Below are 72,089 nucleotides of genomic sequence, written 5' to 3' on the forward strand. Positions count from 1 at the left end.
AACTCCATCTCTACTAAAAATAATACAAAAAACTAGCCGGGCGAGGTGGCGGCGCCTGTAGTCCCAGCTACTTGGGAGGCTGAGGCAGGAGAATGGTGGGAACCCGGGAGGCGGAGCTTGCAGTGAGCTGAGATCCGGCCACTGCACTCCAGCCTGGGTAACAGAGCGAGACTCCGTCTCAAAAAAAAAAAAAAAAAAAAAATTAACAATAATAATAATATTAATAATAAATAGTTCCTGAATGTTCACTTGGAGTCAAAGAACTGCTAACAACTAGGCCCACATTCTCATTGAATTCTCTGTACCACCTTATGCAGCAGGTAATGTTTTAATCATGGAAGAAAACGGGCTCAGAGAGGCTAAGTAACTTGCTCACTGTTATATAACAAGTAGATGGTGGACTGGGCACTTCAGTGCCTCATCACTCCTTTGCAGGGGTTCTGAGCTGTGATTTTTGTGTGGTAAAGATGAGAGGCAGACAGCTGTTTATAGAACTGGAAAATACTTCTATCCTTCCTTGCTACCTGCACCCATCCCCCTTTCATCCACATTGTAGTTTTTGCCAAGTAAGTCAGTTAGGAGGGAAATATCCATTTAATTGGGGGAAGAGGGAGTATTAGCCTCATCCTTTTTTCTAAGTGGTGGGGGAAAAACCTCCACCAAGATAGAGAAGAACAAGAAGGAACAATTCAACCAGCAATTTTGTTCACTCGAGGGCAGAAACAACCACGGTTATCCTAGAAGCAAATCCAGAGCTGAGGGACACTGGAGGACAAAACCAATCCTCAAGGGAAGCCAAGGAGAAGTCATGCCTTCAAAAGGTGACTGCTTTTTTTCTTTCTTTTTTTTTTTTTTCACCCTCTCTCCTCTAACCTGTTTGTAACTGGGAAGCCCAGGAGACACAGCAAGACTCCGTCTCAAAAAAATAAATAAATAAATAAAAAAGCCGGGCGCGGTGGCTCAAGCCTGTAATCCCAGCACTTTGGGAGGCCGAGACGGGCGGATCACGAGGTCAGGAGATCGAGACCATCCTGGCTAACACGGTGAAACCCCGTCTCTACTAAAAATACAAAAACTAGCCGGGCGAGGTGGCGGGCGCCTGTAGTCCCAGCTACTCCGGAGGCTGAGGCAGGAGAATGGCATAAACCCGGGAGGCAGAGCTTGCAGTGAGCTGAGATCCGGCCACTGCACCCCAGTCCAGGCGACAGAGCGAGACTCCGCCTAAAAAAAAAAAAAGTTTTGGTTTGCAAGCTGTCGCCAGGGAGTGGAGCAAGACTTTGTAATAAACAAGAGCAACTGCCAGAGCCCCCAGCGAGCCTCTCCAAGGCCAGACTGCCAAGAAAAGCTGGCCGTGTGACAGCAGGGTTCATTCAGCATGGCCGGTGGTCACTGAGGAGCGACCATGGGGAGGATGGCCAGGTGGGGCACCCCCGCCAGACTCACCTTGGAGAAGAGTACAGCCTGCTATTAGTGAGCTGTGTGGGCTGTTAAAATTTCCCCCAGGCTGAGTGTTTCAGGAAGCACCATAAATAAATAAAATTGTGCGTGCGTGCGTGTGTGTGTGTGTATGTGCAATTCTCTAGAGAAAACATCTAGAGCTTTCACCAAATTCCCAAGAGCCCACAACCCTTACAGCAGAAACCAAACTCAGAATTAGCACATGCTCGGGTCTTCTGGAAAAGAACACCAAGCTCACAACTTTTATTTCTGGAGCAACTGAGCCTAGGCTGTTAGCCCACTCTCCTCTTACAAAACCCATAGGCACTTAAGAGACCACAGGGGGAAAAAAAAGAACTCAACTCTTTTTCTAATCTAAACCCAATCCGTCTTAAGCCTTGCCTGACCCAGGTTACCAGGAATCCTGCCAGTGCCAAATGATATGATGTTTATTCAGCTCATGTCTTAGCCCGCTGCTCCTGAGCCACAGAAATCAAAGAGGACCGTTCAGCCACCACCTGCTGATGAATGTGTAAACAAAGGGGTAGTCAAGACTGAGGAGGACCAGCTTTTGAGGACAATCCCTACGTGTTGCTCCAGCTCAAATAAGGGCACGGCTCCTAAGGAACAGGCTTGAGACATGCACAAGTGCTGTGCCAAGTAGTTCGGGAGCCTGGTACAGCCGTTCCCAATGTGACCTTTACCTCCTGTTGCCTCTTCAAACCACAATAGGGTGTGGATGACACAGTGCCCCTGCTCCCATAAGAAACTGGGTAAGTTGCAACTCATTAACCAGTTAGGTTAGTGTTGGAACAGTGCTTGCCACATTATTCTGAGAAGTCTCAGATCTGTGAGGGTGACATGGAGCTCAGAACACATGGCCTGACCCCATGTCAGGTTTTACTGGAGCAGTTGTTTTGATCTGTCTTACATCTGGGGGATCTGCACGAGATTTTGGGGAATGAGGGCCAGTTCCCTTGCTAAAACTCAGAATGTTAAAAGAACAGAAACAAAAACAAAAATGAAAAAAACTCCCTTGTAATATTGAACTTGGTACGTCTTTCCCTGAAAGGAGCTAAAGTGAAATATCTTATAGATCCTGATACACAGTGAGCTGGGTTTATTTCCAATTTTCTCTGCTTCTTGTCTCTGAACAAATGCCTCCTTATAATTCTTCCTATGTGTGTTTGACAGCATTGCTCTCTGAGTAATAGTAACCATGAGAAGAATAGCTAACATTTATTCCACGCCTATTGTGTGCCTTGCCACATGCTGGGCACCTTATGTGCCCTTATCCCACCGGACCCCGCTGCAGCCCTGTGAGTGAATGTTCCCTCTCTTCAGCGATCAGGTGATGCAAAAACAACAACAACAACATCCACAACAGCAACTTCTTCAGTTCGTTTAGCTGGTAAATGCTGGACTCAGAACTGCAACCCAGGCAGTAACTCAGAGGTTGAGTTGCCATGGTGTATAATGTCACTTCTAATGATTACTGAACAAGAGATCTGTGTGTAAATGAGATGTAAATTATTTTTGCATCTTGAAAAGGAATATGCTTAGTAGAGAAAATGTGAAGTTTAAAAAAAAAATAACGGAAGAAAAAATTACCCATGATTTCCCAACTCCAAGACCACCAACTGCTAATGTATTAATGTTTGGCCATATTTCCTCCCAGTCTATTTTTATGCGTAATTTTTAGCCCTGCATATTTAAAACAGCTGTGATTGCCTGTGCATATTTTATTTGGCTTTTGTCACTCTCTATGACAGTATAATGTATGATGATGTTTTTCATAATATTTCACATTCTCTATAATTTTTACAGGCTAAATGTTAGTCGTTGAAGTGGAGTAATTCAGGTTGACAAACACTTGTTGAGCACCTAATATGTCCCAGACCCTGTGCTCCACCCTCGGAACACACAGATGTAAAAAATTCTGTTCTGTTCTTCAAGAACTAGCAGTCTAGTGTAGAGCAAAGAAAGTAACTAGATAACTATGTAGTTATAATAATAGCTACCACTGGCTGGGCGTGGTGGCTCACACCTGTAATTCCAGCACTTTGGGAGGCTGACGCAGGCAGATCACCTGAAGTCTGGAGTTCGAGACCAGCCTGGCCAACATGATAAAACCACATCTCTACTAAAATACAAAAATTAGCCAGATGTGGTGGCAGGTGACTATGATCCCAGTTACTCGGGAGGCTCAGGCAGGAGAATTGCTTGAACCCAGGAGGTAGAGGTTGCAGTGAGTCAAGATCATGCCGCTGCGTTCCAGCCAGACTCCATCAAAAATAATAATAATAGTAATAGCTACCACTACTGAACACATATGATGTTCCAAGCACCATTCACATGTATGAACTCACTGAATCCTCAGAGCAACCTTATGAGTAGGGATCATCACTCTGTTCTTTTTAATAGCTGTTGAGACTGAGGCACGCCTTGCTAATAAGATGGCATTGCCCGGTATGAAAGGTAGAGTAATTGCTCCCTGAAGATGTCCCCCTTCTAATCCCCAGTACCTGCAAATATTACCTTGCATCGAAATTACCTGTAAAGTAAAATGGTAAAAATGAAATATTATCTTACATGGAAAAAGGGGATTTTGCAGGTATGATTAAGTTAAGAATCTTTATTTTTTTTCTTATTTTTATTTTTTAGATGGAGTCTCACCCTGTCGTCCAAGCTGAAGTGCAGTGGCATAATCTTAGCTCACTGCAGCTTCCACCTCTCAGGTTCAAGAGATTCTTCTGCCTCAGTCCCCTGAGCAGTTGGAACTGCAGGTGCATGCCACCACGCCTGGCTAATTTTTATATTTTTAGTAGAGATGGGGTTTCACTATGTTGCCCAGGCTGGTCTTGAACTCCTGACCTCAGGTGATCCGCCCACCTTGGCCTCCCGAAGTGCTGGGATTACAGGTGTGAGTCACCACACTCAGCCTAAATTAAAAATCTTGATAGAGGAAGATTATCCTGGGTGATCTGGGTAGGCCCAGTGTCGAGGAGAGTCCTTACAAGAGGTAAATAGCAATGTCAGAGTCAGAAAAGGGAATGTGATGATGAGAACAGAGAGAGAGAGAGAGAGAGAGGAAGGGCAGAAGGGAAGGAAAGAGAGGCTTGATGCTGACCTTGAAGACTGAGGAAAGGACCACAAGCCAAGGAATGCAGGCAGCCTTCAGAAGCTGGAAATGAATTCTCCTCTGGAGCCTTCGGAAAGAACAGAGTCCTGCTGATGCCTTGATTTTAGGACTTTTGACTTCTAAATTTGTGTTATTTTAAGCTATGAAGTTTGTGGTAATTTGTTATAACAGCAACAGAAAATAAATACACGAAGATTAAAACCCAGGCAGTTTGATGATAATGCCATCATTCTTAACTATGGTCATATATGAGGTTATTAGCTATGTCCAGGGTGCTATGTGAACCTAGAGAAAGAACACTTAACAGAGAGATAGGAAAGGACAATTAGTGTTAGTAAGATGGCAATCTAGCTCTCTTAAGTGGGGCAGAAGTTACGGAGGCAGTGAAGGAAGGAAGGATAAGGAATTGAATTAACATAGAAAGTTAGTGACTTAAACACAAATGTATTCTCTCACAGTTCCAGAGGTTGGAAGTCTGAAATCAGTCTTATGAGACTAAAATCAAAATATTAGCAGGGCTGGTTCCTTCTGGAGGCTCTGAGGGGAGAATCCATTTCCTTGTATTCTTTCGACTTCTAGTAGCCACCTATATTCCTTGGCTTGTGGCCTCATCTACATCTTCAAAGCGCATCTTTCCAAACTCGACTTCTGTCATCCTATCACCTTCTCCACTCTGACTCCTTCTATCTTCCTCTTAGAAGCACTGTCGTGATTCTCTTAGGCACACCTGCGTAACCCAGGCTCGTCGCCTTATCTCAGATCCTTAACTCAATCACATACATCTGCACAGTGTTTTTGCCATGAGCGGTAATGTCCGCAGGTTCTGTGAGTTAGGATGTGGACATGTTTGGGGGCCCATTATTCAGTCTACCACTATGGCAAAATTGCCCCATGTTGAAAACTACTGCCACAGAAGAATGGGGTCGGATAAGCTAGATTTGAGTCCCAGCAGCACTTACCTACTAGCTGTGTGACATCAGTTTTTTGTTTTTTCTTTTTGTTTTTGTTTGGGGGGTGGGGGTGACAAAGTCTTCCCCTGTCACCCAGGCTGGAGTGCAGTGGTGAGGTCTTGGCTTACTGCAACCTCCGCCTCCCAGGTTAAAGCAAGGCTTCTGTCTCAGCCTCCTGAGTAGCTGGGACCACAGGCGTGCGCCACCACGCCTGGCTAATTTTTGTATTTTTAGTAGATATGGGGTTTCACCATATTGGCCAGGCTGGTCTCAAACTCCTGACCTCAGGTGAACCACCCATCTTGGCCTCCCAAAGTGCTGGGATTACTGACATGAGCCACCACACCCAGCCAACATGAGTTTCTCATCTGTAAAATGGGGCTAGTAGTAGTACTTACCCCATGGAATTTTTTTTTTTTTTTTGAGAAATAAATGAGATAAAGCACACAAAGTCAAGCAGTTATCAAAGTTCTTGTGATATGGTTCTTAACGCTTGTTACCTATTGAAAATAAAAGTAAAGTTACATCTAGGATTTGTAAATGTGTGGATTAACTTCATGGACAAACGTAGAAAATGACAGTAGTCTCTAAGGAGCAAGTCCCTGACTAACTTGGAGTAAATAGCACAATCATAATTGTTTAATTATGAACATGCTCTAATTCTCATGCCATTCTTGTGCAGTATGTGCAGTCACACAAGAATTTCTCCAATGAGTTTTTATATATTTATTGGAATGTACTAAAAGTTTCTATTTTATGCTTTTTACATGTAGTAACTCATTTAATACTGACAACTACTCTGAGACATCGATAATATTCTTATTCCCATTTTACAGATGAAGAAATTAGGGCACAGAGAGATTCGAGTTGTCACCCAAGTTCACATAGCACCAGTGACAGAGGTGAGATTGGAATCAGGCAGCCTCTAGAGTTCCCTTCCTAACCTCCATTCTGCACTGCTTTCAAAGATCCAGCCCTTCCCTCAAATCAAGTTTTCTTACTTAGACTAGGGTTTGATTCATATTTACTCACTGGGAATAAAGTTAGTTAAACAGAATGAGAGAACAGGAAAGTCTTTCAAAATGATGCCTCTGTCTACTTACATTGTCTGTTACTTTAACAACTTAGGGATTCTTGGAGCAAGTCATGAACCAAATATAAAGACTGCTTTGTGGGAGGTAGCTTGGATCCTTCGGCAGTTTTTTTCCCCCCTAACTCCTGAGTTCCATTGGAGACACAGATTCTCTGGGGTAAGATTAACACATTTGTATTTTAACAGACCCCTGACAGTTCTTCTCTATGCTAAAGTTTGAGAACACTGCTTCCAGCATTTCTAATCTCATCTCGAATTCATCAGGGAGCTGTTTCCTCCTTCATGAAAAAAACCTTCATCTTAATGATAGCTACCCAGGCCTGCCTTATTAGCTAAAGGAGGCATAGAGACTTAACTCTCAGTGGTTGACAATTATTGTAAAGTAATTCTTGCCATTATTTTTCTCCACTAAGGGTCAACTTAGCAGCAAAGGGCATACTATTAACCAATTGAAAGGATAATAAAAAAACTAACAACCAAGTTTGCTTTTGATAGGTAGAATTGGCTGCCTATAAGGTGTGACATGAAAGTTGAAGGAAGGCTCACTTTTGCAAATCTCTTTCCCACTGTTCTGCCAGGGGGAAGCAATTTTTTGGTTTGGGTTTCCTAAATTCCAAATATGTTACCTAGGAGGAGTAATAAGTTATACATTAAACTGCTATGATTCAACAACAGCTTAAAGAAGATTGCAAGATTAGCTCTCAGGTTACTTAGCAAATAACCAATTAAGGTTTTGAGAGGATAATATATTCAGGATGGGTAAATTTAGGTGGGTAGAAAAAGGCTGGGCAAAGTCAAGAACATAGGCTGCTACCAAAGGCCAAATGGCTATACTGGACCAGCATACCTTCTTCTGCTATTTCCTTTATGCCCCTGAGGGTTCTTCTGAAGCAGGAGTTGGCAAACTGTTTCTTTTCTTTTTATTTTGAGACAGAGTCTCACTCTGTTTCCCAGGTTGCAGTGCAGTGGCACGAGCTCAGCTCACTGCAGCCTCTGCCTCTGGGACTCAAGTGATCCTCCCGCCTCAGCCAACCGAGTAGTTGGGACCACAGGTGCGCACCACCACACCTGGCTAATTATTTGTATTCTTGGTAGAGACAAGGTTTCACTATGTTGCCTAGGCTGGTCTCAAACTCGTGAGCTCAAGTGATCTGCCTACCTTGGCCTCCCAAAGTTCTGGGATTACAGGTGTGAGCCACCACACCTGGCCACAAACTTTTTCTATAAAGAACCAGATAGAGGCTGGGTGTGGTGGCTCACGCCTGTAATCCCAGCACTTTTGGAGGCCGAGTCGGATGGATCACCTGAGGTCAGGAGTTTGAAACCAGCCTTGACCAATATGGTGAAACCCGTCTCTACCAAAACTACAAAAAATTGGCTGGGCATCATAGCATCTGCCTGTAATCCCAGCTACTAGGGAGACTGAGGCAGGAGAATCGCTTGAACCTGGGAGGTATAAATTGCAGTGAGTCGAGATTGCACCATTGCACTCCAGACTGGGCAAGAAGAGGGAAACTCCATCTAAAAAAAAAAAAAAAACCCAGATAGAAAATATTTTAGGCTCTTCAGTCATGTGGTCTCTGTCGCAACCGCTCAACTCTGCCATTGTCGTTTCATGCTGTGAAAGCAGCCATGGACGATATGTAAACAAAAGAGTATGGCTGTGCTTAGTTATGAATCCTAATATTTGAATTTAATATAATTTTCATGTTATAAATTTTTAATTATCTTTCGTTTTTTCTCAACCATTTAACAATATAAAAATTATTCTTAGTTCCGGGTGCATATAAAAACAGATGGTGGGCTGGATGGGTCAGTGTATTGATCCCTGTTCCAAAGCAAAATCAATTTACTATTTTCAATACATACTCCATGCTATCCTACTTCTTTACATTTGCTCTCATTATTCCTTCCACATATGTAGAAGGAGCCCTACACACCCCAACCTACATGCCCATATGTACCCATCACCTGGTTCAATTACTAGCTTATTTTCAACATAAACTCTCATCCTCTAAGTGCCTTCATCTATACTTCTCTGATGGCCTTGATCATGGCAGATTTGTATTACTTTGTGGTCTGTGATTTTTTAAAATTATATTTGTTTGTTTGTTTAGTTATTTATTTATTTTTGAGATGGAGTCTTGCTGTGTCGCCCAGGCTGGAGTACAGTGGCACGATATCTTCTCACTGCAACCTCCACTTCACGAGTTCAAGTGATTCTCTTGCCTCAGTCTCCCGAGTAGCTGGGACTACAGGCACACACCACCGCGCCCAGCTAATTTTTGTATTTTTAGTAGAGATGGAGTTTCACTATGTTGGTCAAGCTGGTCTCGAACTCCTGACCTCGTGATCCACCCGCCTTGGCCTCCCAACGTGCTGAGATTACAAGTGTGAGTCACTGTGCCCAGCCAGGATGTTTTATTTTTATAATCTCCATGGCACCGAGCCTAACAGAGTTAGCACTCTTAAATGTGTCCTAAGTCAAGGAAGAACCATCAGCATTTAGGAAACAGCGTAATGATTGTAACCAGCCAAGAGTGGAATGAAAGTAGTTAAAAGAGAAGTGAAAAGGTTACTAAACACCTATAGTGGATTGAATGACAGCCTTCCAAAAGATATGTTCTTGTTCTAAAACCTGAACCCAGCCAGGCGTAGTGACTCACGCCTGTAATCCCAGCACTTTTGTAGGCCAAGGCAGGTGGATCACGAATTCAGGAGTTCAAGACCAGCCTGGCTCATGTAGTGAAGCCCTGTCTCTGCTAAAAATACAAAAATTAGCTGGGCATGGTGGCGTAGTCCCAGCTACTCGGGAAGCTGAGGCAGGAGAATTGCCTGAACCTGGGAGGTGGAGGTTGTGGTGAACCAAGATCCTGCCACTGCACTCCAGCCTGGGCAACACAGTGAGACTCCACTCAAAAAATAGATAGATAGATAGATAGATAGATAGATAGATAGATAGATAGATAAATAAATAAAACCTGGACCCTGTGAATGTGATCTTATTTGGAAAAAGGGTCTTTGCAGAAGAAAGTAAGTTAAGGATCTTAAGATGGGATCATCCTGGACTACCAAGGTGGGCCCTAAATCCAATGATAAGTGTCCTTAAAAGAGACAGAAGAGAAGACACACAGAGAAGGCCATGTGAAAATGGAGGCAGAGATTGGAGGGATACAGGCACCTGGAATGCAGACGGAATGAATTCCTGCCAACACATACATTTCAGACTTCTGGGCCCCAGACTGTGAAGAATAGATTTCCATTGTTTTAAGCCACTCAGTTTGTGGACATTTGTTACAGAAGCCCTAGGAAGCTAATACAACCCTCACCACCTGCTTTCCCAAGTTGTGTTAACAAATATGTCATATTTATTTAGCACTTGTTATATGCAGCTTTAAATAGATAATTACATTAAACTTTCACAATAATCTTATAAAATAGGCATTATTATTATTCCATGTACAGATGAAGAAACTGACATCTGGAGAAGTTGAAGTAATTTGCACAAAGATTCACTTGGCTAGTAAGTGATGAAACCAGAATTGAACCCAAGCTATCTGATTCCAGTCCTGTTCTCTTTTTTTAAATTTTTAAAATTTTGTATATATATATTTATTTTTATTTTATATATATTTTTATTATACTTTAAGTTCCAGGGTACATGTGCACAATGTGCAGGTTTGTTACACATGTACACATGTGCCATGTTGGTGTGCTGCACCCATTAACTTGTCATTTACGTTAGGTATTCCTCCTAATGCTATCCCTCCTCCCTTCTCCCACCCCACAACAGGCCCCGGTGTGTGATGTTCCCTACCCTGTGTCCAAGTGATCTCATTGTTCAATTCCCACCTATGAGTGAGAACATGCAGTGTTTGGTTTTCTGTCCTTGTGATACACTTTGCTCAGAATGAGAGTTCCCAGCTTCATCCATGTCCCTACAAAGGACATGAACTTATCCATTTTTATGGCTGCATAGGATTCCATGGTGTATATGTGCCACATTTTCTAATCCAGTCTATCATTGATGGCCAGTCCTCTTCTCTTAATCACTGTTACCTATTAGGTTCTTAATTATTCTCCTTACATTTCACATACCTTAACAGAGAGGAAGAAATGTTGGTTAGTAACTTCCTTCTTTGGGGGATGGTATTTCTTAAACTGGATTTCTACTATCCCAGCTACTCATTCTTGGTGAACAAGGATAGAATAGTCTACTGCTCAGGTCAGGACAACAGAATCTCTCTCTGGGTCTCCTGCCCTTTATCCTTCTCAGATTCCTAAGGTGGGGGGTGAAAGCTTTATGTTAGCCTTTGAAGAGTATGGCATGAACGTCGCTTTCCCTGAGCAACTCTATTTGAATGCATTTAGTAACTGTAGCTTCTAGTTTCCAGTAAGGAAAATAAATAAGAGGAAACACAACTACAGGCAGCACTGGGATGATGTCAACAATGGAAATGTCAGCATGTTCCTGGACGAGTCATGGAGAGCCAAGTGCTCAGGAGCCATTAAATCCTTTCATAGGAATAGGTTCTGAGGACCAAATGCTATTAGAGTCTTCAGGGAAGCAAGATAACACAGCTGGTAAGAGCATGAGTGCACTTGGGTCTAGGTTTGTATATCCTGGCGTTATCACTTACTAGCTCTGTGACCTGAGCAAATAAACTCGAATCTCAGTTTTCTCATCTTCAAAGTGGGAAATAAAAATATTATCTAATTCATAGGTAACATTTATGTGGAACACTTGCACACGTAAGCATTCAATATTATCAAAGTGTTAGCTGTTAAATTGTGTATGAAAGTCTTGAATGAAGATTTTCACTCACTGCCTTTTCTCTCACCACTACCCTTACTCCTTTCTTTTTTACTAAATAAAATTTTGCCACTTTGGCCGGGCGTGGTGGCTCACGCCTGTCATCCCAGCACTTTGGGAGGCCGGAGGCTCAGGCAAGCAGATCACTTGAGGTCAGGAGTTTGAGACCTCCTGAAACCTTGTCTCTATTAAAAATACAAAAAATTAGCTGGGCGTGGTGGCGCATGCTTGTAATCCCAGCTACTAGGGGGGCTGAGGCAGGAGAATCACTTGAACTCTGGAAGTGGAGGTTGCAGTGAACTGAGATCACACCATTGCACTCCAGCCTGGGCGACAAGAGTGAAACTCCGTCTCAAAAAAAAAAAGAAAAGAAAAAAAAATTTTTCACTTCATTAACTTTTGAGTACCTACATGGAGACCAAAAGTAAGTTGGCAAGAATAAAAAGAAGAATGCACAAAGCTTACACAAACTTTCCATGAAAAATAATTACAAAAATAAAAGGTACTTTCAGAAAAAAGAAATTTTATATTACCAAAATTAAGATTATTTTACTCTATTGTAACCCAACAGATACAGGTTGTTTCATAACCCCATTATGGGGAAATTTAGGTAGGGCCATTTTCATCACTTAATTCCTCTCATCCCCCACTCCTGCTGCCTCCTAGAAGCATTCATTATCTCAATATAATTTCACTGATTATTGAGGCATTATTATTCTGCCGCTTCTACTGTGACCTCTTCATTTCTGAAATCACTCCTTTGCTTCAAAGATGACACACTGGTAAGGATACTAATTTTCCCCTACTCTTGTATTAACCAGGTCCCATAGCCCCAGCATCTGAAATTTGAAAAACCAGAATGTATAATATCATTAGTAGAAAATAGGATATGTAGCAGTCATTGCAACAGCCATTTCCTTGATAACACTTAACGCTTTCTTATCACTGTTTTCTATCACCATAACTTTCAAAGCATTTTCTGTCTGCTTGATACAGATTATATACATATGGATTTTTTATAGTAATGCTTATGGAATATAGTATTATATACTCTTCATATTTGGTATTATTTGTTGATAGATTGAGACCCAGGGAGCATTAAATAATTGCCGAAGCTGGTGCAGTGAATTCATTGTGAAACCTTGAATCCAGAATCTAGATTTTGACTCTTCAGAAGTCCTGTTTCTGCACTCTTGAGCTTATAGTAGAACTATATGCCCTAGCCCTTTCGAGCAACATAAGAGTATCACTGGGATTTAACATAGTTACCATAGTATCTCCTTTTCCTCAGTCTGCTTAATTCTATCCCATCCTAAAGAACTTTATCTTGGTCTGTCCTGTCACTCTGTCTTCCCTGCAAAGTTTCCCTTCATACCTTCATTCTTTCCCTTACACTACTGGCATCTGATTCCATTTTCTTTTTTTTTTTTTTTGAGACAGAGTCTCACTGTGTTGCCCAGCCTGGAGTGCAGTGGCCAGATCTCAACTCACTGCAAGCTCCGCCTCCCGGGTTCACGCCATTCTCCTGCCTCAGCCTCCCGAGTAGCTGGGACTACAGGCACTCGCCACCTCGCCCGGCTAGTTTTTTGTATTTTTTAGTAGAGACGGGGTTTCACCAGGTTAGCCAGGATGGTCTTGATCTCCTGACCTCGTGATCCGCCCGTCTCGGCCTCCCAAAGTGCTGGGATTACAGGCTTGAGCCACTGCGCCCGGCTCTGATTCCATTTTCAACCACTCTACTAACTATTGTTATCGTCAAAGTCAGCGATGAACTCCTTGCCAGATCTCCATGAGGCCCCTTTTCAGTCCTTAATTGATTCCGTATTATCTGAGATGATGGAGCATGGACACCTTCTCAAAATTCTTTTCTCCCGCTATTTAGCCTTGCTCACCTGTTCTGATCTTTGTCCCGTGACTGTTCTTCTTAAAACTCCTTTTTGTTAGTAAAGATTTATTGAGCATTACTGTGGAACAGACATCATGTTAAACACTTTACCTGAGTAATTTAAGGGTCAGCCTTTCTATCGTGCAAGAATCATCTTTCCCTAATTATTTTTTGGGAGCTGGGTGTGTGTCACATTCCACTCCCATGTTTATCTGCACTGCTGCTTGCTTCATCTCTGTCACCAGCCCCTAAAGTTTGTGAAATCTGAATACAGATAGTTACCACTTTGTTGGGTTCCAAAATGTGTAAATCAGAGATTTGGAGATTTTTTTGACTTTGGGCGGAAAAATGTGGGACATGGTAGCCCGGTCTTTGCAGGGGCACACAAAAGATAGTTTCCCTCATAACAAAATTGATTCATGATACCATAGATCCCAAACAGTTTTTCTGAAAACTCAGTTATGGGATCTGTCTGAGCAATGTGTGGATAAGTGTTAAAGGTTTTTACATGTGAAGGTGTTGTCTTTCATTGTGGCTCTTGCATTTTGCTAGAGGCCAAAAAAAAAAAAAAAACCCAAAAAAAACAAAAACAAAAAGAAAAGTTTTCCAAGGAAAAATTCTCCTCTTTAAAGGGAACTACATAATGAAAACTTATGTGGGAGGTTTGGGTGTCCCCAGTCTTGGGTCACTACCCAGAAAAAGAGAACATGCTAGAAAGCCTTCAGGCATTCAACAGGAGAAAATCCCATGTTTAGGTTTTAAAGTCCCTCTATTTTCCCTCTAATCCTTTCCTGTTATTCCTTGCTACCTCAATTGCCTGTCCTCTTAAACAATGATTCCAATATTCCCCAGACCTGGGATATATGTCTGTTTTTTTTTGGAACAGGAGAAGCAATTACTCCATCACAGAAATGGTGTGTGATGTGAGAGAACCAGATTTTCAACATCAGTCTTCTCTCAATTCTCCACCCCCTCATTCCTTACAAAGGGATTGTTCTTGCTCCTCAATATCTCTGGAGTCAGCCTTTGGGTGTAGGAAAGCAGTTTGGGAGAGATTGCTAACATGAGCAGAAATGGCTTGTCTCTGTTCAGGATTCTAATGCAATCCAGGTCTCCCTACATTGCTATACTGTATACATTCTCCATCCTTACCATTATGCAAAGCCACATAAAGACCCAACCTCCTTGATGTGCTGTGCCCCCAAATACAAACATGAGGACTTTGACCTTCATGTGTTGTGACTTGGCACAGACATCAGACCCAGCTTAAGCTTTTTCTTTATTTAACATTTCCTTCACTCTGAGTGAATGTTCTGTCTCCTTACCTACTTGGAACCATCTAGATTCTCCTTTCACTTAAATGATAAAAAAAAATGCTCAGGATTTTGCCTTAAAGAAAATTTGTCATTTGGCCTCTTTGTCATCTACTGATTAAGGTTGGAAGCTATTTGATCTTAGTGACAGTCTCTTGGCTTTGCTACAACACCTAATACAAGAATTCTCCACTCATTAAATCATAACCCCCTTTGGCTGAACTTGTTCAAGGAATAAAGCAAATGCTTCATCTGGACATAGAATTGTGATTTCTTAGTCAGTATAAGATTTAATGGGCATTTTTTAGTCACGGTTATAGTTACTGTTTATCAACCTTAAAAATTAATTTCAGTATTGTATTTCTTTTAGTCATCTGTTCCCTTTAAAAACGGCAACAAATAATACTGGAAGACAGCTTTTCTTGGGTTTGTTTATTGGATTATCTTTAATAGCCCTGTTTGCGTATTTATCGCCAGGGCTCACACACAGTCAAATCATCATTAATTAAAATGTGCAAGGCACCCACAAGCAGCATAAATAAACCAGAATGGAGAGGCCAGCCTCATCCGAGGGTCTTGCGATGTAGGTTAGCCTAGAGGAAAGGCACGTTCTCTGAAAATCAGAAGAGAGCTTTTTCCACCCAATTAAAAGCAAGGAATATAAAGCCACTGATTTTCCAAGAGAAAGGTCTTTTCAGGCCCCTCTGAGGGTTAACTTTATGACAAAATGAAAGATTATCCTCTGCCATCTGTCGCCGAAACCCTGTCTCCATTTTATATTCAAGCCTTGGAGCAAAGAGAAACTAAAGGAAATGGAGAGACTTAAATGTAACTCGGAGCTGTTTCATAAGTTTATTTCTCATTTGTGTTCATCAGAAGGATTTCAAGATTGGGCCATTTAATAGACTCTCACTGACAGCTTGACGGGAAGATGAGCGGTCAACTGTTGGAGATATTTGGAAGAGGACTGCATTCTGCTGTGGGGATTGGTGGGAAAATAAGGGAGAGACAGAAGTCTAGGTCCTAACATGGAAATCCATTAAGCTAAAAGCCCAAGAAGCCGGTGCTTCTTGGAACAATGGCTTCTGTGGCCCTGTGGAGGCAGCATCCTGCATCCATCCTTCCGGGGAAAGACGAGTGGTGCTCTTCAGAGAAAGGTGAAGTGGCCAAGGTGGTGTTCTTGAGAAAGGCAATTGTGAGAGTCTTCTCACATTGTAGGGATTCACTTCTGAGGAGAAAGAACATTTGTCAGTGAAACAAACTGTGAGGAAGTCACAGCCTTTATGAGGAAATAGCCTTCTCAAAGCATGATTCCTCTGGCTCCATTATAATCATTTACCAGAAATTCATTTGATGGGTGTGTTGCGTCTCAGTGAATCTCAATGTTCTCCCACAGAATTTCACCTGAGAAATGGGGTCTGCGGGCCTGGTGTGGTGGCTCACGCTGAATCACCTGAAGTCAGGAGTTTGAGATCAGCCTGACCAACATGGTAAATCCCTGTCTCTACTAAAAATACGAAAATTAGCCAGACATTGTGGCCCACGCCTGTAATCCCATCTACTCGGGAGGCTGAGGCAGGAGAATCACTTGAACCCGGGAGGCAGAGGTTGCAGTGAGCCAATATCATGCCATTGCACTCCAACCTGGGCAACAGAGTAAGACTCTGTCAGAGAGAGAGAGAGAGAGAGAGAGAAAGGAAGGAATGAAGGAAGGAAGGAAAGAAGGAAGGAAGGAAGGAAGGAAGGAGAAAGAAAGAAAGAGGGTCTGCAAAGAGTTTTGTTTTTTCAATTCATTGATGGCTTATGAGGTAGATGGGCCATTAGTTCCACTCTAGTGCAAGAACCACTCCCTCTCTCCTCTCCGCCTCAGAGTGTACCTATTTATTCCAGAAACAAAGGCACAGACATCATTGTCAGGTTGTGCACTTGAATTTCAACTCAGAACTGACCGCAGTTAAGCTTGAAGCAAACTGAAAGACTCCTGGTAGATAGTATGGGAAAGTCTAAACAAAACACTGGTGGCCAGGAAGAATGCCTCATGGTGACATGCAAGGAGGCCAACCAATGCCCAGACAAGACAAGGAGAGCCTCAGGAAAGAAAGGTTAGTGACCACACCCTCTGAGTTCTCATTCTGTCCTATTGAAGAGGAAATGAGGCTCTGAATAAAATTCTTTCTCCTCGTCTAGAATCCTAAAATGTTAAAGCTGGAAAGAACCTGAATATACTGTCTAAAGCAAAGCCTTCATTTTTTAGGTGAAGAAAACTGAGGGTCTCAGAGGTCAAGGCACTAATCTGTGGTCACACAGTTGCTTCACGACAGACCCAGACGTAGCCTGTGATTTTCCTGAGGCTCAGTCCACTTCTCTCTGGTGTGAGGAGACATTTATTTTATTTTAATTCTTTTAAAAAATACATTTTATTTTTAATGGATAATTAATAATTGCATATATTTATGAGGTACAGTGTGACATTTTCATATATATGTATTCATTATGGAATAATTAAATCAAGCTAATTAAGGGAGAACAATTTATTTTCTTTCTTTCTTTCTTACTTTTTTTTTTTGACGGAGTTTTGCTCTGTCACCCAGGCTGGAGTGCAATGGCGCAATCCCACCTCACTGCAACCTCCACCTCCAGAGTTCAAGAGATTCTCCTGCCTCAGCCTCCCGGGTAGCTGGGACTACAGGCGCCCGCCACCACGCCTGGCTAATTTTTGTATTTTTAGGGGTCTCTCCATGTTGGCCAGATGATCTTGAACTCCTGACCTCAGGTGATCCAACTGCCTCAGCCTCCCAAAGTGCTGCAATTACAGGCGTGAGCCACCGTGCTCAGCGAACAATTTATTTCCTAATCATCAGAAGAAAAATAAAGATAATATATTCTCTGTTCATGTAAGTATGTCCAAGTAATTTATTTTTTATTTTATTTTATTTTTTTTTTGAGACGGAGTCTGGCTCTGTCGCCTGGGCTGGAGTGCAGTGGCCGGATCTCAGCTCACTGCAAGCTCCGCCTCCCGGGTTTACGCCATTCTCCTGCCTCAGCCTCTGGAGTAGCTGGGACTACAGGCGCCCGCCACCTCGCCCGGCTAGTTTTTTTTTTGTATTTTTAGTAGAGACGGGGTTTCGCCGTGTTAGCCAGGATGGTCTCGATCTCCTGACCTCGTGATCCGCCCGTCTCGGCCTCCCAAAGTGCTGGGATTACAGGCTTGAGCCACCGCGCCCGGCCCCAAGTAATTTATTAAGGAGTAAGAAAAGAGGACTAAAACCCTTAACTAAAAATGAATTAAAAAGTTTAGATTTCTGGCCTTGCACATGTAGTTCCAGCCACTAGGGAGGCTGAGGTGGGAGGAGAATCACTTGAGCAGACGAGTTCAAGGCGATAGTGTGCTGTGATCGCACCACTGCACTCCATCTTGGGTAACAGAGCAAGATGCTGTTTCTAAAAACAAATAAATAGAAATTTAGATTTAGATTCTAAGAAAAATTATCTTGATTATTGACTAAATGTTACTTTTTTTTTTTTTGAGATGGAGTCTGGCTCTGTCACCCAGGCTGGAGTGCAGTGGCGCAATCTCAGCTCACTGCAAGCTCCACCATCCAAGTTCACGCCATTCTCCTAGCTACCCGGGACTACAGGCACCCACCACCATGCCCGGCTAATTTTTTGTATTTCTTTTAGTAGAGACGGGTTTTCACCGTGTTAGCCAGGATGGGCTTGATCTCTTGACCTCGTGATCTGCCCACCTCGGCCTCCCAAAGTGCTGGGATTATAGGCCTGAGCCACTGCACCCGGCCTGTTATTTTCTTTTTAATAAAATTCTCCATTTTATTAAAAAATTTTGGCTGGGCGAGCCTGTAATCCCAGCACTTCGGGAGGCCGAGACGGGTGGATCACGAGGTCAGGAGATCGAGACCATCCTGGCTAACACAGTGAAACCCTGTCTCTACTAAAAAATACAAAAAATTAGCCGGGCGAGGTGGCGGCGCCTGTAGTCCCAGCTACTCAGGAGGCTGAGGCAGGAGAATGGCATAAACCTGGGAGGCGGAGCTTGCAGTGAACTGAGATCTGGCCACTGCACTCCAGCCTGGGTGGCAGAGCGAGACTCTGTTTCAAAAAAAAAAAAAAAATTTATTGGGTAGGAGAACAGATGGACGTGCCAGGACCTTCAAAAGTGTACTGGCACGTCCATCTCTTCTCCTACCCAATAAATCACATTATTCTCATCTCCATTTCCAGTTACCTTCTGAAATTTCCCAATTCTGGTAATATTCCCTTTAAATGTTAGGAGAATGCACATTCATTTTTAAGATTCCTGTATCCACTTAGCAAATTATAGCTAAAACTAAAATTTAAATACTTCATCAATCTTATTTCTAAATAGAAAACAGGTAAGTACAGGCAAGTCTGAATTATACAACTTTTTGAAAGAAATGTAATTGACTTAATTGCAACAAATGAGTTTACAAGATTTAAAAAAAGATGTTGGGAGTGGGTGGCTGGATAAGAATGAGCTGTAATCACCATAAGAATTATTTTCATTTTTCCAGGCTGGCACTGTGCCTCACGTCTGTAATTTCAGCATTTTGGGAGGCCAAGGTGGGCAGATCACTTGGGGTCAGGAGTTCAAGACCAGCCTGGGCAACATGGTGAAACCCCATCTCTACTAAAACCACAAAAATTAGCCAGATGTGATGGCGTGTGCCTGTAGTCCCAGCTACTCGGGAGGCTGAGGCAGGAGAATCGTTTGAACCTGGGAGGCAGAGGTTGCAGTGAGCCAGATGGTGCCACTGTATTCCAGTTTGGATGACAGAACAAGAGCCCATCTCAAAAAAAAAAATTATTTTCGTTATTCTGAAGGAAGAAATTGGCAAAGTTTGTTTGCAGCTAGAGCACAGTCTTAAAATCTTTGCCACACTATTGTCATGCTTAGCAAATACAAACTATTCCCACCTCCACCAACTCCCTTAGGACTCCAACTCTGTAAGATTTACAGAGTTCTGAAGAAATGTCTTCCTTTCAAGACTATGAATTTATGGAAGCATCTGAAAATTTAAAAAGCATATAAAATAGTCATTTGCTAAATGCATCAAACCCTCGGGGACTCTAATGAACAGTTGTGTTGAACTGGATACATAAAGCTTTCCATTTGTTATCATCTCCAAAATCCTTGTCAAAGTTGTCATCATCCTGAAGGCCTGACTCATTTTTAGCGTATCTGAGCAGGCTGTTCCTATCTGTCAGTTATAATTGTTCTTCTCATTTCTCTAGTCATTTTGGTGAAGGTTCCCCCGGCTGCACAGCCCACCACACCTCCTCCCCCAGTTGTCCCAACTGACATACCTGGATTTGGTATTTGCTAAGATGTCCAGTTGTGAGCTCCCCCACTGCATTCTGGATGTGGCTCATCACAAACTGGCCACTGCTCTAGATTCGCCCAGATTGGTGCCACTGAAACCGTTTTCCTTTTTTAAGAATGTTATATGAACTGATGAGGTTTCTTCTAGATGACTTCCCCCATATATTGTTACTTTTTTTGTGAATAAAATAACCAATAATTTCTGGTGGACAATGCAGGATGTTTTGCTAACTTTATTAGATAGTTTCCCAAATTTGGAGTACATAGTTACTATTTTTTCCTCTAAAGTAGACTGGGCACGGCAGCTCACGCCTGTAATCCCAGCACTTTGGGAGGCCGAGGTAGGCAGATCACCTGAGGTCAGGAGTTTGAGACCAGCTTGGCCAACATGGGGAAAACCTGTCTCTACTAAAAATACAAAAATTAGCTGGGTGTGGTGGCAGGCGCCTGTAATCCCAGCTAGTCGGGAGGGTGAAACAGGAGAATCACTTGAACCCAGGAGGTGGAGGTTGCAGTGAGCCAAGATCATGCCATTGCACTCCAGCCTGGGCGACAAGAGAGAAACTCTGTCTCAAATATAAATAAATAAAGTAAATACGTTCTGCCTGTTTAACACCAGAAGGTTTGGCACATGGGAGCCACTCACTGCTTTTTTTGTTTTTGTCACTGATTTTTCTCTTTCTTTTAAGTATTTAAGAAAATAAGATGCTGGGCCAGGCGTGGTGGCTCACACCTGTAATCCCAGCACTCTGGGAGGCTGAGGCGGGTGGATTGCTTGAGGTCAGGAATTCGAGACCAGCCTGGTCAACATGGTGAAACTCCATCTCTACTAAAAATACAAAAAATTAGCCAGGCGTGGTGCCCGCACCTGTAGTCCCAGCTACTCAGGTGACTGAGGCAGGAGAATTGCTGGAACCCGTGAGGCAGAGGTTGCAGTGAGCCGAGATCGCCTCAGTGCACTCCAGCCTAGAAGACAGAGTGAGACTCCATCTCAAAACAAAAAAATAAGTAGAAGAAAATAAGATGTCAAATAATGAGTTTTCAATACAAGTAGTATAACGGACCAAAAAAAAAAAATTACTTATTTTTGAAGACCACTTTCCGATGTAAAGAAAAACAAACAGGGCTGGGTGCAGTGGCTAACGTCTATAATCCCAGCACTTTGGCAGGCTGAGGTGGGAGTATCACTTGAGGTCAGCAGTTGGAGACCAGCCTGGGCCACATAGCAAGACCCCCATCTTCACACACAAAAATTAAAATTTAACTGGGCATGGTAGTATGCTCTTATAGTCCCAGCTACTCAGGAGGCTCAGGTGGGAGATTGCTTGAGCCCAGGAGTTCAAGGTTATAGTGACTGTGATTGTGCTACTGCACTCCAGCCTGGGCAACAAAGCAAGACTCTATCTCAAAAAAAAAAAAAAGAAAGAAAAGAAAAGAGAGAGAGAAACAAGCATGGTGATGAGTCCGGTACTGTGAAATGTGCCAGGGAATACAAAGATGAGCACATCACTATCAGTCTTTGATTCTAAGGGCTTTAAATACACATTTAGTTTTCTTACAGTTAGATGATGTTGTAAACTTGCATAATCCGTAACCTGCATTAGGAAACTGGGCCATGAAGCAGTAACAAAGTAGAACTTCATCCATTTATTCACATCACACTGGGTAGGCTCTCCTTCCTCTGATGACTATGCCACTGGAAAATGTGGTCCGAGAGTCATTCTAGCAGAGAAATGAGAGAAAGGAGGTTCAAGCGGAACGTTTTCAAGGGTCAAACTTAGAAGTGACTTACGTTCATTCTACCCACCATTCCTGGCTCAGACTCTGACACACAGCTAACCTCAAGGAAACCTGAGGATTGTTATCTTACTATGTGCAGAAAAAGAGGAACTGGCGTGATATTAAAGAAAAAATGATTTGCGACATTTGTGAAAATGGTAAGGTGGACTTTATTCAGGACCGTGGTGATAGGTATAGCAACTACCGAAATGGAGTTTCAGAGCAGTGGAAGGGGATTGGACTCAACTCTGTACAACAAGGAAAAGTGGGAAAATATAGCCAAGAAGCACAGTGGAGGAGTTGTTGGATGGAAAAAGAAATAAAAGGAATGGTTACTAAGAGGAAACATCAGAGGTAAGAGGGGATTCTAGCTAACCAAGAAGAAGGGTTCTTGCTAGGGTGATCAGAAATCACCTGGGGGATGGTGAGAGATGAATGTGGTCAGAAATTAAGAATGATCAGATACCAAGGATGAGGGATCATGGCTAAACTAGCTTAGCAGAATTCTTGCTAAAGTCAGGCTCTTGAGGACAGGCCCAAGGGTGGGCCCTGTTGAAAAAGAGCTCAAAGGGGCTGGCTAGAGTTTTGTCAAGAAGAGAATTCTTTGTGAGTAGCAAGCACTTAGCATTGTTTCTTTTGCATAACCAGAGATCTTTTCCTCTGAATGTTTCATAGTATGTATCAACATGTAAAATCAATGTCAGTATTTCCCAACCATGGTAAACTAAATGTTTTTGTGATCATAATGGTACTTCTCAAAGAGAGCTATTTATTCCTCTATTGAATCTGTCATATCAAAGAAATGGTGCACATTGATAAAGGTTTTATCTGTGGCTAAAATCTTTGCACTAATATTCATGTAAAAGCATACCTGAATTATAGAATTATAGTCAACAAAATTGTTCTTTCTGCATGGTATTTTAATAGTTAAAGCAAGATTCTTTGGCCACACTTTCTAGTTCTTGATGTGTCCTTAATGTAGTTGGTTAAATCGAGTCTCCCAGAAAGATATACTGGATCCCTAATTGCCAGTACCTGTGAATGTGACTTTATTTGGAAATAGGATCGCAGAGATAATCAAATTAAGGTGAGGTTACACTAGAACAAGGTGCGCTCTAAATCTAATGACTATTGTCTTACTGAGAGAAAGAAGATGGAGATTTGGATATGGAGACACACAGACTCACAGGAAGAAGGCCATGAAGACAGAGGCAGAGACTGAAGATATGTAGCTGCAAACCAAAGAACTTTAAGGTTTGCTGGCACCCATAAGAAATTAGAAGAGAGGCATGAAATGAATTTTTTCTTAGAGCCTTCAGAAGTAACCTACACTGCTGACACCTTGATTTTCTTTTTCTTTTCTTTTCTTTTATAGAGGGGGGTCTTGCCATTTTGCCCAGGCTGATCTCAAACTCCTGGGCTCAAATGATTCTCCCACTTCTCTCTTTCAAAGTGCTGGGATTACAGGTGTGAGCCACCACGCCTGGCCAACATCTTGATTTCAAATTTCTAGCCTCCAGAACTGTGAGAGAATAAATTTCAGTTGTTTTAAGGAACCCATCCTGTGGCAATTTGTTACAGAGTCCTAGGAAATTTGTGCTCCACTTACAAAGAATCTGGTCTTTAAGTGAGAGAGATGTCATATTTAGGGTGTTACTTTGTGCAAGGCACTGTTAGACATTGGTGATTCAAAGAAGGTGCAAGGAGCTTATAAACTACTGAAAGTGAAAGACATGTAATTACATATATTTGAATTCAGCTGTGGAAAAAGCATTTTTGTCTTTTAGAATTCCCAGCCCCAAAAAAGAATATAAAAGATTGTGTTATGCATTACTGCTTCTTATTCTTCCTCTAATAGTCAAATAATCCACTTCAATTCAATAATTGTCTATTGCCTAACTATAATCTTTTGAGACATTAAGTATATTACTGATACCATACAAACTGTGATGCAGGAAACATTCTATTTGTTTATCCTCAGTATTAAGAGAAAATCATTGATGTGTTTATTAACACTTTTATGATTTAGAATGTTGCTACAAGCTAAAAAGTGTGTAACAGTTGATAATTTTTGGAAATCAATTCATATCAGGAAAACAAGGGCAAATAAAAAACAATTATTCATGATGCAGGTTGGTTTTTGAGGCCAAACAAAACAGTTGTTTTGTGTTTGAGATGGGATGTCCAGCTTAGAATACCTCTGTCTTAGTCTGTTCAGGCTGTCTTAACAAAACGCCATAAGCTGGGTTGCTCGTTCACAACAAAAATTTATTTCTCACTGTTCTAGAGGCTGTGAAGTTCAAGATCCAGGCCTCAGAAGATTTGGGGTTTGGTGAGGGCCATCTTCTCGCTGTAGCCTTACATGGTGGAAGAGGTAAGGCAGCTCTCTGGAACCTCTTTTATAAGGGCACTAATCCAGTTCATGAGGACTCAGCCCTTATGACCTCATCACCTCCGAAATTCTCTATCTCCTAACACTATCACTTTGACAGTCAGATTTTAACATATGAATTTGTGGGAGTCACCAGCATTGAGACAATAGCAACCCCTTATTAGAAATCATTCATGAGGAACTGAAACTGTCAGGAAACCTCTGTGTATATGCTGGGAAACAAACAAATAATGCTGATAATTACCTGACTGCTTTTGGAATTGTCCTTTTTTGTGGCATCTGCTGAATGTGAGACTAGATCATTGTCAGCTGATTGCAGAAGAACCACTATGATATTATAATGGGGTCCTGACTCCATGGCTGTGTAATTCATGGCTTTCTAAGTGTTTATTACTGACCGAACTTTGCAGCTCCCCTAGATCCCCTAACTCCACCATCTTGGGTTGCAACCAATGACGTGTTATTGCAAAACAGATAATCTCATTTAGATAAGTATTAATCAGAGGGGTTGCATTTCCAGAGTTCATTTCAATGGTTTTCAACTCATTTCTAGAGTTTAATATCAATAGCCCTTTCTCTTCCATAGGAGGGAGATGAACCATCCTGTTTATTCAATAATCAGTGAGAGCGTGGCTTTAACGTCTCTTCCACTCCTTTCCAGCTCAGGTCTTTGTTAACTTGATGGAGACAGCTTGGGCCAGGGAGGGCAGAGTGAAGATGAGAAAGCAAAAAAAGTGTGTGAACAGTTTTGACCAGCAGCATTGACTCTGTGCTAAATACTGTGCTTAGCTCTTTGGATGTTATTTCATTGAATTGGAAAGAACACTGTAAAGTTTTCTTGTGAGGCACACTTTCCTATTGAAGAAATAAAAGCATTAAATAACTTGCCCCCAAATACATAGCTATTAGAATTGAAACAAAGACTTCAGCCCAGATCTATCTAATTTCAAGGTCCTTGGTTTTTTCTACTACATTTCTCTTTGACATACAGTTACTCAAAGGTGCCCAAACCTCTGCCTCCCTCCGGTCCTGGTGCCTTTCCCATGTTCCTGAGAAGATGATGTGGCACACTTCTCTAAATGTCTCTGTGCCATATCTCTTGGGATCAAAAGGCCATTCCAATAACTCTTGTGTATTTCTTAATGTATGCTCAGATGGCCCTGGTTTGCATTTAGAGAAATGAAGCTGAGATCTTGGTGATAACTACATATATATATTTTGGTGATAACTACACATATATATGCACACATATATATATGTGTGTGTATATATATATTTGATTATGTGCTTGTATTTAATTGAGTGGGTGCCTACTGTTGTGAAAATACTTTTGAATACAATTCTGAAGTTGTGCTAGGGAACTCTGACAATAGGTATGCTGGGAGCTGTCTGATTTCCTTGTCCTAGGTTCTTACTCAACTTTTCTAGACAACTCATACAATGCAGTAGAAAAAGAATTCTTTATTCCCACTGCCTTTCCTTAGCCTTTCTTCAGAGCAGAGGAAGTGTGACTATGGCTTTAAATAGTTTAAATAGTCCTTCAAAGGTGGCAAATAAACAGTATCAATGAACAGAAGATAAAATGAGTGGTACCCATTTGAGCTTCAGTTTTATCATTCGGTTTCATGGAACTCCAAAGAATAATGTGATTAAGTGGTTTCTTTTTGCAAGGATTTTCCAGGTGAAAGATCTGAGCTATATATTGAGGAACCATAGGATTAAAATAGAGATGGGTTTGCCTCTACTACAGCATTTTGCAAAATAATGTGGCCGGGTACCATTGCTCATGCCTGTAATCCCAGCACCGTGGTCGAGGCAGGTGGATCACTTGAGGCCAGGAATTCAAGACCAGCCTGGCTAACCTGGCGAAACCTCATCTCTACTAAAAATACAAACTTAGCCAGGCCTGGTGGCACGCACCTGTAATCTCAGCTACTCAGGAGGCTGAGACATGAGAATCACTTGAGCCCAGGAGGCAGAGGTTGCAGTGAGCCGAGATTGCGCCATTATGCTCCAGCCTGGGTGACAGAGTGAGACCTTGTCTCAAAACAAACAAACAAACAAACAAACAAACAAACAAAGCAAACAAAAACACACACACACACAAAAACCCACCTCTGATGTGACCCATGGATAGAAAACAACAAAGTTTTAATGAGACTATATAAGCTTGTACTTTAAAATGGGACTAATTCATAGATACAGAAAACTATGCTTATGACAGTTTATACAAATGAGCCACTGGACTGTCCAAATTTACCTCTTTTTATTGTATGGGCCTAGTGAGTGCAGTGGCGCGATCTTGGCTCACTGCAACCTCTGCCTCCCATGTTCAAGCGATTCTCCCGCCTCAACCTCCTGAGTAGCTGGGATAACAGGCACCAGCCACCACACCTGGCTAATTTTTGTATTTTTAGTAGAGATGGGGTTTCACCATGTTGGCCACGCTGGTCTCAAACTGCTGACCTCAAATGATCTGCCTGCCTCGGCCTCCCAAAGTGCTGGGATTACAGGCATGAGCCACCATGCCCAGCCAGGAGAAGTATATTCTTTTTTTTTTTTTGAGACAGAGTTTCACTCTTGTTGCCCAGGCTGGAGTGCAATAGTGCAATCTTGGCTCACTGCAACCTCTGCCTCCTGGGTTCAAGCGATTCTCCTGCCTCAGCCTCCTGAGTAGCTGGGATTACAGGCATGCACCACCACGTCCGGCTAATTTTGTATTTTTTAGTAGAGGCGGGGTTTCTCCATTTTGGTCAGGCTAGTCTCAAACTCCTGACCTCAGGTGATCTGCCTGCCTCAGCCTCCCAAAGTGCTGCGATTACAGAGATGAGCCACCACGCGTGGCCTAGAAGTATATTCTAAATTAACAGAGTCACTTAGGGAGAGCTGTCAAAAATAAAGATTGTCCCATACATTCTGATTCAATGGGAATGAATTGAGATCCAAATATGTGTATGTGTGTGTTTGTTTGTTTTTAACTCTCCAGTTGATTTTGGAGAATGCTAAAAGATTTGGGCTACCTTTCTAAGCATGATTTAGGAAAATCTCATCCAGTTTCAATATTTGGATCCAATGGATTGGGAGGGATTATAAACATTAGAAGAGTTTCAAAGACTGATTCTAAGGCATCCCTCCAGCAACAGCAAACTAGGGTACAAGTTCAGGGAGAAAGTGTACAGCAAAAGAGGGAACACTTAGTAATAAACAAGTGCTGTTGTCCTGAACAGATTCAAACTAAATTTGAACTTCTGTATTATTTTAGCCTTGGAAATAGTAGGTTACAGATGGTTTAGTTTCTCTCCATTACTCAGAACAGTACCCTGATGAATCAGCTAGGACTATAAGAAAATATCTGGACTTACATGATTGAGACAATTACTATGTAAGATGACACACTTGAAATTCGTATTTCTTGGCTTATGAACACATGCATCGTGTAAAGCATGATATCTTAAGACCCTGATCTGAGTTTGAGAGGAGTGGGGGAGAAATATCAGGAAAAAGCAAACTAAATAGCAAGGCAAGGTTATTTTTAAAAGGACCAACCAGAGGACTACATTTGTGACCCACCAATTCATTTTCTCCATCAGTTCATGGAACTATCGTTGTTGCCTCTAATAAGAGGCATTTGTTTTCTCCAGCAGTTCGTGGAACCATTGTTGTTGACTCTAAAAAGAAGAGAAAAGGTATTTCATTTTTTTCTGATATTGTCTTAGAGAAGCAAAGCAGATTTGGTATTCTTGGCTTGTATAATATGTATTTCTCTCTTAAGGTGCTCAAGTATCTTCACAGGAAGGCCATTTAGATGGTGGGTCTTTGAGTCATGGAACTCTTTAAAAATAGTAATCCCAGCACTTTGGGAGGCCGAGACGGGCGGATCACGAGGTCAGGAGATCGAGACCATCCTGGCTAACACTGTGAAACCCCGTCTCTACTAAAAAAATAAAAAAAAAAAAAAAAAAACTAGCCGGGCTAGGTGGCGGGCGCCTGTAGTCCCAGCTGCTCCCGCGGCTGAGGCAGGAGAATGGCGTAAACCCGGGAGGCGGAGGTTGCAGTTAGCTGAGAATCGGCCACTGCACTCCAGCCCGGGCGACAGAGCGAGACTCCGTCTCAAAAAAAAAAAAAAAAATTCTACCAAGAAACACAGACACCAAATGTTGCATGCAATTTCAGGGACTTATGGACCCCAGCTTGACCCGTCGGCCTCGCAGGGAAACTAGTGGTGGAATTTCATTTCCATTCTACCAAATGAATTTCAGTTGATTAAAAAGTGACCAATTGTTACACTCCATAGATCAGAATCTAGCCTCTTATACATCTGTGAATATAACCTTTTGCAGAGGTAATTAGTCGTGTTGAAACTAATTTTTTGTTTGTTTGTTTTGAGATGGAGTCTCTCTCTCTCGCCCAAGCTGGAGCGCAGTGACTCCATCTCGGCTCACTGCAAGCTCCGCCTCCCGGGTTCACACCATTCTCCTGCCTCAGCCTTCCTCTGAGTAGCTAGGAGCTACAGGTGCCAGCCACCACACCCAGCTAATTTTTTGTATTTCTTTTTTAGTAGAGATGGGGGTTTCACCGTGTTAGCTAGGATGGCCTCGATCTCCTGACCTCGTGATCCATCCGCCTCGGCCTCCCAGAGTGCTGGGATTACAGGTGTGAGCCACCGTGCCCGGCCCTGAAACCAATTTTAAAACACTGAATCTCTATTAAGCCCTCACAATGTGCTTACTATGACTAAATGTATTTATATATATATATATATAAATTTTAATTCTTAAAGTCTGCATAGATGAATGCAGTAAGATACTCAAGAGTAAGTAACTTTCCCAGAGTCACACAGTTTTTGAGTCACAAACTTCAAAGCCAGTATCTAACCACCATCTACTCCTTTACTTTCCCACCCTAGAAGGAAAACTTTACTCTCCACCTACGATGGTTACAAATTTTGTAAGGTGTGTTTTCCCTGGTAGAAGAAACTTCAAGTAATGATCTATACCTAATAATATCCAACATTAATTTTGAAATTCTGACCACTGATCTTCATGAAATTCCAATGGAATTTACTTGTTCAGTTCTAAAATTAACACGACCAATTTAGTAATTCAGAAGATTATTTTTGTCCATCGGGCTAGCTTATGATCTCCTTGAAAGCTGAAACTATGAATGCCTCACTTATCCTGCTCACATGTGGCACGCCTAGGCCTTAGGAAGATGCCCAGTGTCAAATACAGGAACTTGTTTGCTCATGTCACTTCTCAATGGCTTCCCAGAAGATACTGTAGCTTCCCACAGATGTAAACCAGGAGAATCCTCTTGTAACAGCTTTAACAGGCCTGTTTCATTTTATTTCTACTAAGTAGCATACATCTAGCTCATTTTAAAATCCAGCTCTTGATCTTTAGCTTTAAAAATGTGTACCACTTGCCGGGCGCAGTGACTCATGCCTGTAATCCCAGCACTTTGGGAGGCTGAGGCGGGCAGATCACAAGGTCAGGAGATCGAGACCATCCTGGCGAACATGGCGAAACCCCGTTTCTACTAAAAAATACAAAAAATCAGCTGGGCGTGGTGGCGGGCGCCTGTAGTCCCAGCTACTCGAGAGGCTGAGGCAAGAGAATGGTGTGAACCCGGGAGGCACAGGTTGCAGTGAGCTGAGATCGTGCCACTGCGCTCCAGCCTGGGAGACAAAACCAGACTTTGTCTCAAAAAAAAAAAAAAAAAAAAAAAATGTGTACCACTTGCCGGGCGCGGTGACTCACGCCTGTAATCCCAGCACTTTGGGAGGCAGAGGCGGGTGGATCACCAGAAGTCGGGAGTTCAAAACCAGCCTAACCAACATGGAGAAATCCCGTGTCTACTAAAAATACAAAATGAGCCAGATGTGGTGGCACATGCCTGTAGTTTCAGCTACTCGGAGGCTGAGGCAGGAGAATTGCTTAAACCTGAACTCGGAGGCTGAGGCAGGAGAATTGCTTGAACCTGGGAGGCGGAGGTTGCGGTGAGCTGAGATTGTGCCATTGCACTCCAGCCTTGGCAACAACAGTGAAACTGTCTCAAAAAAACAAAACAAAACAAAACAAAACAAAAAAAAAACGTGTACCACTGGCCGGGCATGGTGGCTCATGTCTGTAATCCCAGAGGCAGGTGGATCAGATGAGGTCAGGAGTTCGAGACCAGCCTGGCCAACATGGGGAAATCCCATCTCTACTAAAAATACAAAAATTAGTGGGGCATCATGGTGCATGCCTGTAATCCCCGCTACTTGGGAGGCTGAGGCAGGAGAATCACTTGAACCCTGGAAGCGGAGGTTGCAGTGAGCCGAGATCATGCCATTGTACTCCAGCCTGGGCAACAGAGCAAGAAAAGAAAGAGAAGAGGGGAGGGGAGGGGAGGGGAGAAGAGAGGAGAAGAGAAGAGGTGTATCCCTGAAAAACGACCTTTATTTTAAAGTTTGAAATGCTATTACTCAGTACCAAGTATTATGTTCAAACCAATATGCGCTTCTGTATAAGGGACTGCACATCATTGGGCAGATTTGATTAGCTGTGACAATTGTCTAGAGTCCTTAAAGATGACTTTAAGCACAGTCTAGGAGTGTGCTATGTGATACAGTTCGGATATTTGTCCCCGCACAAATCTCATGTTGAGCTGTAATCCCCAGTGCTAGAGGTGGGGCCTGGTGGGAGGTGAATGGATCATGGGGGTGATTTCTTATGGTTTAACACCATATCCCCTTGCTGCTGTCATCATGATAATGAGTTCTTGTGAGATATGGTCATTTAAAAGTGTGTGGCACCTCAACTTTTTCTCTCTTCCTTCTGCTCCCACTTTGCCTTGAGTAAAACTCCCTGAGGCTTCCCCAGAAGCAGACGCTGCCATGCTTCCTGTACAGCCTGCAGAACTGTGAGCCAATTAAACCTCTTTTCTTTATAAATTACTCGATCTCAGGTATTTCTTTACAGCAACACAAGAAATGCATAATACACTACATAGTAATAGCCACATACGAGTAGTGAGCATTTGAAATGTGGCTACTTTTAGCTGAGATATGCTCTAAGAAACTGAAGATAGTACATACAGCACATTTTCAAATGTGACTATTAGAAATTTTTAAATTACATGTTGGCTACATTAAATTCTATTGGAGGCTGGGCGCAGTGGCTCACGCCTGTACTCCCAGCACTTTGGGAGGCCTAGGCAGGCAGATCGCTTGAGGTGAGGAGTTTGAAACCAGCCTGGCCAACATGGAGAAACTCTGTCTCTACTAAAAATACAAAATTAGCCAGGTGTGGTGGCGCAAGCCTGTAATCCCAGCTTCTTGGGAGGCTGAGGCAGGAGAATTGCTTGAACCCAGGAGGCGGAGGTTGCAGTGAGCCGAGATCATGCCATTGCACTATAGCCTGGGCAACAAAGGTGAAACTCCATCTCAAAAAAAAAAAAAAACAAAAAACAAAATTATATTGGAAGGCACTGGTAGGGAATTTAAAGCACAGCTGTTGGCACAAGAACCATTGGTAGACAGCATTCTAAATGAGTAATTAAGGCCGGGTGCGGTGGCTCACATCTGAAACCCCAGCACTTTGGGAGGCAGAGGCGGGTGGATAAACAGAGGTCAGGAGTTTGAGACCAGCCTGGCCAACATAGTGAAACCCCATCTCTACTGAAAATAGAAAAATTAGCTGGGCACGATGGTCCAAGCCTGTAATCCCAGCTACTCAGGAGGCTGAGTGAGGCAGGAGAATCACTTGAACCCAGGAGGTGGAGGTTGCAGTGACCCGAGATCGTGCCGCTGCACTCCAGGCTAGGTGGCAGAGTGAAACTGTCTCTAAATAAATAAATAAAAAGTAATTAAACATTTTCTATTTTTGGTAAACTACTGATTTTTTATAGAGTATTTAATCATTTTCAATATGCTAGGTTCTCAGTTGATCAGTTTGTAGATCAAATAAGCAATTTTCCTAGATTCCCTTCTGATTCCTAAAATTTAATAGAGATCTTTGAAAAATACCTCCCCAGTCCAGAAAAATTGTCAAAAACTCTAGTTTGGACAAAAGGTAGAATTTGAGATGTCTTAGTCAGCATTTAGTCAGATATGAGAGCATTCATGATGTTTCTGGCCTAGAGAATGGGAAGACTTTCTGATCACTCTGCATATGTTCATAGAAAGACTGTATTTTGTGGTTGTTTTATAAAACAAACCACGTACATATACTTGGATCACTTTAAAGCCAAATAGAAACGACTATGTATTATCAACTCCTTAGAGAATTTAAAACAGCAATTATTAAAAAGCACAAATAAAATAAACTGCTGGATTGGAGTGCTATTCTTTTCACATACTTTCAGTGTTTCCTAGGAGCAAATTCACATCATTTCTAGGTTTTGTTAAACACATTTTAATTTTGTTAAACCTAAACCAGATCTTGTTTAATTTTATTAGGCTGTTCTTGGCAGGTGTTATATAAAATGAAGTAAATTGTGTTTAAGAACCACAGAGTAAAAAATAAAATCATGACCTTAAAATGGAAAATTTTGGATTTATACTACTCTTGTTAAATCCATCAACCTGAAAAGTTTCACCAAAATAGGAGAATTAGTCACCATGGAAGATAGATCCCTGTAAGATCAAAGGAAAACCTATTCTGTTAATCTTCTCTCCTTTTACTTCACACCTTCACACCCTGAATCTTCACTAATGTAATCCTTTTAGTAATTTTTACTAGGTGTTTTTTTTTTTTTTAACTTAGTATTTTTTACCAGAGTAATCTTCTTCTTTGTATTGAGTCACATAATGGTTACATCTGTTTTTTCCTGAATGGACACCAGTTATAAGTGGGATGCTTGCTGTTACCATGGGTCCCAACTTATCAAGTAAAAACTGCTATCCTTTAATCCACTTTAAAAGCCTGTCTTTCATTCAAAGACTCAAATAAAAGTGCCTATCACTCGAATGCTAAAGGACCATGCCTGAATATGAATGCATCACATTTTGATGGCTATAGATTGCATCCACTTCTAATAGGTATCATCACTTTATTTATCAAACCTCTGAAGTCTCAAGTTATTTTTGTCATCTGATATAATCTAGCCACTGATAAAACTGGTTATGCTACCCCAGATATGCAAAGCAATCTAATTTTCACGCCAACCAAATAAGCCACAGCATAACTAAAAACAAAACTTGTTTATGCATAGACAATTTTAGCAGGCATTTTTTTTTTTTTTTTTTTTTTTTTTGAGACGGAGTCTCGCTCTGTCGCCCGGGCTGGAGTGCAGTGGCCGGATCTCAGCTCACTACAAGCTCCGCCTCCCGGGTTTACGCCATTCTCCTGCCTCAGCCTCCCAAGTAGCTGGGACTATAGGCGCCCGCCACCTCGCCCGGCTAGTTTTTTTGTATTTTTTTTTTTTAGTAGAGACCGGGTTTCACCGTGTTAGCCAGGATGGTCTTGATCTCCTGACCTCGTGATCCGCCCGTCTCGGCCTCCCAAAGTGCTGGGATTACAGGCTTGAGCGACCACGCCCGGCAGGCATTTTTAAATATAACACAGATGCTAAAGGTTAATGGCTTGGATGGCAGATTATTCTTATTTAAATATTACAACTTTTGACTGTAGAGTTACTTTTATAATATCAATTAGTGTAAAACTTAACATTAGAAGCCAAATAATTTTAGTATGTGGATATTATTTATAAGGCCTACTATGGGATAAATCTATGGGAGGGGTTCCTCAGGAAAAATGACCCTACTAAGGAAGAACTTTTCTCATTAGGGTGGACATGAAACCACACCACCAAGATGTGTAAGAGTTTTCTTTAGAGAAATGCTTGAGGTTCTATAATAGTAGATGAATACCACACAACAGAAAATCTAAATCATATTTGTTAACTGGCATTGTTTGCATGTTTGAATACATTTTTAGTGATGGGAAGGGACAAGAGGGCAGAAGCATATTACATAGCAAGGACCAGCCAACATTTTAAATTTATCCTGGACTATATTCACAAGATTAGTCTCAAAAATTTACCCAGACGAAAGTATTTAAGATGAGGTCATTAGGCTATTTGTATTTTTTTTTTCCTGGCGGATGCCTGAGCTGTACAAGGTAAGTGCTTAATGTTTTGTTAATAGTTCTTGCACTAATCTAAAATTTAAGAACGTGTAATAAGGATTTCCTGTTAACTTCTGAGTTGACTGAAAAATTACCCCGATTCCTGAGCAGCTTTGGTTACATTATCAATATATACAGTCTGAGGTTCTGTGGTGTCAATAAAAATGATCATAAAAAATATAGTCAACACAGATTAGCCAACTAGAAAATAATCTGTAACTTATTTCACCTTGCTGTTAACTACTTAAGTATCCTTAGCAACATCCCTACCCATAATAAAAGGAAGTGGCACTTAGCAGTTGCAGACAAAATGGAGTCTTACATTTATGGCACAACACAGTATTAACTTTACTTCTATGGCTGTAACAGAAATACCCTGGAACAAAACACAGAAACAGTCTTTGTTTTCATATAAATGTAAAACCAGCACTTGTGCATGGAAATAGCTATAATTTTTAAATGGCACTTTTGTATTCTGTTGTACATGTACATTTGTTTTTAAAGCAGGTTGTACAAACAGGAGAAACTGTATTTCCAGTTTCTTTTTGTTAACAGCCTGTTGCCTCACCCATGGAAACTCTTCTAGGTAGTTTAAGGCTACATAATCTTATTGCTCATCAACCAGCAACCATACCCATCACTCTCCAAAATTATAAGCTGATACTTATGGACAAAAACCACTATTGAGAACTTTGCATTCAAATAGACAAGAGTTGGCCAGGCGCGGTGGCTCACACCTGTAATTCCAGCACTTTGGGAGGTGGAGGCGGGCAGATCACGAGGTCAGGATATCGAGACCATCCTGGCTAACACAGTGAAACCCCATCTGTACTAAAAATACAAAAAATAAAAAATAAATTAGCCAGGCATGGTGGTGGGCACCTGTAGTCCCAACTACTCGGGAGGCTGAGGCAGGAGAATGGCGTGAACCCAGGAGGCGGAGCTTGCAGTGAGCCGAGATCCTACCACTCTACTCCAGCCTGGGTGACAGGGCAGGGCGAGGCTCCCTCTCAAAAAAACAAAACAAAAACGGACAAGAGTCAAATTAAGTCTTTGTACATATTCAAATATTTACACGAATCAGGAAGAGATTAACCTTTCTAAACTAAACTATGAGTCACCTAAAATGTGTGTGTGCCTTTGGAATGGAGGATCTGGGACAGCTTGAGAGGCTTTGCTTCTCCATGTGTATTGATAAATCCATGTGAATGTATTACCAACTCCCAAAATACAATAATAGTACGCTTATCATCTTGCTATTAGATTATTTGCCCAAATTTAGTTATTTGCTAGCAACTTTATTTAATGCAGATCTCTTGCAAAGAAAGCCTTACGGAAAAGAATGACTCTAACGACTTTAAACTGGAAGTTTAAGTAACAGATCTTTATCTTTTCACTATACAACTTGATGTAACCAATCTTGTTCTCAAAGTTTTCTTCCCAAGTTATAGAAACCATTATTCCAGGACATTAAGACGATAGCAAATATAATGTGCCAGGCACAGTTTTAAGTGTTGTCACCTTCATATTCCTTAAGTAGGCGGTTGCTGTCCTCCTTTAAGAGATGAAGCAGCCCAAAGTGGACCTAAAATAACTTGCCCAAAATCACGGGCTGATTCCAGGATCCCTCATCTTAATCACTATGCCATACTGCTCAGTAACAGCTTCCCCTTGCAAACTAATCCACGTTGTGGGAAGCCTACCTAGGATCACACCTGAGGCTCTAGTTTTACAGATCAGGCACACTGAAGATGAGGTTTTTAAAAAGGACTCGCCCATTTATACTGCAAATTCATGTGGTCATAGCTTAACAAAACTTCAGGCGTGGGGGTGTAAAGATTTGTCTGCTTATGTAAAGGAAACATAGTATATTAAAGTGCATAATATCTGTACATTTCAAAGGACTTCATGGCCTTGCATTCAGGTTTGAATGCAAGAACCCTCTGAAGTGCCTTACACACTGATTCCCTTTCTTCCCAGTCAATAGACAACCCTGTTCTCATCCGTTTTAATGTTTCTTGTGAAAAACAAAACTAAACTACTGATCCACTGGGTGCAGTGCTTCATGCCTGTAATTCCAGCACTTTGGGAGGTCCAGCCAGGCAGATCACCTGAGGTCAGGAGTTCGAGACCAGCCTGATCAACATGGAGAAACTCATCCTACTAAAAATACAGAAAGTAGCCAGGTGTGGTGGCAGGTGCCTGTGATCCCAACTACTTGGGAGGCTGAGGCAGGAGAATCGCTTGAACCCAGGAGGCAGAGGTTGCAGTGAGCCAGTATTACACTATTGCACTCCAGCCTGGGCAACAAGAACGAAAACAGAAAACAAAGAACTGCCTATCTCTTGCTACTACTCAGACCTTCAGAGTAGATGGAGTCTGAGGGCTCATCTTAACTTCTCTTTACCATTCTGACTTCATTTTTAGCTTTAAAAATTAAGTTCCCCTTCTAAATCTTCAACTTCTAGATTTTCAACTCAATTATGACTTTTCATACTCAGAGAAATACTACCCTATGTCACTCAGTATAGGAACTTTGACCAGTATAGGAGGTACACATGTACCTCCCCAACTTGAAGCAGAAGTAGCAGCATGCGAAGAACTGACAGATAAAAACTAGGGTATTTCCATCCCAAACTTCATCACAGAGAAGCAACAGTTGCACTCTGGTATTCATTTACCCCAGTCAAAGTTAACATGTACCTGTCACCCCTTGTTCTTTATGATCTGGCATAAACTGCAAAGACTGCGTCCATGGGTGCATCCCTGTTATTAGAGCCAAACGTAAAACAGAAATGAAACAAGTGTTTTTGTAAACAAACTAATACCTACTTTCTTCAGAATGATCATAAAACGTCATCTTTTACAACATGGAGAAGGGGGATAGGCCCCAATTGTTCAAATTTCATTTCATTTTCCTCAAATTTTAAAACGGTTTTAATCCCAATGGTGCCTATTCAGAAATAAAGTACCATACCTGAAAATGCTTCTAATATCTCATATCATTTGAACAAGTTCAGGGATGGCAAAGAAAAAAAAATTTACAGTATAGCCATGCAAAGTAACATTTTCTAATTTCCCCCTAGGACTCCAACTATGGCTTAAAAACCCAATGAACAAGTGAAGTTTCCCTCTGTACATGGCTTTTATTATTTACATAATACAATATAGCATCAATGCTGAATAGCATGATTATGTGCAATACATAAATATGAACTATCTGTACACATCTGCAGGTCTAACTCAGAACTAAGGTACATAAAATTGAAAGCAAAACTGAATGCTTTAAGAATAAAAGTAAAAACTAGGACTGAACACTGCAATAAATCAGAAGTAGTGCCTCGTGTACATACTTAACTATTTACAGATGAAAACAGGCATTACCACAACACTAACTATACTCATTTATATATAAAAAACACAAGTTTCATACATCACAAAAAACCTTCCATTATAACACAGAAGTGATATTACCAGACAAGCATCAGTGAAGTATACTGCCTTTTCTAGTTGTTATTGTACAATGCTGTAGATAATGCAGCCCATGCAATACACCCAAGAACACTAGAGTCCTACACCCAAGTACAATATGATAAAGCAGCCCTCTGCAAGTGGTGCTGGATACCACTAAGAAGTCTACTGCAGCCATGTTGGTTATGATTTTCCATGCAGAAGGGTACAGTTACATTAAGAACTGAAGTCTTTTAAAAAGCTTTAAACATTCTTTCTTGAACCAAAACATTCGACAAAAGATGCACATGAAAAATTAACTATTCAGATACCTTTGCAACTTAAAATTCAGATGCATGTTATTCAATAGAGCTGCTGTATGTGAAAACCAAACGTAGAGCTTAAATTTCTTCTTGTAAACAAATTAATTCTAGTGCAGTTCTGTGCTACACATTTTTAGCAATGAGTAATGCAGACATCTTCTGGTGCAGGCCAGCACAATAAGCTTCAAAGATTATCTCAAGACCCTATTGTTGGCTTGATGGTTTTACTTATAACCAGTTTCGATGTTTACCTTTCACAGAATGTCTTATTTGACAGCTTTAGATGACCAATTTAACCAGGCTTATATATGGCGCCAAACTGGTTTCACGGGAAGGAAGGTCTGATCCTCTTTATGAGCTTTTCTTCCTGCTTCCAAAGAACATGTTGTAAAATTAAAGAGGGTGGAGTTTAACTATGGTAGAAGTAGACTGCCAGTCCTTTTCTGGTGTACCATTTTAAAAAAATACAGGCACATAACACTAGCCAAAGATTATACCTTGATTACATTCCCAAAAGGCAGATATGCTGCAAACATGCAGATTTCATTTATTTTGTTTGGCAAATGGGAACTATATTTTGTTCCTATTATCTGTGTGTTTCACTTTGCTGTGCAGATTTTCATCCAATTTTTTTCAGGGGAGGGCATATACATTTGTAGGGCTGTATCTATCCAATTCTGCCTGTAACAAACACCCAAACATCCTAAAATATCAATTATAAGACAGACAAGTGTAAAGTAAAACTCTGGAGAACATCAAAGAAAAATGGCCATGCATCTGCTCTTTAATGTTTTCCTACGATATATTAAAATAAAAACAAAGTTTCAGTCTCTTCACAAGAAGTAATTTATATTCTCTGAATTTTTTCAGCCACAACAACTGGATTCTCTTTTCTGATTTTTGCTGCAGCTTCTGCTTTGTAGTCATATGGACAGTTGTGCTTGTCAGAGTAACGGTGAAGTCCACAAAACAAATTTCCACACCGGCAGTCAAACCCTGTACAAACGAAGAAGTCGAGTCACTTGAGAACTTGAGCCAATTAAAAGAAAAAAAAAAAGTCAGATTTTCATTGCTTTGTAACATAAAAGACAGTGAACTCCTTTCTTCCACTTCCTAGTGATAAGACTCAGTCAACTCCTGAAAAGAGTCTATCATGTTAACCTGGAAAAGGAACTTCTAACTTCCTTTGACACGGAGAGAAATTCAAATAACTATGTTCAGTCTTTCCTTGCAAAGGCAATAGGGAAGTGTTTGGTAAGCCAAATCACGTGGAGAAAACAAAATGGGCTATCTGCCAGCTAATCTCTACCAGGTGTTCTCCCTCTATCGACTCCTGTAGATGCAAAACAGGATAAAATTCACACAGGCTCTGGAGTTAGGCTAACTTGGATTCAAAACACAGTCCTACCATATGTTAAGTTATGTTTCCTCAAGTGAAAACAACCATCAAGGTCTGAGATTTAAAGGAGACAAGAAAAAAAGCACCTAGAACATTCTCTGCATAGCTCAAAGTAGGTGGCGCTTACTGTTAGTTCAGTAACATTTTCCCTAGGTATACAAAAACTTAATCTAATAAAAGAAAGTAAGAGGGACTGAGTTAATAGTTTCATATGATTAGGAGGCAAATGGAAGCAAAATCCAACTTCTTTCCAACCCAATATCACCTCCCCCACCTTTCCTAGACTACGGCTAGTCAGGCGTGTGTGTGTGTGTGTGTGTGTGTGCGCGCGCGCATGTGTAAGACCAACCACTCTTAGGGAGTGACCAAAAGCTCCTCGCTAACTGCAGGAAGTAAAACATACATTGTCTTTTGTTTTGTAATACCTGTAAGACCAACTTTCTTTCTGCACATGAAACATCTGTTTTTCTTTGGTTTGGGCAATTCAGGAGCTTTTTCTTCACTCTGAGAAGTACTGGGCTGAGAAACTGATGGACTGGGTTGAGTGACAACTGAAAAGGACAAAAACACAAAATTTGTCAAGCATTCACTGGCTAACATTTAAGTCAAAAAAGGAAGTATGTAAGAAAACCAGGAAGATTCTTGATAAAAATGTTTAGAAGACTTCCTTGAAAATACAAACTTTAAGGCCGGGCGCGGTGGCTCACGCCTGTAATCCCAGCACTTTGGGAAGCCGAGGCAGGTGGATCACGAGGTCAGAAGATCGAGACCATCCTGGCTAACATGGTGAAACCTCATCTCTACTAAATATACAAAAAATTAGCTGGGCGAGGTGGCGGGAGCCTGTGGTCCCAGCTACTTGGGAGGCTGAGAATGGAGGGGACCCAGGAGGCAGAGCTTGCGGTGAGCTGAGATAGCGCCACTGCACTCCAGCCTGGGCAACAGAGCCAGACTCTGTCTCAAAAAAAAAAAAAAGAAAGAAAATACAAACTTTAAACAAAATTTTCCATTTTAACACCAGAACGTCTTTCAAATCTGAGAAATTCCTGCCAATCACCATGCTACTTGCTTCTCTAATTTTATACAATGATGGTTTCACTCAAGAAATTCCTTTAAAACACTTGTAACAGCCAAAATCCTAATTCTGTTTATAAAGAGCTAGGAGATGTTAATCATATGCTCAGTTTTTCCACGTTACAATTTCCTAAATGCAAACTTTTCAATCAGGGAAGTTCAAATTCATTACATCTCAGTAAATAAGAGCAGCCAATTTTGAGGCAGTTGGCTATAAATCATTTTGATTTTATGCTTACAGAAAAAGGAAAAAAAAAAAAAAAACTCCTGTAGATGTAAATAGCAAATTTTGACAAATAAAACCCAAACCATCCATCCCTAAATCAATATCAGATCCAAAAATTCCAACACAAAATCATTTTACCATTTTCACAGGTGCACTAAACGTTATAGGAAGACTTGAAAGATTTTTTTTAAAGCTTGCTTTTTAAAAAAAGATCGGCAAACATAGTCTAACAAACAGAACTCCAGAAGTTCTGATTTTAAACTATTAAGGATTTCACAGGCAGAACAAGAATCTTATTTAAAATGTGCATCCACTTTGGACAGAGATAGCTTCTACAAAGAGTCCCACCGTTCCTCCACCTAAAAGCGCTTTAAGTTTCAGGGTACACATGGCATCAGTAAAATTTCTCACAATGAACAAAAAATAGCAGATTACTATACTAAAGCCCACACTGCCACTAGTTCTTTAAACAAAATGTCAAAATTTACATCTACTTACATATAATTCAACTACACCCCAAATTCTATGAACTCAGGTTTTAATATTAATCCAAATGGTAACAATAGCAAATTTATATATGCAATACTTAAATTACTGCCCAAACAGGCCTGCACCAATGCTATTAGCATATAGATAAGCTCCTACAGCAAGCTGGTTTAACGGCAATTTTCTCGAAAACTCTGCCCAAATTTATAATTCAATTGCATTAGCAATGAATCTACCAGGAGAATTAGCCTAATATTAGACTAAACGAACAACATTCCACCTACTGCTACTGTGACAATGTTAAAAGTTTTTCCTGATGTCATGAGGATAAAGAATAATCTATGGGAATAGTTGTATGGGGTAGAGGGAAGGTGTCAGCCACTTCTTTGGCCACACCTGAAAAATGAACTGTGGCTCCCGAAACAAGGGAAGGGGAAAGAAGAAAATGATACAGAAAATGCAAATAGCAGTGAACCACAGAATGCCTACTAAGTAATAAATGCAGACTAGCTCTAACCCAAGACTATTCTTCCAAGGTCAGAGTAATTTTGTATTTAAAAAACAAAAACAAAAAAACCCAAACAAAGGTATCATGGGCACACTACTGTGGTCAGCTTTTTAGGGATGGAGCTCATTTCAGAATGCCAAATATAGATTCACCTGCCAAACTTCAGAATTTGGCCTTAACTTTGTAAGATTAACACAATAAACAAACTTGACTGCTGTTAGCAAAAGCCAGCCTCCAAAGCAGATTGTATAACCACTGACACAATTTTTTCACAACAGAAGTTTTATATTGCATTTAATCAGCACTCTGCCAAAAAAGAACAAATTGATCAAAAAAGCTATGTGCATTACATAAAGTACAGAAATCTTTTTGTTCTAGGGCCTAGTACAGGTAATTCAAGTCAGTCTTCTTGCACGATTAGGGCACTTCTGGTTGTGCTATATAAGCAAAGTTTCCAAAGTCACCACGTCTCGTGAAAACCAAAATGCCTTTCCACACTGACTTTTAAACTCCCACAAAATATATGACAGGAATATTGCACTTCAAATAAGTTTTAATGTTCAAATATGTTGTTTTACTTAAAAGTTTTCTACAACATGCTGACAATATCAAAACTAAACAGTTACTACTTGTAATTATAAAATTATTCTTTATGACCTTGAAATTTAACTTCATCAATTTTTTAACACATCCAATCTCCAGATTAGACTTTGCCCATTATGCACATGAGGACAGTGTAGGGGACAAGCAGAGAAGAAACTGACAATAAATATGACTATTTTACACTTCAAGATACTCTTCAAGATACTTTTTAAAAGATAGTAGTTCTTTGCTTGGCCTGTATTTTATAAGCTCTCCCTCCTCTTTGGTCCTTCAATGGGAAGGAAAGAATGCACTATCAGATTCAGAACTGAACGAGTATTAAATGACATACCTGGCTCTGACACCTCTGTTTTCGGGGTAGTTATTTTGTCCTCTCTTGAAATGCTCATTTCTGTCATTTGCTGAGTTACAGGCAAGGCAGCCACAGGCACATTTCTATTTGAGTTCAAGCAAACAATTTTTAAAGGTGTTAAGGGTACTTCTTGAGACAATGATTAAGTTGTCAGTTCAACTTTAAATTATATAATATTTCCAAAATGAGTAAATGGAGCTAGGTAACCTAAACTTTAAAAAAAAAATACTGGATGCCCAGCATAAATGGTTGAGAAAAAAGTTTGGTAAATGGCTCATCAACTCGAGGCTGCATTTTGTATGTTACTATATTCTACAACCCACTAGGGATTTTTAGCTGTGCCTGTAACTTGTTTAAGGGCAAAAGAGCAGCTCTGCCAAAACACTTTGTTTGGCCCAATAAAATAGTCTACAGTCTCACTTGACAATCCCTAAACCTCAATTACAAAGAAATAAAAAAGCACAGCATTTCCAACACAGTATCCTTGAGGGGGTTAAGGAGTAGGTTGTAATATACATCTTTACTCAATGACTTAAGAGTCATGTATTAAAAGACATGAAATCCTCAATTCAGCAACAATGCAAAGCCAAGGGCATCTGATACATTAACATCCTTATTATTGGACTAGTACAGACATCTTGGTTTCCTCTTTGTAATATCATAAAGACTCTGAAATGTTCAATCTTACCTTGATTTTTCAGATGTGCTGCCAGCAGCACCTTCACAGTTGTTTAAGCTAGTGTCTGCTCTCTGTACAGATGCAGAATCTGAGGTAGGACTGTTGGAACCACTAGCTGTCCCTATTTAAAAAAAGGATTTGTAAGGAACAAATGAACACTACAAAAAGTCACTTAGTATCATGACGTAGTAAGTAACAAATACTTGCATTTAATTAGGTTAGTGATATAAGCATTCACTGTGCTGTAATCCTAAACTTGAGTGTCCAAACAAAAAAATATTAAAAAGTCAATCCAATGAACACAAGTGTGAAACAAAACAACCTCAAAAAAGAAAACTGAAAAGCTAGAAGATGCTTGTAGACAGTCATTCATTCCTGATCAGTCATGTCAAGCACTTGGGCTGTTGCTTGAATTTCAAGCTCTTGTCAGGTGTTCTCTCCATGGGCTTTCAGCATTCTCAGCCCCAATTCTTGGTTCTATATTTTCTGTCCACCAGTTCTTCAAATGTGTTTTTCCTTGGAAATAACTTACCCATTGGGCTCATTCTGCCACTATTCTGCTGCCTCTGAAGATGTTCTTTGTAGCAAACTGAACACATTCCATTTGTCCTAGGATTTCCATAAAAGCCACATCCTGTGCTACACAGCATGGGCCCCGGGGTCTGGTTAGTCTCCTGAGCCATATTTTTCTGCTATAGACGAAACAAAATTTCAGAAATTAGCGTTATCATCAAAATATAGTCTAATATAATCATCAGTATACCGCTGGAATTTCTACACAAGTTTTAATAAAAGTCCAAATCCTGTTAATCATTAAAAAGGGTGGGCAGAGATAATTATCAATATTTTGATGCCTTTATAAAAGGCAAACTGTTTTAGCACCCTCCTCAAAAAAGAAACCCAAAAAGAAATTTTATCAATTATTAGGATATTTTCACCTATCACTATTCTTGGTTTCAATTTATGAAAAGGTCTGCTAGCTCTCAGGGTTATGTTTTAATCAATTTGGGAAATTGGTAACTTTAAGTTACTTTTGACTCTGCTGCACTACAGGCAGACCATTTCAAATGCTTTTACTTAATTGGCTAATCACAATTAATCACTGACTCTTGATATTTATAGGTGGTTCTTTAAACTGGATGAATAAAGCTTTCTTAAAACTAGCACCTGTACATATTATTGGGCTTCATCAGTAATTTGACAATTTTGCTGAGGCAGAGCATCCATACTTTTTAAATGCTGAAACATCTTTATATAAGGCTGAAAAGAGAACTCGTAGCTCTTCCTGCTACCTTGGCACCAACAAGAAAGCTCTTTAAAAATTTAGAGTCAGCTGGTTTACGAAACTCCTTTTATGTTCTCTGAGGTTTGAGAGTATGTTAAAGTCAGTACCTAGGAACCTGCAATGCACAAATTATGAACCGGATTTCTCAGCCAAAGGCACTATTATTTTTAACAAGTGCTTGTCTTCCTCATACCAGAAAATAACAATCGTTCCAAGCTCAAATTCAATATAGTAAAATAAGTCAATATATATACATAACCTTTAGTAATGGTTAATATTCAATGCTGGGTTACCAGAAAAAGCTTTACATAGCAAGCATTTGTTTGCAAGCAAGGGTTTGCTTTTCTAAAAGTCTTCTTAAACGCTGTGCTAAATTTATTAATAAGTTTTCCACTGGATGAGAAAATATATATTCAAGAAAAACTATTTTAAAATAAAGTTGTGGAGGGTTTTCATGTCATCTTACATATGTATAAGCTTATGTACAAAGAACGTATGAGAGAATTTGCCTAAAGGAAAATTTGTGTTCTATAACTTGTCAGTCATTTTTTTCCAACTACTACATACTAGAATACACTTTATAGTGAGTTATTAAAAAATGATGTTTTAACAAGTATTAACTACCAAAATTAGAAGATGGGAGAAGGGGACTAACCGATTTGGACCTGGCCAGAACCCTGGTAATTATTCCCCAAAACATTTTATCGTCCGTTTTGTAAGTAAAAGGGCACCATACAAATATTACGACTATCTATAGCTTGTACAGCGTGACCAAGATCCACAACTTACTTTGAATAATAGTATTAATTTAGTTGACACTGTCTCTTTAAATATTAACTGGAATTTAGCTGACTCATTTTGGAGCAGGGTCGTGTAAACATTTCAACATCACTTAGGAAGTTTATTAATAAACACTTTCAGCTGGGTTTTTAAATGCTGAGTATAATGGGAGCAAAAAAATGCTTTCAAATGATAAATATGTATATAGTTGCACGCCCACCATACACAAAACTGTTAATTTTTGCCCTATGCATGGAAGTTGGGTATTTCCTAAAACCAGTTTAAGTGCTAGCTCACATTTTCTACACTAAGGTCCAGTTTTATCTGACATTGGCTTTAAAAGCAAACTGGCTTAAGTTTAAGGCCAAGTGATCAACCTACATAAGTAATTTTAGTTAATCTGATTCTTAAAATCTTTGTTTTAGATAAATAAAATGGAGGCTACTCCATCTAAAAAAAGATTTCACACTTTGTGATAACAAAGTATTCCAACTTTCCTTCAGAGAACATGTCTACTTTCATTCCATTATAAATAACCTTCAACTGTGAGACACACAAGCAGCACCAGAACATGAGTCTTCTACATGGGTTCCCATCTTTTATATTTTTTCCCCTAGAAAGCCAGCTTTTAAATGCCATCACATGTGCACAGCTTGCTTTAATATTTCTCAGAAGCTTAGATCACATGGGAGGGCGCTTCAGCCTGTCACAAGGCTGCAATGTGACAAGCTGAGCTGGATGGAGGCTCTCACATAAAGCCTAGTCAACAGGGGCCTCTGAAATCAGCTTCTATTTATATCTCAAAGCCTGCCAACTCCTACACAACCCCAAGAACTAAGGATGCAGCGTTCATATATCTAACATAACAAAAAAAAGGGCTGCTAGTTTTTTCCTAATGTAGGAAAAACTACAGAACAATCTTAATCTAGAAGATGAAAGCATAATCACTCAAAGCTAAAATGGTCAAGGTTGTTTATAAAAAACTAAGCACAGTGGAGAGACAGCCTAAAAAAAAATCCTCATTTAGTGAGGATTTAGGGGATGAAGTGGGGGATGTGTGTTCCCATTAGGTATTGCATTTCCCTTCTTGTATTTTAGAAAAAAATACCATTACTATTTATTGACCTTAAAGTAATTAGAAACTTGAGCATGCACGTGTCAGCTCTGTCAGGTAGAGCTAGAATGCACATTTTATAAAGTTTATGGCTTCCTCTAACTTACAGCTTAAAAAAAATCTGAGTAACTGAACAATTCTCCAATTCCAATTCTGAACAAAGAGCTTTTACACCTTTGGAATATAGTTCTTCCAGGTGCACATGATGTGATGACATGGCATGAATTCCCACTCACCTGGGAATTGAGACCTGAGTTCAAGTCTCTAGTCTGCCACTAAGCCAGTGACCTTGGGCAAGTCCTTACTTTCCAGATTTCAGTTCCCTCTTTGCCAAATGGAGTAGGATTGACTTTTAAAGGCTCCTTTTCAGGGCCTGGGAGATAGAAAACACGAGAGAACTACAACAAATCCTTAATTTTTTTAGGGGGGCGTGGGGAAACATTTTAAGAAAAAACTTTGAAGATAAAATTGCAATATTTTCACCAATTGAGTTCTGAAAGCCTACTTTTTAAAAAAAATCCTAAAAATAAGGAGTAAAATACAGTCGTTTACAGTTAAGTCTGTATCTAAATCCCAGGTTTAAGAACGGGGATGTGAGACCTATGTGTTCCTTTATCTTAATAATCTCCTTAGATGATACCCTTAGGTGACATTCAATCAATAAAGATAACCCGACCCTTCCCCGAAAACACAGCTCCACGGAGCGCATGGAAAGCGAGCAAAAAATTTCACGTTCATCAGCCTAAATGCACCAAACAAAGGAGAAGGTGCTCCATTTCCTCCATGAAAACGGATCTCAGGGTAGACACCCAGCGACGTCGAGAAACCCAAAAGACGACGCCGGAGAACCCCCGGCCCCATGTTCCCATGGGTTTTGGAACAAGTTCGGGTCCCACTGATCCCCCACCCCCCTCCAAGCAAAGGCCTCACTCAGTAAAGCCCAGCAGGGCCCTCTCCGAAAAACCACTGAGTCATGCAGAACAGCAGCTCAGCAGGCCCGGCCGGCCTTTCGCCTGCAGGCCCCACGCCGATCCCCGACCCCGAAGGGCTCCTCTGAGGGGAGAGCTACGGGGGGGCTACAGCGGCCAGGGGGCGCGGCCGCCGCCTCGGCCTCTTTGTTTCTCTGGGTCGTGGCGCCCACGCCGGGCGCCGCCGCCAAGGGCGGCCGGGCGGGAGGCAAGCGGCCTAGATGCCGGCCCCGCAGAGGCGGCACGCCGGGCATTGTTTCCCGACCGTGCTGTGGAGCGAGCCAGGGACGCCAGGAGCCAAGCCTCGGGCCACGACGACAGAATGACGCCTCCGTCTTTGTGCTTCCTGGGCTGGCGGGCGGGCTCCCCTCCCCCGGACGCCGCCATCCGCGGCCTGCTCCGGCTTCGCCGTTGGTCCGCGGCGCCCCGGTCCCTTCACTCCCGCCCCCAGCCCGGCAACAAGCAGCCCGGCTCCCGCCCCCAACCCCGTATCACTCACCCTGCGGGGGCCCAAATGCGAAAGCCGGGTTCGCGCGCGAAGCCGGCACGATGAGGCCGGGCCGAGGCCTCCGGGAAGGCTGAGCCGGGCGCCCTGGTGCCGCCGCCGCGGGCCGGGAGCGGGTCGGAGCCGCAGGCGGAGGTGGCGCCGCCGCCGCCGCGGGGTCTTCCTTTGTTCCTGCAGCAGCGCCGAGCGTGGCCGGGACACGCCGGAGCTCGGGAAGTGGGAGGAGGGAAGCGGGAGGGGGTGGGCCGAGGAGGAGGCGGAGGGACGACCGGACGCCGCAGCGGCTAACGCTGCTCAAGGCGCTCGCCCGTTGTCGTCTCACGCCTCCACAGGCCGCAGGTTGGACGGACGAGGAGGGCGAGTGGAGCGCGCGCCGCAAGGCCTGGGGCCGTAAGGGCCCGCTGATGGCACTGTACGCCGCTCCTGCCACCGCCGGGGAAGCTGCGCGGCTCCCGGGAGCGAGCAAGCCCGCGTAGGAGATGCACACAGCTCCGCGTCCCGGCCGACTAACGAGCTCGCCGCCGGGCGCCGGGGCAGTGAGGGAAAAGAGGGGGAGGGGGCGGGACCCGTGCGTCAGCGAAAACCCCGACGGCGGCGGCGGCGGGGAGCGCGGTGACGTCCGGGTCCGAGGCCACGCCCCCGGCGCCCTGTCAGTAGGTCCGGGAGGCGGGGCCGAGCTGTGTTGCTGTGCCTTCTTGTGGAGCCCAGCCACTGGCCTGGCGGTCGGCCCCTAGGGTGGAGCTGGGAAGAGCGAGTCCTGTGGAGGATGTGTTTCTATTTTTAACCCAATTGTCCGCCCTCAGCTTCACTCCTTCGGATTTTCTCATTCAAACCCGTTTTTCGCCATCCTAGTTCTCACGCTTTGTCTCCAGCCGTGGGCAGACATTCCCTCCCCCGAGAATTGTAAGGATTCACCCGCAGAAAAGGAAAATAACTGCCTTATGGCTCCGAGGTCTTTTCTGTTTATGAAACCTCCTCACTCCCCACACCCATTTTCAGCTCCGAAGTCCAGCCCGAGCGTGGCCCTGACGCGGCTGGCGGCGTGCGTTGGCTTGCCCAAGGTCAGGAGGGGTTGTGCGGTGTGAGGAAACTCGCGGCCGCCCAGGGCTGCCAATGCCCCGGCGGCGCTGTTCTGAACAAACTGTTTTGGCCATCCTGTAAAATCCCTGGAAATTGACGATTCCAGCAAAGCGTCGTGAACTGGGAAAGCACCAAATGTTCTACTCAAATGCCGCGAAGGGACAAAACAAGCTAGATCTAAGGCCCAGATCAAGCGGGAGGAGTAGGCTTGCGGGAGGAAGTTCAAGGGGGGAGGTACTAGGCCGGCAGTTCAGGCACGAGGCACAGGTTCCCCATGGGTGAAAGGATGACTTACTCGAAACAGTGGGAACCTTTTCAGAGCACAAACAAAAAATAGTTTCAGCTGACCGCTCCAAGTGACTTTCAGTTCAACTCAAAATAACAAAATCACTAAGTTGGAAAGGACTTCTGAAATTTTCTAGTAAACTACGAATAGTCTGACGAATACATAGAAATGACGTTTAGGGCTTATATTGGCCACATATAGAATGGAGAAGAGATCCCTTCAGTGTTTCTCAAAGTTAATAAACAGAAAAAATTCACCTGGGGTGATTAAAGATTCCTACGCCTCTCCCCTGGATATGGTTTTGGCTGGTCTGGGGTGGAGGTGGAGGGGGGGGGGGTCCTACTGCGCTTCAGGTGATCCTTATTTATAATCTGTATTTGGGGGAATGCTGTACTCATAGCTTGAGCCAACACTTCCAAATCAAACAGTTCTCCGCCACAGTTAGCAAAGTACCTGGAGCATAACAACCTTTTATTTTGTTTTGAACAAATTTGGGTTTATTACTGTGATCAATGTATTAGAGATTCAAGTAGTTTGGGTCACTGGTCCCACGACCATTAAAATTTATTTCCTTAAATTAGTAGATACATTGGTAAAAAAAACAAAAACAAAAACAAAAACCAAAAAACAAGCAGCTACCATTTACAGGCCATTTTCAGTGCCAACTATTTTCCATTTAGGGTCTCATTTTATCCTCATAGTAATTCACTGAGATGGGTACTATTATCACGTCCCTTGCTGCAGATAAAGGAACAATGACTAAAGAGGCTTGCCCAGGGCACTGAAGGGCAGGGAGGCAATGGAGGTGATTATTATTGAGAACAAAAATAACTTAATTTTTTTTTTTTTTTGCCCTCTAGAACTGGAGTTACAATGAGTGAAACAAGATAATTCCTGAAGAAGCATACTTTAAAAAAAGTCTAAGGGTAATGAGGCAAACTCATTATTGAATAGTGTATTCCATAATATTATGTCACCTTCTGATAATTCATCTTCTCTATCACCCATTTATAATTTTATCTGAGACTATTTCAACCAAGAATGTTGCAGGTATTGGACCTAAACATACCAAGATTCCTTTTTAGCAGTTATTTTCTAGTGGTTCTCAAACTGTGGCCTCCAGACCAGCTGCAGCAGCAGCACCTGGGAACTTACTAGAAATACAAATTCTCAGGCCCCAGCACCAAACCTGTGGAGTCACAAACTGGGGGTTAGCACAGCCATCTGTGGTTCAATAAGTCCTCTAGGTGATTCTGATGCGTACACAAGTTTGAAAACTATTGACTTAACCCTACCATGGCATCAGGTGACCCCTCTTTTTTTCAGATGGCTCACACCACATGAAAGGGAAAGGTTTAAAAAAAAAGAAAAGAAATTATCTCATATTACTAGTGTAACAGATTAAGGGATGTACTTCTAAGAAGATTTTTGTTTTATTTTTGTTTTCTTACATTTGAAATTTTCACTTGGACTCCAAAGACAAACTGAATTGTTAAACATGGAATATATAATAGAATGCTTCTAATATAACATGCCAAAAGGCTTTACTCTCTAGTCATTAGGGAAGGTCAACTTTGGCTTGAAACCAACCTCTGTAAAAAAGATAATGAGCGCCGGGCGTGGTGGCTCACGCCTGTAATCCCAACACTTTGGGAGGCCCTGGGGCGGGGTGGGGGTGAGGGGAGTGGGTCTCGAGGTCAAGAGGTCGAGACCGTCCTGACCAATATGGTAAAACCCTGTCTCTACTAAAAAATATACAAAACTTAGCTGGGCATGTTGGTGCACCCCTATAGTCCCAGCTACTCGGGAGGCTGAGGCAGGAGAATCACTTGAACCCAGGAGACAGTGGTTGCAGTGAGCAGAGATCATGCCACTGCACTCAAGCCTGTTGACAAAATGAAATTCTGTCTCAAAAAAAAAAAAAAAGAAAAGAAAAGATAATGAGCAAAGTTGGTTGTATTCAAAATGTGATATTGGTTAGGCGTGGTGGCTCACGCCTGTAATCCCAGCACTTTGGGAGGCCGAGGCAGACGGAACACCTGAGGTCAGGAGTTGGCGGCCAACATGGCCAAACCCTGTCTCTACTAAAAATACAAAAATTAGCCCGGCAGTTGGCAGGTGCCTGTAATCCCAGCTACTAGGGAGACTGAGGCAGGAGAATCACTTCAGCTGGGGAGATGGAGGTTGAAGTGAGCCGAGATTGCGCCACTGCACTCCAGCCTGGGGTAACAGAGCAAGACTCTGTCTCAAAAAAAAAAAAAAAAAAAAAGGCCGGGCGCTGTGGCTCACGGCTGTAATCCCAGCACTTTGGGAGGCCGGAGTAGGTGGATCACGAGGGGTCAGGGGATCGAGACCATCCTGGCTAACACAGTGAAACCCCCTCTCTACTAAAAATACAAAAAAAATTAGCTGGGCATGGTAGTCGGCGCCTGTAGTCCCAGCTATTCGGGACGCTGAGACAGGAGAATGGCGTGAACCCGGGAGGTGGAACTGGCAGTGAGCAGAGATCACACCTGGCAACAGAAAGAGACTCCATCTCAAAAAAAAGAAAGAAAGAAAGTAAGTTTTGCACATTTGCTACTTTCCAGGCACTCACTTAACTTGGTGCTAGAATATACATTTGTGTGAAAAAAAAGATGTCACCCTGTTCTATGGATCTTACTGTCATGTGGGGGAGAAAGATATTATATAATATATAATTATGAACTGGTAAATATTTTCAAAGAAAAGCACAGAATGCTATGGGAGCATATAACCAGTCATAATGGATCTTGAAAACTTACCCAGGTCTGAGTTCCAACCATCCCCATGGCCAAAGGAGCCAGGCTTATTTCCTTAAAGTAGGTAACCTGGCAGTCTTCTTAAGAACTCAGGTAAAGTCATTGCAGGCTCACTTACATTTTTCTTTGTAAAGTAGGGATGACTTGGAAAGGGGATTGCTGATGGGAGAAGAGCAAATGTAATTAAGTTTCTTAGAAAGTGAAAACTGGCATCCCTTAAAAATAGCAATATAAGTTATTAGTCCACTGTAAAATGTAAAATACCTGAAGTTATTTTATGTTGACATATAACTTCCTATTATGGAGACAAGAATTGCTGCTATGACATTATTATAATACTCTGGTCATGGGTAACTATTCATTTTCTGTCTGTGCTTGAGTAGAATTTGGTGAAGCACAAAGCCTTTTCTGGGGTCTTAAAAACTTTGGATGTGGCTGGGCACGGTGGCTCACGCCTGTAATCCCAGCACTTTGGGAGGCCGAGGTGGGCAGATCACCTGAGGTTAGGAGTTTGAGACCAGCCTGGACAACATGGTGAAACCCCATCTCTACTAAAAATACAAAATTAGCCGGGTGTGGTGGCAAGCGCCTGTAATCCCAGCTACTCAGGAGGCTGAGAATTGCTGGGATCTGGGAGGTGGAGGTTGCGGTGAGCCGAGATCACGCCATTGCTCTCCAGCCTGGACAACAAGAGCGAAACTCCTTCTCAAAAAAAAAACAAAAAACAAACAAAAAAAAACCCCACAAAACTTTGATGTGTCACTGGATGTTCACGTAGTGCCCTTCCTCCCTTTCGTTCCCAGCCCCTTCCCAGATTTCAAAGATCAAGATAAAGAGACCATTTTATAAAAGTATTTTCAAAATAATTGGCTAAAAGGATTACAGTATTGTATTTAGAGCAAATCAACTAATTAAAAAATTAAGGCTGGGCACACTGGCCCACACCTGTAATCCCAGCACTTTGGGAGGCTGAGGCGGGCAGATTATGAGATCAAGAGATCGAAAATTAGCCAGGTCCGTGGTGGTGGGCTCCTGTAGTCCCAGCGACTCAGGAGGCTGAGGCAGGAGAATCACTTGAACCTGGGAGGCGGAGGTTGCAGTAAGCTGAGATTATGCCACTGCACTCTAGCCTGGGCAATAGAGCAAGATTCTGTCTCAAAAATAAATAAATAAATAAATAAATAAAAGAAATTGATAAAGCAAGTAGCAATTTCATTATTACACAGACCTTTTAGTAAATTAAAATTCTTACTTATTTTCTCTGAAAATAACTTGATCCAAGAATCTTCAAATAAAAGACATGGATATCTTACCAGATTAGAGAAGAAGAAGAAGACTTTCTGACACAATCTAGATACTATCAACCTAGCATTAAACAATTTTTCAGACTATTTGAAAACCAAAAGCCTTTATTGTTTTTAATTTTATTATTATTATTTTTTTTGAGATGGAGTTTCGCTCTTGCCGCCCAGGCTGGAGTGCAGTGGCATGATCTCAGCTCACTGCAAACGCCTCCTCCCGGGTCCAAGCAATTCTCCTGCCTCAGTCTCTTGAGTAGCTGCGATTATAGAAGCCCGCCACCACCCCTGGCTTTTTGTGTTTTTAGTAGAGACAGGGTTTCACCATGTTGGGGAGTCTGGTCTCGAACTCCTGACTTCAGGTGATCCGCCTGGCTTAGCCTCCCAAAGTGCTGGGATTCCAGCGTGAGCCACTGTGCTGGGCCTGCCTAATTGTTTATGTAATTCAAGAATTTAGGTTGAAGGAAACTGATGATTTACTATGTATATATATTTTGTTGTAAACATCACCTTTTAAGAAACAAAATATTCTGGTCTCAAGAACTCTTAAGAAATTTTTGTTATTGAACAAGCTAAGTGTGGAGTGTTAATCTCAGTAACTAGCTCTGCGATTGTCTCAGAAACAATACTTGGGGGCTGGGTGAGGTGATTCAGGCCTGTAATCCCTGCACTTTGGGAGGCAGGAGGATCATCTGAGATCAACCTGGCCAACATGGCGGATCACCTGAGGCAGGTAATAACCTGAGGTCAGGAGTTCGAGAGCTGACTGGCCAAAATGGTGAAACCTCCTCTCTACTAAAAATACAACAATTAGGGCTGGGCGCGATGACTCACGCCTGTAATCGCTGCACTTTGGAAGGCAGGAGGATCACCTGAGGTCAGGAGCTCAAGACCAGCCTGGCCAACATGGTTAAACCCCGTCTCTACTAAAAATACAAAAATTAGCCAGGTGTGGTGGTGGGTGCCTGTAATCCCAGCTACTTGGGAGGCAGAGACAGGAGAATTGCTTGAACCTGGGAGATGAAAGTTGCAGTGAGCTGAGATTGTACCATTGCACTCCAGCCTAGGCGACAGAGTCAGAATCCTTCTCAAAAAAAAAAAAAAAAATTAGCTGGGCGTGGTGGTGTGTGACTGTAATCCCATCGACTTTGGAGGCTGAGGCATGAGAATCGCTTGAACCCAGGAGACGGAGGTTGCAGGGAGCTGAGGTTGTGCCGCTGCACTCCAGTCTGGGCGACAGAGTGACACTCCCCGTCAAAAAAAAAAGAAACAATACTTTGGAGCATATCATAACCTGGGTTCATGGGTGGTGGGGTTGGCCAGGAAGACAGGAATGGTGTCAGTGATTCAGTTAGAGCCCAGCAGCTGTGCTGGTATAAAGCTTAGGCAGGAGGCAATTGTTCCTAAGGCCCTATCAGCCAGCAGAAAAAAAGGTAGAAACAATCAGGGAGGTCAGGATTCAGACAGAAGACTAGCATGAGAAAAGTGGGTAGGGTGTGGACCTCTGTCCTGGAAGCAATCTAAGTTCTAGGCAGAGAGCCAAGGCAAGTATCTTAAGTTTGTGTAATGTTTTTCCACATACAATGTATATTCAAATGCATTAATTTGATAAATTCTCACAACAGCCTATTGAGATAACTGTTATCTCTCCTTTTGCTGGAGGAGTTGACTGACTGAGGCTCAGGGCAAAGTTTTATGTCCTGTCCATTGTCACATGTCTAGTGAGAGTACAACCTCTGGTCTTTGGCACAGTGTTCTGTTGCCTCTTCAGGATCATTTCCCCCTGTAAATTTATTTCATAATTATATGTACCAATAGAATGTTAACCTTTTTTTTTTTTTTTTTTTAATCTGAGAGGGAGTCTCACTTTGTCACCCAAGCTGGAGTGCAGTGGCGCGATCTCGGCTCACTGCAACCTCTACCTCCCAGGCTCAAGAAATCTTCCCACCTTAGTCTCAGGAGTAGCTGGGACCACAGACACGTGCCCAGCCAATTATTTGTATTTTTGGTAGAGATGGGGTTTCACCGTGTTGCCCAGGTTGGTCTCGAACTCCTGAGCTCAAACAGTCTGCCCGCCTTGGCAGATTGGTGGGATTAGAGGTGTGAACCATGGCATGAAGCCTAGAAAGTTAACCATTCTTTTTTTTTTTTTGAGACAGAGTCTCTGTCACCTAGGCTAGAGTGCTGTGGCGTGATCTTAGCTCACTGCAATCTCTGCCTCCAAGGTTCAAGAGATTTTCCTGCCTCAGCCTCCCGAGTAGCTGTGACTACAGGCACGTGCCACCATGCCCGGCTAATTTTTTTTGTATTTTTAGTAGAGATGGGATTTCACCATGTTAGCCAGGATGGTATCGATCTGCTGACCTCGTGATCTGCCCACCTCGGCCTCCCAAAGTGCTGGGATTACAGGCGTGAACCACCATGCCCAGTCATACCATTCTTACCTTGTGTATCGCTCACCTCACCCAGCGGTCTCTAACAGGCAACCTCTGTCTCTTTTGCTACTCCAGCTTATCTGTCCGTCTCCTAAATGTTGGCATTTTTTAGATCTAGGTCCTGAGCACTCTTTGTTTTTTCACTGCTCATACTGTCTTAGAGCTATTGTACCCACCTTCATAGATTCAAATGAAGTACTCAAAGGAAAGAGTATCTGTACTCATCCCTTGGCTTACAAATGGTTTATTTATAATTTTTCACTTACAGAGACAATAGCTATTTTTATTTATTTATTTGTTTATTTTGAGACAGAGTCTCACTCTGTCACTCAGGCTGAAGGGCAGTGGCATGATCTTGGCTCACTGCAACCAACCTCCTCATTCTGGACTCAAGCGATTCTCACGCGTCAGCCTCCCCAGTAGCTGGGATTATAGGCATGCACCACCATGCTCGACTAATTTTTGTACTTTTAATAGAGACAGGTTTTACTATGTTGGCCAGGCTAGTCTCAAACTCCCTGGCCTCAAGTGGTCCACGCGCCTGAGTCTCCCAAAGTGCTGGGATTACAGGCCTGAGCCACTACACCCAACTGACAAAGATATATCTATTTTTAAAATTTTACTTACAAACATTTTTCAACTTAATCCAGAGAACTCTTCTTTTTTTGTTTTGTTTTGTTTTTGCGTACTGAAGTTATGCTCTGTGATTGGAAGAGAATTTTATAGCTAACCACTACTGTTGTTAGGTAGCGAATAAGTGGGAGTAGTGAGTGAATAAGTATCTAGAAATGGATATTAATTTATATTTATTCCATGTGGATCAATGGCTCTAGAATGAACAAGATAAAGTTTGAACCTGGGAATTTCAGAGCCAGTGCTTCAGTTACTGGTACATGCCTGATTTAAGTTGTTTTTGTACTGTAATTTACAACATCATCACCAACTCTAAATGTGAAGCATATAAATATGTAAGGGAAGATTCTTTTTATTGAAAAATTAAAAGTGATAAAACAAACTGAAGCTGGACAAAGAAATAAAAACATTAGCTTCACCAAAGAAGATATATAGGTGGCAAATAAGCATATAAAAAGATGCTTCACATTATATGTCATCAGGGAATGCAATTATTTGTATTTTTGCATCAGGAAATGCATCAGGAAATGCAAATTAAAACCATAATAAGATACCACTATGTACCTATTAGAATGACCAAAATCCAGAAAACAAACAGCACCAAATGATGGTGAGGATGCAGAGCAACAGAAACTCTTACTCGTTTTTGTTGGGACTGCAAAAGGGTACAGTCACTTCGGAAGGCAGTCTGGTGATTTTTTATGAAGTTAAACATACTCTTACCATATGATCCAGCAATCACACTCCTTGGTATTTACCCAAAGGAGTTGAAGACATGTCCACAAAAAAACCTGCACACAGATATTCTTAGCAGCTTTACTCATAATTGCTAAAACTTGAAAGCAACCAGGATATCCTTCAAGTAGGTGAATGGAGAAATAAACTGTGGTACATCCAGACAATAGAGTATTATTCAGTGCTAAAATAAACGTGTTAGTAAGCCATGAAAAGATATGAAAAACTTGAATGTATATTACTAAGTGAAAGAAGCCAGTCTGAGGTCCAGGTGCAGTGGCTCACGCCTGTAATTCCAGCACTTTGGGAGTCCAAGGTGGGCGGATCACAAGGTCAAGAGATCAAGACCATCCTGGCCAACATGGTGAAACCTCATCTCTACTAAAAATACAAAAATTAGCTGGACATGGTTGGCGAATGCCTGTCGTCCCAACTACTCAGGAGGCTGAGGCAGGAGAATCGCTTGAGCTGGGGAGGCAGAGGTGACAGTGAGCTGAGATCGTACCACTGCACTCCAGCCTGGCAACAGAGTGAGACTCTGTCTCAAAAAAACAAAAAAGAAGCCAGTCTGAAAAGTATGTACTATTAATTTCAACTATATGACATCCTGAAAAAGGCAAAACTATGGAAACAGTGAAAAGATCAAGTGGTTGCCAAGGGATCGAGGGAGGAATATGCAGAGCACAGAGGATTTTTATAGTAGAGAAACTACTCTGTGATACTATAATGGTGGCTACGTGTCATGATCTATTTATCCAAACCCACAGAATGTACAACACCAAGAGTGAACCCTACTTTAACCTACGGACTTTGATAATAATGGGTCAATGTAGGTTCATCAGTTGTAACAAACATACCACTCTATGGGATGTTGATAATGGGAAAGGTCATGCGTATGTGGAGGCAGGTGTACATGGGAAATCTCTGCACCTTTCTCTCAATTTTGCTGTGAACCTAAACTGGCTCTTAAAAATAAAGTCTATTATTAAAAATAAAGAAATAAGTGGGATCCTTCAAATTCAGACAAGCTTTGATTGTCACCCCAAAAAGTTAAAAAACAATTAGACAGGTCTGTTAAGTGCTTGGATAATATAAAATTGAAAAAGAATAAGAGATTGTTAGGTTTTTTTGTTTTTTTTTTTTTTCCTGACGGAGTCTCACTTTTTCACCCAGGCTGGAATGCAGTGGTGAGATCTCGTCTCACCACAACCTCTGCCTCCCAGCTTCAAGCGATTCTCCTGCCTCAGCCTCCAGAGTAGCTGGGATTACAGGTTCACACCACCACACTCAGCTAATTTTTAAAATTTTAGTAGAGACAGGGTTTCACTATGTTGGCCAGGCTGATCTTGAACTCCTGACCTCGTGATCCTCCCGCCTTGGCCTCACAAAGTTCTGGGATTACAGGCATGAGCCACCACGCCTGGCCTGTTAGGTCTCAGTAATACTATCACTGAACTGTGTCTAAGGCTAAGCCTAAATTGTTGGGATTTCCTGAGACTTTTGATGCTGGAGAGAATGCTTCCTTGAACTTTCTAATTATATAGCAGAAGGTGATGTCTTTGAAGCCTTCACGAAGGCAATTGAGGGAGTCCAGCAAACTGAAGAGTAGAGTTCAATGGGCATCACAGAAGATTTCACAGATTCGAGAATATTAGTCTTTGGTTATAGGCTAGATTGCAGCTGTAGACTATTGAGATACTTGACAATGACAGAGGAACTTCAGAATAACTTCAGTATCCATCATTATCATCATCTTTGAAGAAAATTGATCTTTTTGGGAAAACAACTTCCCTGAATTCCAATGCTCTCCTGTACTTTTCATTGGATGTAGGATGGTCCATCAGTCTCCTCCAGCTTTCCCCAAGATCAGAGAAGCAGAGAAGATTTCTTTGTTGCTTCCTGTGGAGACCTGAAGACCTCCCTGAGCAGTGGGTCTGATAGAAGGAGGCACTGACACCCCAGGTGCACTTGCAGCTTCTCTTCTAGTCCAGTTCCTTCCTTTCAGAAAGACTTCTCTTCCTCCACCATTTTCTGGCTAAGAGGTTTAGAAGCTAAGAGATTGAGCAGCCTTCAGGAGGAAATAATGAAATAAAGGATTCTTCCATGTTGGTCAGGCTGGTCTCAGACCCCATCTCTACTAAAAATACAAAATTAGCCGGGCATGGTGGCTCATGCCTGTAGTCCCAGCTACTCAGGAGGCTCAGGCAGGAGAATCACTTGAACCCGGGAGGCAGAGGTTGCAGTGAGCCGAGATCACACTATTGTACTCCAGCCTGGGCAACAAGAGCAAAACTCCTCAAAAAAATACAAATAAAAAAATAAATAAATATAAATAAATAAATAATTCCTGCAATAGGAGTTAGATTCAACCAAATGACTTCTTTTTTTTTTTTAATTTATTTTTTTTATTATACTTTAAGTTCTAGGGTACATGTGCATAATGTGCAGGTTTGTTACATATGTATACTTGTGCCATGTTGGTGTGCTGCACCCATCAACTCGTCAGCACCCATCAATTCGTCATTTATATCACGTATAACTCCCAATGCAATCCCTCCCCCCTCCCCCCTCCCCATGATAGGCCCCGATGTGTGATGTTCCCCTTCCCGAGTCCAAGTGATGTCATTGTTCAGTTCCCACCTATGAGTGAGAACATGCGGTGTTTGGTTTTCTCTTCTTGTGATAGTTTGCTAAGAATGATGGTTTCTAGCTGCATCCATATCCCTACAAAGGACGCATACTCATCCTTTTTTATGGCTGCATAATATTCCATGGTGTATATGTGCCACATTTTCTTAATCCAGTCTGTCACAGATGGACATTTGGGTTGATTCCAAGTCTTTGCTATTGTGAATAGTGCCGCAATAAACATACGTGTGCATGTGTCTTTATAGCAGCATGATTTATAATCCTTTGGGTATATACCCAGTAGTGGGATGGCTGGGTCATATGGTACATCTAGTCTAGATCCTTGAGGAATCGCCATACTGTTTTCCATAATGTCAACCAGATGACTTCTAAAGTCCTTGACAATTATAAGACTATGATTTCCAGCCAAGCACGCTGTCTCATGCCTGTAATCCCAGTACTTTGGGAGGCCAAGGCAGGCAGATCACAAGGTCAGGATTTTGAGACCAGCCTGTCCAACATGTGAAACCCCATCTCTACTAATGATACAAAAAATTAGCTGAGCGTGGTGGCATGCGCCTGTAATCCCAGCTACTAGGGAGGCTGAGGCAGAAGAATTGCTTGAATCTGGGAGGCAGAGGTTGCAGTGAACCAAGATTGCACCATTGCACTCCAGCCTCGGCGACATGGAGACCCCATCTCAAAAAAAAAAAAAAAAGACTGTGATTTCTTTGAGTGCTTATTTAAATAGGTAAATCTATGGTTAATTTAATGTTTTTAACAACTTTTCATTCTTTTGCAGTCATTTGACCTTATAGTTAAGATAGAATATTCAAAGATATTAAAAAGACAGAATTTTACAGTAAATTAATATTTTTTTTTGATGCGGAGTCTCGCTCTGTTGCCAGGCTGGAGTGCAGTGACGTGATCTTAGCTCACTGCAAGATCCCATCCCTCCGCCTCCCAGGTTCAAGCGATTCTTGTGCCTCAGCCTCCTGAGTAGCTGGGATTTTAGGCACCTGCCACTATGCCAGGCTAATTTTTGTATTTTTAGTAGAGATGGGGTTTCACCATATTGGCCAGGCTGGTCTTGAACTCCTGACCTCAAGTGATCCGCCCACCTCAGCCTCCCAAAGGGCTGGGATTACAGGTGTGAGCCACCGTGCCTGGCCCCAATGGTATCTTAATAGTGATGGAATATATTTAAATGGAACACTAAAGTACCATTTTTCTGAGGTCTTTGCAAACTAAGATATGGTAATAATCTGATTAAATCTTATCTCAGGATTCTGGGGAAGTTGGAATAGATTGCCTTGTGAGCAAATCCTTTCACAGTATTAGTGGTACCAGCACAGAACCTGAATGCTGGAGATGTGTTGTTCTTGTTCTTGTTTTTGTTCTTGTTCTTGTTCTTAGACGGAGTTTCACTCTTGTTGCCCAGGCTGGAGTGCAATGGCGTGATCTTGGCTCACCGCAACCTCCACCTCTTGGGTTCAAGCAATTCTCCTGCCTTAGCCTCCTGAGTAGCTGGAATTATAGGCATGCGCCACCATGCCCAGCTAATTTTGTATTTTTAGCAGAGACAGGATTTCTCCATGTTGGTCAGGCTGGTCTCAAACTCCTGACCTCAGGTGATCTGCCTGCCTTGGCCTCCCAAAGCTTTGGGATTATAGGCATGAGCCATCACACCTGGCCTGGAGATGTTGTTTAGAGGACTTCTATGCTGGATGGAGTACTGGAGAGGACCCTCTAGTCTTCACTGCAAGTCGGAAATTCTACACCTCTCAGTGGTTTAGGAAAGGCACTTTGCTATATTGGAAAGAACTCAAGTTTGGTAGTCAGACGGAACTGGGTTTGCCTTCATTCTCAGATGGCAACTATATGATTTTAAACACATTACTTATCTCCTTGTGTCTCATCTCTGCTTCTGCAAAAGAGGATGATCATCACTACTTCAAAGAATTGTTGTAAGAATTAGAGATAAGGCATATAAAAGCACAAAGTAAGCACAAAATAAATACTAAATATTATTTGCCCGTAACACATATAGTTCCTTTAATCTTTATGCAGTCATGTTGCTGTGTTGGTTTTTATTTTCAAGTACTAATTTTATATTTCAAAATTAATTTACTGCCTGGGCACGGTGGCTCATACCTATAATCCCAGAACTTTAGGAGGCTGAGGCAGTTGAATCATGCCACTGCATTCCAGCCTGGGAGACAAAGTGAGACTCCGTCTTAAAAAAAAAATACCATTGCTTAAAAACAGCTAACAAATTTTATTATAAAAAGACTTACTGAGAGTACTGAGAGATCATGCTCAACAGTGTGGCTATTTCTTTTTTTTTTTTTTTTTTTTTTTTTTGAGATGGAGTCTTGCTTTGTTACCAGACTGAAGTGCAGTGGTGTGATCTCGGCTCACTGCAACCGTTGCCTCCCGGCCGGGTTCAAGCAATTCTCGTGCTTCAGCCTCCTGAGTAGCTGGGATTACAGGCATGTGCCACCACACCCAGGTAATTTTTGTATTTTTAGTAGAGACGGGGGTTTCACCATGTTGGCCAGGCTGGTCTCGATCTCATGACCTCGTGATCTGCTTACCTTGGCCTCCCAAAGTGCTGGGATTACAGGTGTGAACCATTGTGCCTGGCCCAGTGTGGCTATTTCTTTCAGTTTGTAGTTGGTATAATTTTGTGGACACTTTACTACAGTCAATCCTTGTTATCAGTTAGTGAATTATTTGCCCTGTACCTCATCTACAGCGATCTGGATACTTTGGCACTTACAATAAATTTTTTTTCCTCTCATGTTTAGAAGGATGTTAGGGCGGGGCATGGTGGCTCAAGCCTGTAATCCCAGCACTTTGGGAGGCCGAGACAGGTGGATCATGAGGTCAGGAGATCGAGACCATCTTGGCTAACACGGTGAAACCCCGTCTCTACTAAAAAATACAAAAAACTAGCCAGCCGAGGTGGCAGGCGCCTGTAGTCCCAGCTACTCGGGAGGCTGAGGCAGGAGAATGGCGTGAACACAGAAGGCGGAGCTTGCAGTGAGCTGAGATCCGGCCACTGCACACCAGCCTGGGCGACAGAGCGAGACTCTGTCTCAACAAAAAAAAAAAAGAAGGATGTTAGGTCTGAGGGAGAAGGAAGAGGAACAAAATAACGACAGAATTGTTGAGTAGAATTCTTTCCTCCAGCTGTTTTTGTGTGTGTGTTTTTAATTACAGTGTATTGATAATTTATGAACAAACTCTTTGTAAAAATTTTAAGCAACAAGGCCGGGCGCGGTGGCTCAAGCCTGTAATCCCAGCACTCTGGGAGGCCGAGACGGGTGGATCACGAGGTCAGGAGATCGAGACCATCCTGGCTAACACGGTGAAACCCCGTCTCTACTAAAAAAATACAAAAAAAAATTAGCCGGGCGAGGTGGCGGGCGCCTGTAATCCCAGCTACTCGGGAGGCTGAGGCAGGAGAATGGCGTGAACCTGGGAGGCGGAGCTTGCAGTGAGCTGAGATCTGGCCACTGCACTGCAGCCTGGGCAACGGAGCGAGACTCCGTCTCAAAAAAAAAAAAAAATTTTAAGCAACAAATAATTTTTATTTTGCGACGGACAGTCATCCTTGTGATTTGTTTAAGTACATAGGATTTTGCTATATGTGTTGTTTTGCAACATGTGCCTTGGGGATCTACTGATGGATATTCAGGTTGTTTGCATTTCTTAGCTATGATAAACAATGTTGATAAGAGCAGTTACTTGTCTTAAAAATGCAGAATTCATTAATATTAATTATTTTCATTTTAAAGATACTATTGGGGCAGGGCGCTGGTGGCTCACATCTGTAATCCCAACACTTTTTCGTTTTTTTTTTGAGATAGAGTCTTGCTCTGTCACTCAGGCTGGAGTGCAATGGCACCATCTCGGCTCACTGCAACCTCTGCCTCCTGGCTCAAGTGATTCTCCTGCCTCACCAGCTAATTTTTGTATTTTCAATAGAGACGGGGTTTTGCCATGTTGGCCAGGCTGATCTCGAACTCATGCCCTTAGGTGATCCGCCTGCCTTGACCTCCCAAACTGCTGGGATTACAGGCTTGAGCCACCACACCCAGCCTCAAAAATATACATTTTTTTGCATGGGCTTTGCTTCTGCCCAAATGTTAGTCTTTGTGGGTAGAAATCATTTTTAAGATGGAAAATAAATCTTACTGACTTAACTGACTGTAAGTTTTTAGTATTGTCTTTCTGTCCCTCTCTCTTCTTCCTTCCTTCCTTCTCTCCTTCCTTCCTTCCTTCCTTCCTTCCTTCCTTCCTTCCTTCCTTCCTTCTTTCTTTCTTTCTTTCTTTCTTTCTTTCTTTCTTTTCTTTCTTTCTTTTTCTTTCTTTCTTTCTTTTCTTTCCTTCTTTCTTCTCTCTGTCTTTCTTTCTCTTTCCCTTATTCCCCCTCTCCTTTCTTTTTCCCTCTTTCTCTTATTTAACCTTTGAAAATATAATACATACAGGACATTTAAGATTCACTAGAAAAGAATCAGCAGCAGACGAGAGAAGTCCTGTGTCGTTTCTCCCCTATCCATAGCTAATGATTTTAATAACAATAAGTGGCCAGGCATGGTGGCTCATGACTATAATCCCAGCACTTTGGGAGGCTGAGGTGGGTGGATCACTTGAGGTGAGGCGTTCAATACTATCCTGGCCAACATGGTGAAACCCTGTCTCTATTAAAAATACAAAAAAATTAGCCAGGTGTGGTGGAAGGCAACTGTAGTCCCTGCTACTTGGAAGGCTGAGGCATGAGAAACACTTGAACCCTGGAGGTGGAGGTTTCAGTGAGCTGAGATCGCACCACTGCACTCCAGCCTAGGTGACAGAGCGAGACTCCTTCTCAAAAATCAATCAGTCAGTCAATAAAATGACAATAGGTAACATTTGCTAAGCACTGATTATATAACAGGCTTTGTTGTCACCATTATATATAGTAATAAAAACTCAATTCTCATAAGAGAATTAGGATGTAGACACAGCTATTATTACCATTTTGCTAATTTGGGAATTGTCAGTGGAAAAGTGAGAGAACCTCCATATTGTATACCTCAAAGGCCTGGACCTTGAGGGCTTATTCATCATGTGATAAAAAGGAACAGAGCAGCTCTATCAAGGCACAGTGTTAATGTATCTCAATCAAGAACTGCTCCATTCTTAATGGGGGTCCAAGTTAGGGTGATCAGCTCCTCTGTTTTGCCTGGGACTTTCCCAGTTTCAGCAGTGAAAGTTCTATGTGACAGTCAACCTCTCAGTCCCAGACAAACCAAGATGATTGTCATCCCAGTCCTCCACGTAGTGTTTGTTTTGAGGGAAGGTGGGTTGGAACACATCTGGAGGAGGTGGGTGACATCCCTATTTAATGGTCATTAAAGATCGTTCACAGGACCTTCATTCACTAAAGTGAATATTTTTTTGGCCAGGCGTGGTGGTTCACGCCTCTAATCTCAGCACTTTGGGAGGCCAAGGTGGGCAGATCACCTGAGGTCAGGAGTTCGAGACCAACCTGGCAAACATGATGAAACCCCGTCTCTACTAGAAACACAAAATTAGCTGTGTGGTGGCACATGCCTGTAGTTCCAGCTGCTTGGGAGGCTGAGACAGGAGAATCTCTTGAACCTGGGAGGCAGAGGCTATAGTGAGCTGAGATGGCACTACTGCACTCTACCCTGGGCAAAAAAAAAAAAAAAAAAAAAAAAATTAAGTAAATATCTTTTGATAAATCCAGCGATATAAATAGTAAACCAAGACTGCAGACTTCCCTTCACAGGGTCACTAGAATACTTACTCCCTGTGAGACAGGAAAAGATTAAAAGGAGATGAAGCCTACACCTAGGTTGCATTCTAACATATCAGAGGTGCTGATATGCTAAGGGGTACTAAGTGTGCTGAAGAGGGACGTATCTTTTTTTATTTTTTTGGTTATCTGTTTTTTTTTTTTTCTTTTTTTACCTTTTTTGTGCTTTTCTTCTTTTTTTTCCTCTTTGTTTTATTTATTTATTTATTTTAATCTTACAAATTTTCTGATGGTAAAAGTTCCTGCCTTTCCTTTTTGGCTTTTAATGTCAGGCAATTTAAATGCAATGTCCTGCATCTATAGACCTACGTAACATCCTGACTTTCCTTATTTCAGCTAGTCAATAATCCGGGCTACTGCATTATTGGTGTGGCACAGATCTAAAGTTGTGTGTGCCTGTGTGTTTGTATGTGAATGATCTGAAATTAACCTCAGTTTACCAAAGATGAAATATCCCTTGAAGATAACATTTTAAAAAGGAAAGATTACTTTTTTGTCTGATCAATCTTGACATATTTAGATTTGCAGATAGGACAATTAAAAAAAAACCCTCAAGTTAAAATTGTAAAGGGATCAGAAAACCAGGAATCAGTCATGTTTCTTAGCAGATGGTGGGTGCCATGAGAGGGAAAGATAGAACCATGGTCATCCTTACAAAAGGAAACATGAGACGTAGGTTTATTTGGTAAGATTTTATAAAGCCTGCCATAAGTCTCATTTGAAAATTGCTCTCCCTAAGAAGTGACGCTAAAAATGGCCTGCTCCCTGAAATACAAATAGAAAAGTAAACCACTGTTCACCTTGTAATACCAGTTTAACTCTGAAATTAACACAGCGCATTGACCAAACACAGCGCATTGACTTAACGCAGCGCATTGACCAAAACTACGTGGACTGAAGTCCTACAAAGCTCAGGGCTACAGTGCAAGGTCATTGATTTTGCAACAATTTGTTTCTTTTCTGATTTAAAACAAAAAAGTTATTTTTATGCACTGGGAAATCTAATCTATTATGACATTCATCTTTTACCAGTCATCATTTTTCTTGGAGCGTGTCATACTATGTAATCTGAGCAATAAGAACATCAGAAACTGACTGGGAATGCGGTGGGAGATGTGGCCCTGGGAACACTGGAAACACATTGTCTCCATGGCAAGGGTCACAGGGGAGTGAGACAGTGTCCTCCATAAGAGATGGGGATGTTCTGAACTGTAATCAGACAAATAAATTACAAAATTCACCACCTCAGACTTTTTGATGGAAGAACTAAGGAATTAGATGTACTCTTTGATGCCTTTCTGTTTGCCAAAACAACGGCCTTTCTGATTCTCTTCAGTACATGTTGAACACCTACGACAGGACTAGCTGCTGGCACCCTGGAGACCAAGGTTAAAGATGATCTGGCCTCTTCTCCAAAGCAGCTTGTGTCTTCCTGAATTCACCTCCTACTGCTCTCACCCTTGCTCACTTTATTCCTGCCATTTGGGCTTCTTTGCTCATCCTCAAACATGCCAAGCCCTCTCTTGCAGCACTTTTTCTTTTCTTTTTCTTCTTCTTTTTTTTTTTTTTTGAGACGGAGTCTCACTCTGTCACCCAGGCTGGAGTACAATGGCATGAACTCCGTTTACTACAACCTCCGCTTCCCAGGTTCAAGCGATTCTCCTGCCTCAGCCTCCTCAGTAGCTGGGACTACAGGTGCCCGCCACCACGCCCGGCTGATTTTTGTATTTTTAGTAGAGACAGGGTTTCACCATATTGGCCAGGCTGGTCTCAAACTCCTGACCTTGTGATCTGCCTGCCTCTGCGTCCCAAAGTTCTGGGATTACAGGCATGAGCCACTGCACCTGGATAGCACTTTTTCACTTAGTGTTTCTTCCTGCAGAATAGCTCTTGTCCCAGATTTCTGACTTGATTCGTTCCCTGCTTAAAGTGCACCCTCACAAGGAAGACCTTCTTTTACCCACCATGTAAAACTGCACAAACACATATATACATACTCCCACACATATACACCTTTTCATTATTCTTTTATACTATTTTACTTTTCTTCATATTTATTTATTTATTTATTTATTTATTTATTTATTTATTTATTCATTTATTTTGAGACAGAGTCTTGCTGTGTTGCCCAGGCTGAAGTGCAATGGTGTGATCTCGGCTCACTGTAACCTCTGCCTCCAGGGTTCAAGCAATTCTCCTGCCTCAGCCTCCCGAGTAGCTGAGACTACAGGCACCCACCATCATGCCTGGCTAATTTTTGTATTTTTGTAGAGACGGGGTTTCACCATATTGCCCAGGTTGGTTTTGAACTCCTGACCTCAGGTGATCCACCCGCCTTGGCCTCCCAAAGTGCTGGGATTACAGGCATGAGCCACTGCCCCCCACCCACATCCATTTTTTAAATCTCATCAGATGAATATATTTTTGTTTGTTTAATGTGTTTCCCTGCTATCATGTAAGCTCGATGAAAACAGAAAATGTCTTGTTTATTACTATATCCCTGCTGAGTAGAACAGTACCTGGCATATCATAGATATTCAGTGAATAACTGTAGAAAGAATGAAATGAAGTGGCTAAATAGACTGCTGTACTATTCAGAGAAGGTTGGTCTGACTCAGTATTTTCATGTTCCTAAATCCTGAAGATCATGAATCAAATTCTAAGTGCCCTCAGAAGCCTCAAGGTTAAGCTTTATTCTACATCCAGCAAATGGCCATAGCATGAGTGAGGGTAAACGATCATCAGGTTTTCATTGCCCTCCCACTTCTCTTCCTCTTGTCTCCTTCAATTACAAATTGCTTTCCTCTTCTTCTTCTTCTCCTCCTCCTTCTTCTTCTTCTTCTTCTTCTTCTTCTTCTTCTTCTTCTTCTTCTTCTTCTTCTTCTTCTTCTTCTTCTTCTTCTTCTTCTTCTTCTCCTTCTCCTTCTTCTCCTCCTCCTCCTCCTCCTCCTCCTCCTCCTCCTCCTCCTCCTTCTTCTTCTTCTTCTTCTTCTTCTTCTTCTTCTCCTTCTCCTCCTTCTCCTTCTCCTTCTCCTTCTTCTTCTTCTTCTTCTTTTTTTTTTTGACAGGATCTTGCTCTATTTCCCAGGCCGGAGCACAGTGGCGCCATCACTGCTCACTGCAGCCTCAGACTCCTGGACTCAAGGGATCTTCCCACCTCAGTCTCCCGAGTAGGTGGGACTACAGTCATGTAACACGCAGCCCACTAATTTTTGTATTTTGTAGAGATAGGGTTTCACCATGTTGGCCCAGGCTAGTCTTGAACTCCCGGGCTCATGTGATCTGTTCACCTCTATCTCCCAAAGTGCTGGGATTACAGGCATGAGCCACTGCGCCCAGCAGCAGTTTTATATAGTGGGCTTCTACAAAAGATTTCTTGTGAAACTCCCTTAAGCTAAACAAGAACCAAATATCAGGAAACAGAAAAAAGAAAAGCTGTATTTGGGGTAGAGTTAGGGAATAGGAAGTTAATTCTTTGCTTTCTTACTTCTATGATTATTTCTCAGTAACCTGTCTGAACTAAGTGAGTGAGTCAGCCCTGAAGTCGTAGATATTCAGCTTTCTCTAATATAGAACCTGAGGAGGACCATAAGAGAAAGGAGGAGTTTATCTTTTAACTACTTCTGAAAATAACCTTTAAAGGTAATACTATGTTAGGAAATTTTCATTCTAATCACTTTATATTTCAATATTAGAGAAGTTGAATCAAATGTAAGTCTTGTTAACATATGCAAAATCTTTCCTGAAAAATACTTACTTTTAGAGATCAAATTGGCATCGTTAGCAGAGAAGCTATTAGAAAAACAATAGTACCCAAGATTTAAACAATAAAAAATTGTTTGGCTTCGTACCAGTTGTCCACTGTTGACTGTTAAAGTGAACAGCTGTGAGCTCTGTGCTCACAGTTTTCACATGGCCTACATGTCCTTGGGGGAATCCTACAGTTGTCATTTAAACAAACATATCTTTGTCATGTTTGAAGAGGCATCTAATTTAATTCTGTTGGGGTAGTGTGAGCCTGGGTTTGAACTAGGTAATTGGAAGCACTTAGTAAAGCTCGGAGCACTGTAGGAATTGAGGTACTCCTTGTCCTCGACATCTACTACCTGAACTCCCTGAACATACTAAGTGCTAAGTACCATCGTGGGGAGAGAGGGATGATTTTAAAGAAATATGAGATGTGTTCCTGTTGCCTTCTTCCTACAGTCAAACTTGCTATAAGAGAAGTTTGTTTTTTGGACTACTTTGATAAACACTGGCTCCTCAACTCCAACTCTGCCTCAATAGTGTTTATGTTCTTCAGGAGCTGCCCTATTGTTTTCAGGATCTACTCATTTTTCTGTATTCTGTACAAACCTTTAACAAATCACTAGAAGTAAATTTGAAGAAAATTGGATTTGGAGTCAGAAGACCTGGACTCTGGCCGGGCGCGGTGGCTCATGCCTGCAATTCCAGCACTTTGGGAGGCTGAGGCAGGTGGATCACTCGAGGTCAGGAGTTCAAGACCAGCCTGGCCAACATGGTGAAACCCTGTCTCTACTCAAAAACAAAGGGTGTGGGCCTGTGCCTTTAGTCCCAGCTGCCTGGGAGGCTGAAGTAGGACAATTGCTTGAACGTGGGAGGCAGAGGTTGCAGTGAACTGAGAATGCACCACTGCACTCTAATCTGGGTGACAGAGGGAGACTCTAACTCAAAAAAAAGAAGACCTGGACTCTAGGTCTGACTTAAGGCTTATTCTATTGACAAATACAGGTGTTCCTGGACTTACAGTGGGGTTATGTCCTGATAAACCCATCGTAAGTTGAAAATAGCATATATCAAAAATGCATTTGATATTGTCTAAGTCAATCACAATGACATAAAAAAAATAAGAAAAATACATTTAATAGACCTAACTAGGTATGGTTACTAAACACCATTGCTTAACCTAGCCTATCTTAAGTGTGTTCAGAACTCTTAAATTAGTCTACGGTTGGACAAAATAATCTGGCAACACAGTACACTGTAGAGTTGATTGTTTACTCTTGTGATTATGTGGCAGACTGGGAGTTGTGGTTCTCTGGCACTGCCTGGCATTGCATAACTTAGCATACTGCTTTCTATTGAATGTGTATTGCTTTTGCACCATCATAAAGCCCAAAAACCCTAAGTAGAGCCATTGTTAGTCAGGGACCATCTGTAGTAATAACACAACCACCATAGAATTGTGTTGGGGACCAAGTGAGATCATGTATGTTAAAATAATTTGTAAACAGTAAGGATTATAAAAAATAAAATGTATTAAGCTGTATTTTATTATGCACCCCTCTCAGTAGTAAATATTATCTACAGAGTCAGGCCCACATGCAATGGTCTGTTAGAAGTCCTCTGCAACAGGGCCTATCCCTCATACCTTTTATATGAAACCTATTCTTCAGACAGTCCAAGCTTTCACAATCCTAAAGAAAGGATTACTTTTACATATCTATAACCTATGTGAACACAATTCCCTCTTCTTAGAATGTCCTTCCATTTAGGTTTCCAAATTGAAACTCCACTCATTTTTAAAGGTTTAATTCAAGTACCTTTTCTTATTAGTTTGTATCAGGGATGTGTCACTCATTACACCCATTACTGTATTGTGGAAATGTGGGTGTACTTACATGATCTCCCTACAAACAGGAAGCTTTCTGAATAAGTGAAAGTATCGTGTCTAATTGATATTTTTTGATATATATATATTTTTTGAGACAAAGTCTCACTCTGTCCGTCAGGCTAGAGTGCAGTGGTGCAGTGGTGCAATCTCAGCTGGCTGCAGCCTCTGCCTCTTGGGCTCAAGCCATTCTCCTGCCTCAGCCTCGTGAGTAGCTGGGATTACAGGTGTGCGCCACCACGCCAAGCTGATTTTTGTTTTAGTAGACATGAGATTTCACCATGTTGGCCAGGCTGGTCTCGAACTCCTGACCTCAGGTGATCTGCCCACTTCAGCCTCCCAAAGTGCTGGGATTACAGTCGTGAGCCACTGCGCCTGGCCTATGTCTTTTGATTCTTTAAGGTGCTTTGAATAGCCTTGGCATTCAATGTATATTTGCTAAAGGATAGAATAAGTGAATAAACTCAGAATTAGAAACTTGTTTTATATGCCTGTCTTAATCTTTTTTCTGTTGCTTATAACGGAGTACTTGAATCTGGGTAATTTATAAAGAAAAGAAATTTAGGCTGGGTGCAGTAGCTCACACCTGTAATCCCAGCACCTCAGGAGGCCAAAGGGGGTGAATCATTGGAGGTTAGGAGTTTGACACCAACCTGGCCAACATGGTGAAACCCTGTTTCTACTAAAAAAATACAAACATTAGCTGTACGTGGTGGTGCACACCTGTA

The 72,089-nt window shown here is 41.9% G+C and overlaps 1 protein-coding gene and 1 long non-coding RNA gene across 5 annotated transcripts; both read right to left on the reverse strand.

Annotated features, from left to right (window-relative positions):
• Nucleotides 1–15,321: 15,321 nt before the first annotated feature.
• LOC111543349 lies at nt 15,322–35,069 on the reverse strand. Its single transcript, XR_002731822.1, has 5 exons — nt 35,010–35,069; nt 27,734–27,831; nt 21,552–21,714; nt 19,977–20,084; nt 15,322–15,861 (listed from the first exon to the last, which is right to left on the reverse strand). It is a non-coding gene; the product is annotated as an uncharacterized LOC111543349 (long non-coding RNA).
• A 2,329-nt stretch (nt 35,070–37,398) lies between these two features.
• On the reverse strand, nt 37,399–48,574 carry ZFAND5 (zinc finger AN1-type containing 5). 4 transcript variants are annotated; one of them, XM_023213287.2, is made up of 7 exons: nt 48,019–48,540; nt 46,788–46,924; nt 43,905–44,064; nt 43,382–43,493; nt 42,673–42,776; nt 39,870–39,995; nt 37,399–39,041 (listed from the first exon to the last, which is right to left on the reverse strand). In XM_023213287.2, the coding sequence occupies exons 3-7, from the start codon at nt 44,053–44,055 to the stop codon at nt 38,893–38,895; spliced, it is 642 nt and encodes a 213-aa protein (XP_023069055.1). In that variant the 5' UTR covers nt 44,056–44,064; nt 46,788–46,924; nt 48,019–48,540; the 3' UTR covers nt 37,399–38,892. The 4 variants fall into 4 exon arrangements, with proteins under 4 accessions (XP_023069055.1, XP_023069054.1, XP_023069058.1 ...); XM_023213290.2 differs by having other exon boundaries at nt 38,808–39,041; nt 43,905–44,061; XM_023213286.1 differs by lacking the exon at nt 46,788–46,924 and having other exon boundaries at nt 48,019–48,574.
• Between the last annotated feature and the right edge of the window lie 23,515 nt (nt 48,575–72,089).

The sequence above is a fragment of the Piliocolobus tephrosceles genome, chromosome 14, assembly GCF_002776525.5.
Source record: "Piliocolobus tephrosceles isolate RC106 chromosome 14, ASM277652v3, whole genome shotgun sequence".
Classification (NCBI taxonomy): Eukaryota; Metazoa; Chordata; class Mammalia; order Primates; family Cercopithecidae; genus Piliocolobus; species Piliocolobus tephrosceles.

Excerpts from the sequence above, each read along its gene's own strand:
- ZFAND5 (XM_023213286.1), bottom strand. The coding sequence starts at position 44,055 with ATGGCTCAGGAGACTAACCAGACCCCGGGGCCCATGCTGTGTAGCACA. Across the intron at positions 43,494-43,904 it reads TGGCAGAATGAGCCCAATGG|GGACAGCTAGTGGTTCCAAC; the intron begins GTAAGTTATTTC and ends TTTTTTAAATAG. Across the intron at positions 39,042-39,869 it reads AAAGAAAGTTGGTCTTACAG|GGTTTGACTGCCGGTGTGGA; the intron begins GTATTACAAAAC and ends TCGTTTGTACAG.